Here is a 71,637-nt window from a genome sequence, read left to right on the forward strand (position 1 = left end):
GATTTGGGGATGAAGCAGGACGTGAGAGGGCAAAAGGAAGGCTTTGGACGATTAGCCTGGACCCTCCCAGGCTGATCGGCCTAGGGGTTTCCTTCGCCCCCTTGCCTTCCAATTTTTGCCACGCGCTCTCTGGACTATAAATACTCCAAAAAATCCACTGAGCCCTAGATCGAAGATGACATACTTGACGTGAAGCAATAAAGAAGCAGAAGGAGCTTGAGGGACACCTATCCAGAGAATCAAGGGGCGTGTATTTGTCAGGGGCTAGCATAGGTGAACCTTTGCCGATGTGATCACCCTGCGAGAAAGATCACGCTGGAGTTCTAGAGCTAGGAGTCATCAAGATCAAGGTAGGATCCCGATTGTGATCTTGTGATGTACAATCATTCATGGTGAAGTAAATGTGTTCATGTTCTTAGCGATCTAAGTATCTTCTTTGATGGTTTTATGCTTATTTGGGTTTGCTTGCTTTTCATTCTATGTATCGATGATAGATTTCCTAGGATGATCTTGTGGTCGTGGTGACCAGATTTGCATGCATGATCTACCAATGGGTATGATATGTTGTTATGATCATGCCTTTAACTTGCTTGCGGTGATAGAGGTGATCATGACAGAATCTTTCTTGTGTAAGGTGCAGGAGTTTCTGGATCCGGACTGGAGGTGTAGATTGAAAGATGATTTTTACTAAGATCATATCTGTATTGCTTTGCTATCCATGCTCAAAATTATAATATATGCATAGTCTAGGTTGCTATAGATTTGTTACCTTTGCTCTCTCTGTTATCTGTCTGTACATACTTAGTAGATTGGATCTAAATCTCTCGTAAACACCAAGTTAATACTAACAATGCTAGTTGATATAGATCTTGTGCTATAAGTTCCACGGATTGATGAATCTTGGGGGAATACTCTGAGGGAAGAGCTACAACTGATCTGTACGCTTGCGGTTTAATCCTTGGCGTGCTAATAGCCGTCAACAACCTTCCAGTCAAAAAATTAGATGACTTTTTAGACAACGAAACTGAAGTTATGGCTAGTTACAATCTTGTACTAAAACGATATTGAGTCATTTAGGATCCATATATATTTTGACCCAGTAGCCCATTATATGCTGTTGCAGAACATGTCGTCAACGGTGGGATCTTCTCCCTCTCGTGTCTCTCATGACAAACACAAGAACAAAGTACATAAGTAGACAATATAGATGGAGCTTCTCCTTATTTCTCATATCGATGTCTTACAATAAGGGGTGCTCCTCCGATATATATACTCCGAACTAAGCCTAGAGTTTTGGTAAGAGCCCACAAGCAATCGGACAAGGTCTAGGACTTCTAGTCCTCCTTTCCTTCTATACTAAGTCTTGTTGTTTTACAACACTCCCCCTTGGGCGATTACCGCGAATGCATATGCCTCATCAAAAACTCCATCAGAAAATCCAGTGGGAAAAAATGGTTCTTGGAGAAAAAAGCACATATCAACCGCGACTGTAACATGTTTGCCTCATTAAAAACCTTATGTGAGAAACCTTCGGGTAAAAACTCACAAAGGGGAAAATAGTACAACATTAAACCTTCATGGTTACATAGTATTCTATAGATTCTATTGTTCACAAATAGTAATTAATCTTCAAGATTTATACATGAACTTCATGATTCTTGCAATAAAGATCTGCATGATCTAAGTAAATGAGTGGTATACCTTCATGAAAAATATAATTAATCATCAAGTTGATTCCTTCTCAGTACAACTTAAAGGACTTCATACCTAAATATGATTAAAGATATGCTCCCCCTCATGACAACATCCTTTGAACTTCAATGTTCAAAATGCCTTAGTCACATTCTTCATAAATGTGCATGAGTACAATATTTTGTCCTTCAAAGACTTAATTTGTAATTCTTCTAGATTATATTAGAAGAAATGATTCAAGCACTAGTACCCACTTATTTAAATGTGCAACCAAAAATAAATTTTTTATCCTTTTAGAGGAACCTGGGATAATAAGTTGCAAACTTACATATCTTCTAGATATTACATTTCAAACTTCAATATTTGAATGTGAAATAATATCAACTCTATCTAATTGGATTCTAAGTTAACACCAATGATCTATTTGGTAGATCTTCAAAGTTTGGCTACCTCCACTATAGACAATGATCAGTCTTCATCTGGCATTTGAGGGGATAATTTGATTTGCCAATCACCAACATACCTTCTATGGTATGTGCGGATACTTGCTACCGATGATAGCTAGTTACATATGCACTTATATGTGCTTGTATGGTATATTTAGGACCATATGATTCCTCACTACATTTTGTATGAAGTTTCATTCATATCTTCTGGATTATTGGTGCCCATTCAGGAATTGACTAATAAGTCATTCACTGACTATATCCTTCAAGGATTTCCCATTTCTTCAATAATAGTATTTCTCTTGCATGAGAAATTCTCTCATGCAATAAAATAAGTGATTTACACAATCCTTATAATTTGAGATCTTCTATGAACTCTTTTATCTATAACGTGTTATTCATAGTAACTCACTTGTATGACTTTATTTCCTTAGAGGATTTGCTCTTCTAGAGACTATTAATATTCATTCCGAATTGTTATCATCCTTAGACATTTAATAGTTGATATGAGCTTTAATTTCTATCTATGATTTTTATTCCTTCGAGCAAGATGAGTCCTTCAAGGATCATTTCTCATGGATTTTCAAAATCCATCTAAGCACAATATTCATTCATACATAATGGGAGTTTACTAGTCTTTTGGAAGACTTATGAAACATAGCATTTCACCATATCATTATTTCATAATGATTCTTCCAATTTGAACTTTTAGATTCAAATATTTTCTTCATGGCTCAACCTCAATTGCATTCTTTCATTGATCTGATATGAGTGCTTCATGCAACTCTACTATATTCTCATTAGAGAAATATTTGCAATGATAGAGGTAATGTTGTCGATATTCACTATTTTTCTCCCATATCTTCAGGATACCATAATAATCAACTAGTATTTGCTATCCAAACACAAAATATTGTGCACGCTTTATACTATTAGGAATTCATCTTCATGATGATCATTTCTTAATCTGTGAGGTATTTGACCATAACGATCTTCTTTTCAAAATTCTACAAAGGTTTCATAAAATATTTTGACAAGTTCATTTGATCCAAAACCAACAGGCGTCCCCGTAGATTTTAAATTAATGATCAAGTCATTTGCCATGGTAAGTATACTATTAAATACCCAGGATATATCACACATAGTATTGTGTTTACTGCAAGTAAAGTTAACTTCCAGTTAATAACTTCAGGTATGTTTCTCCTATTTTCCGATTTCCCATTTGTGAGTATTTGTTATGTGCACGATCTCACAAGGATAAAGTCCTTCAGGGAGTTTCACTTCAAGTGTATTTTCCACATCAGGTGGTGCCCTTCATAGGCTTCCTCATATTTTAATTTTTGGCATTATACTTTGCTTCATGCGATTATGATTGAGTGCGTGTTTCTATTCCTGCTTCAATATTCTAGGAATATTACAAAGATCATTCTTCCATTGAATACAAGGCATTCATATGGGATTTCTCTCCTCCTAATGCCGATACTAGATCTTCATAAATATAGCATACTTAATGTAATGGAAATTTAGATCCATATTTCCCAGCTTCAAGTTGATGCCCATTTGTACGCTAAGATGGTGAAATAAAATTCACGCACTTTATTCTAAACTTTAGGGGTTATTTGTTATGTAGTGTCCTAGATTTCATTAATATATTTAGTAGTTGCTATGTTCTGCGTACCAATAATTTGGATATCTTTAAGTCTACCGAACTATTATGTTATCCAACTACTTTATTTGTTTATCCAAAATATTCATCAAATTACTCATATAATTTTGATAATTAAACTTCAAGATTTAAATTTATGCAAAATATAATCTACATAAAATTTATTCTGGAAAATTTAATTGCTTTTTCATTCAGGAATTCCCCATTTGCTATTGAATCCATAATACAAATTATTTTGCACATAATGGACTAACAGGTCCATTATCTTAATGTTTTCAGAGCAGCCCAGGTCACTCTGCTTTGGTTCTTAATGTTTTCGGACTCCATTAACACTTTCAAACGATTTTCTAAAAAAGAAAAGAACATGTTGGACTGCAATGTGTTATGTTAAAATAATATTTTTGAGCTATTGAAATAGTGAATTCAAATTGCCCATTTCTTTTCTAAAAAATGAAATATGTTCATGTAGACCTTGTTTCAATCTATTACATTAACAGTATCTTGGTCCAAAATCCAAATTATTTCCAAAACAAACACATGATTTGAGGAATAATCGAAATATTGCAAATTTCCCTATAAATGAGAGTTTTCACCAGCTCTTTTTTATATTTCCAGGGTGCTTGAAAGGGATTTGGCAACCAAAAAAAACCATCTCGGAGCATGTCTAAACACATCTCGAAGCATGTCTACAAGTGATAAATGTACGCGTGCGGACGCCGTTTACGGTGGGAATAGCAACAACTGCAGTTATCCACAATTCCATATCCACACAATCACAGTTCCACATCCACACAATCACAGTTCCACATCCACACGCCCAGCTTCGGGTACCACTGGCAATGCATGCACCTGATGGATCGACTTTACCAAATTTGAAAATTTAGTAGCTTATTGAAATCTGAAAACTTTGATCGACTTTGCATAAACATTTCAGACTGTACGCAACCAATACGGAAAAATAGTAACAAAGCACACTACTCGCCGCATTGCGCGTCCAATCCAACTTCAGTTTATTGGAGCAAAACCAGGCTACAGAGCCGCTTACACCATTGAACAACAAATTATTCGACCACGCTCGCGCGTGCGATCAAGGCTTCGGGGCCATGCTGGCGCCGAGCTTCTTCATAGACGGCCTCGCCATGAGCCTCTCCCACCAGGCCTTGACGTGCGGGTACGAGTCGAAGAGCGATGCGTGCGGCGTGGCCATGAAGTAGAAGGTGTAGGGGAAGTGGTTGAGGTCCGCGAAGCTGAGGAAGTCCCCGGCGAGGTACTTGCTCTTGGACAGGCGCGCCTCGTAGACATGGACCACCTTCCGGAGCTTCTCCAGGCTCTCGTCCACCACCTTCTGGTTGGTGGGGACGCCTCGCATGGTCGGGTTGATGAGGCACTCGTACACGACGGGCGAGAGCGCCGGGTTGTACTGGTGCGCCTCCACCTCCGTCCACACGTCCACCATGGCCGCTTCCCTGAGGTTGCCTTCTCGCAGGAGGTCGGTCTCAGCTGATTTGTACTTGCGGAGAATGTACTTGGAGATTGCTCGGGACTCTGGAATCATATAACGGTGCAGGGAATCAAAACAAGACTTGTGAGACTTGAGAGTGGAGGACAGAAAGGCAGAGTTAGCCTTTCTGCAGCAAGGTAATATAATTAATCTGGATGCTGATGGAGACTGGGAGCAAAAGCAAAGCCAATGGTATTGTACCGAAGAGCACGACGTCACCGTCCTGGAACGCGGGGATTTGGCCGAATGGCTGCAAGGAAAGGGAAGATCGATCGGGGCGCACCCAGTTAGTTGCTTCTACTTGTCATGAAGAGCCGATTCAGTGAAACGACGACCGGAGGAGGGACGTTACTTACGTTCCTGGCGAGGTGCTCGGGGCCCTTGTGCTCCTTGGCCTGGAAGTCGATGTTGACGACCTCGTACTCGGCGCCCACCTCCTCCAGGCACACCAGCACCCGCGCCACGTTCGTCGACATCGCCGGTCCGAACACCTTCACCGGCGCCATTGCTGCCGCTGCCGTCCCTTCCCAAACTGCGAGGCCAATGGGCAATGCGGTTTAGCTCTGTTTGTGGCGCCTGGTCGACGACGTGTGGCAGCTGGGGTGTGCCGTGTGCGGTGCCTCTGCTGCCGTCCGGAAAGAGGCGAGAAATCAGGTGCTCTTATTGGCAATATTGCTGGGTTCCGAGCGATGCACGTGTTGGTGTCGCATACTCCCGAAGCATCAACCGGGCACCAGAAGGCCCGGGTTCCAGTAGGGCGTATGCAGTGATGGATGATGGTGGGAAAAGTGCGTTATAACGTCAGCAGTGATGCCGGGACAGCAGTAGGTAGCACCAGCCGCTCCACTGTTCGGTAGCACGCTTGGTCCGGAAACATTTGGTTTAGGCCCCACATAATGACTAACGTGAGAGAAAGATGGTCAGACAGATTATTCATCCTATCATGTCATATTAAAGACGTACTGCTCCGGATCATATTTGGGTAAAAGCAGGCAGACAGGAAGTGCTCGCTAAATGATGTAAAGCTATTACAACAGCTTACCTGGATCATAGTACAATATAATAGCACCACAGTTGCTTGCTTCTAGGATTTACAGCAGGTGTTTATAAATTACCTGATCCGTAATTAGTACAAAATCAGCACTTACTGAGTTACTGTTTGGTAGGAGACCCGGTGCAACTGGTAACTGGCCGGTTGTTTGACTGCGTCAATGATGTCTAGGGGCTGTTCGCTTCAGCTTATAAGCCGGCTGAAAAACTGAAACGGCTGATTTGTTGTGAAAGGAAAACACTGTTTGGTGGCTGATAAGCCGGCTGAATAAGCTGAAGCGAACAGGCCCAAAGATGCACAAGTGATTGGGTTTTTACTCAAGGCACTATGTTGATTGACCCTCTGAACCGCACTCCTGATGTGCACCACCTCTGGTTACCCATTTTTAACAGGGTAGCTCTTTTGTGGTTACTCCTGGCACGTACTTTCTACATTCCTAATTACGGACATCAATGATATTTGAAATTCAAAAATGAAGAACATATTGCATCGATTAATATATTCAAGCGTGTACCTGATCAACTGATAGAAAGATTAATAGAAAGTTTGCAATAAGATTAATAATAGATGGCATCCGCATGCATGCTCCTTTCTTACCATATATTATTAACTGATAGAAAGTTCTTGACAACACAGGTGATCAACAAGATGAGCGTTGCAACTACAGAGAGTAGATTCTTCCGCACAAATCCAGTATTGTTGCTTCCTGAGGTCAGGCTGATGGCATCTTCATGAGCTCCGCGACCTTCTTCGCGCTCGGCCTGTCCATGACCTCGGCGATCCAAGCCTTGACATGTGGATACGCATCAAGCACTGACGCATGGGGCCCACCCAGCAGGTAGTAAGCTGCCGGAAAATGGCTGATGTCCGCTAGGCTGACAAAATCTCCGGCTAAGTACTTGAACTTGGACAGACGCGACTCGTAAACCTCCAGGGCCGTCTTCAGCTTCCTTACATTCTCCTCGACGATTTTCGTGTCGGTTTTGCCGCCCAGGAAATTGGGGACGATCAACGTCTGGAAGATGATCGGCGACATGGCGCTGCTGAAGTGCCCATTCTCCACCTCCAGCCAAACGTCCACCATTGCAGACTCGGAGAGGTTGCTTTCTCGGAGAAGATCGGACCCGGCTTTGCGAAGGATGTACTTTGAAATTGCACGGGACTCTGTTATGATACACCATCTTTTTTATGTGAATAAAACAGCATGAAGAACACAGTAATAAGTCACACATTAGTTGCTGAGTATTAGGCATAACTTTCATAGGGAAGTGGCATATTAAGGGGCAAGTAGTATGCTCCAACTATATTGATTTGACCTGAGCAGAGCTTTATGTTTTCTTCACAACAAATATTTTGAAACAGAGATATTACTGGGCTTAAGTTTGATGACCTCAAAGACCTACTGATGTGTGGATCCTTAAACAACAGGAAGGAAACAACGAGTTTGTTTAACAATAGCAGCTTTGTTTGACTTCCTCGTCACATCATTTTTTAACATAATTGTCTCCACATACTGCCACGATGCCAGCAATAATCTCTACAAAATCTCTTACAATAAAATTGGATCGAACCAAGCAAGAAACGAGCATTGTTAGTTGCAAACTCACCGGAAAGAATCAGATCACCGTCCTGGAAAGCTGGGACCTGACCGAAGGGCTGCAAAAGGAAGTAGAGAAAGGAGAGTACATGAGAAACCGAGATCTGATACCATTAATCGGGAGGATGGCAAGCAAACAGGGATGGATGAAAGGAGATGTGGTGACCAACATTGCGGGCAACATGTTCTGGGCTCTTATGCTCGCCGGAGGGCATGTCGACGGGCACTAGTTCGTACTCTGCGCCAACCTCCTCCAGGCAGACCAGAACGCGTGCCACGTTCGTCGACGCTGCTGGCCCGTACACCTTCATAGCCATCTCCTCTCTGTGGGATCTTCTCCTGTGCGTGTGAGCTGAAGGTAGGAGTGAGGTTGTGATTGTGCCTCTTACTGGAGATGATCGAAGATAGAGATTTGAGCTATATATGTATATGGGTCAACTCATGGAGGTCTGCAGTTAACAAAAGATATTCATGGAAAGTTTCGGAGAAGATACCTACTCCCTTTGAAATTCACGCCCATATACATGATAGAAAGAAGTAAATAACCAAAGATATACCTTGCCCCCGTTGAAGTTCGCGCCAATAGACCACAACCACGATTTGCGTTGACGGGAGAATTTTTTAGATTAAGGAAACAGAATCCAGCCTCAACCATTCATATGTGAATGTCTGCAGCCAAATGAAATTACATCTCCAAACCGAAACAAAATAGCAGCACTCAAGCTGACAGCCAAGCACAAGAAGCCCCAACAAGGTTTAAAAACAGAAATCTAAACCAGACTGAACGGTCTATGCCTGAAGCCTGCTCCTGAAATTCCATCCAAACTTGCTAAAAATCTCAAACGGCAGCTCTCTTTCGGAGCAACTTTCTCTTCCTCTAATAGCAGTGACCAGGAGTCCCCTTGAAAATTACGTGTAAGAAAGAATTAGGCATTTCTACTCAACCACAAGGCCCAGCAAAGAGCAACGACTCCCACTAGAATTTGAATTCTAAGCTTCACTGAAAATCTTCTCAGCCAAGAACCTAACATATGAGAGGCATTAGTTGGAGGTTGAATACCAAAAGAAATGAAAACAACATTCCAAATAAACCTTGCCATATGACACTCAAAAAACAAATATTGTATGGTCTCATTAGAGTTACAGAAACAACATTTTGTGCATCCTTGCCAATCTCGTTTAGCAAGATTCTCTTTTGTAAGTATGACCCCTTCCACAAATACCACAAAAGAATTTTGATCTTAAGGGGTACCCTTAACTTCCAGGAAACACATTTTGTAGGTGTTCCCTCCTGTCTCATGAGGTCTGAATACATAGACTTCATTGTGAACAAATTATTTTTACACAGTTGCCAAACAAAAATATCTTTTTAGTCACTTAAATTATACGTTGCTACTTTTCCTTCCCACCAACTCCAGCCATTGATTTAAATTATTACCTCTTAATAACCTCCCAAAAGCCACATCTCGATGGTGCTTAACACCTTGGCTACTGTATCATTTTCCCTCTCACTATGTTATACAGAGAGGGGTAGCTTTCCATTAGAGTTCTATTGCCTATCCATAGATATTTCCAAAATCTAGTTTTGTTTCCATTTTGGATATGGAACTTGCCTCTAGAAAAAAAATGATCTTTAACCTCCATTAGACCTGACCAAAAATATGAATTGTCCGGTTTCCTTGTCACCTATGGCAGTTTTTGTTTTCAAACATTTCCACTTAAGAAAATTTTTCCACAAACCATATTCATTCAGAAGTTTGGAAAGCCACTTGATTAGCAAGCACCTGTTCTAAAAATCTAGGCTAATAATCCCCAAACCTCCTACATTCTTAGATTTACAAAGTATACTCCACTTGACCAACCTATTTCTTATGCTCATCATATTGCTAGAAGAATCTAGACCTATAATAATCTAAGTTTTTAAGTAACCCTTTAGGTATCCTGAAAAAGGACATCATAAACATTGGCAGACAGGAAACAACAGAGTTTAGTAGAACTAGTCTTTTCCCTACTGACCGTAGCTTGTCTTTCCAACTACTCAATTTTTTCTAAAACCTCTCTTCAATTAAACTCCAATCTTTATTTGAGATTCTATGATAATTCATAGGGATCCTGAGATAATTGAAAGGAAAAGTCCCTTGCAACCAAACAGTTGTGCATAACCTCTCACTCTTTCCTTTGCTTCCCTAAAACAAAATAGCTCACTCTTTTTCGGCCAAACAACTTTTCAAACAACTTTCCAAAAGCACATAGTACTAATTTCAAGTTCTTCGCCTGCTCTACATCATCTTCCACAAAGGAAAGTGTATCATCTGCGCATTGGAGAATTGATAAACCCCCATCTACCAGGTGGGGCACTTGGCCCCTAAATTGATCATTCTCTCTAGCCCTCGAAATGAGAATTGCTAGCATATGTGCCTTGAAAAAAGATGAGAATCTTGTAATGTTACATTTGAAGCACCCCTACTTTACCTCTTTCTCCATAAACAGTGCTGGAAGAAGGTAACCCAAAGAAATTGAGTGGTAAGCCTTGAAAAGTTGAAATTGTGGTTGTTGATGGAACTTAAAAGCATCAAATGTTGTACGGCAAACACAAGAATCATCATAGTTTTTTCTTTTCAAGGTTTATCAATCCATGGATTGATAGGAAACCAACTAAGTTTTTCTATTTAACTAATGGAACTACTCCTATCATGAAGAACAATTGCATATGAAGGTGAACCCAAGTATGAGATAGAGATTATGAACAAGGGTAAACAAAATACATCCATAAACATGTGGTAACACAACTAAAGAAAAGTATGAGCATGTCGTCTTGTAGTTGTATCTCTAGCCAATACAGATATCAAACCAATCATCTAGCACATCCTTACTTATGATAAAGAGTGATCGCGAAGGCGGCTCTCATGGTCACCACTGTGAGGTACGGGTTAACGCTCAAGATTACTTAAATCTTTACCTCCAACAATTACCAAGTGCTTTTACTCGAAGCTCCTCATGATAATTGCATCAACGATTCCAACAATATTTGTTAAAGTTCCTTCTTAGTGATACATAATCATTCAGACTTTTTTCTCACGCATGCTGCCACCACACAAGAGTAATCAACAACCAACTTTCAACACACTAATATGATATATCCGCAAAGATAGACTAATCACCATGATTACATCTACTTCTAATAAGAATATATGCTATATAGTTATATGAATAAGAATGCATCATAGTAGAACAAAGTAAGATAGGAATCATAAAGAATAAGGGCCATCGTGCACATGCTCTAATGATGACAAGGCTTGGCTCCTAAACTTTGCCATGCCATAGCCACGCAGGGTGGCCATGGCGGCTAGGGCCTATACCATAAGCCATCTCCTATGCAATTCCGATGACATTCTATGACCCTCAGGTTCCTATGGTGTGTGTTCCTTGGTTTCTCTACTTCTTTGCTGACGGCAGTTAGTGCGTCAATTGGTGAACCGCAAGTGCACAAATCAGTTGTAGCTTTTTCTTAGAGTATTCCCCCAAGGTTTATCAATCCGAGGAACAAGTGGGATGCTGGCTCTCAGTTTATACTAATCTTACTAATGAAATAAGGCAATATGAGTTGTGTAGAGAGATAAACTAATCTAAACTAGACAAGGAGCAAAGGTTGATGCTCCCTCCGTTCCAAATTATAAGTCATTCCAACTTTTGGAGAGTCAAAATATTTAATTTTTGACCAAAATTATAGAGAAGATCACAAAGGTTTATGGCACCGAATAGATATACTATGAAAATATATTTAATGAAGAAACTAATGGTACTTATTTGGTATCATGAATGTTAGTACTTTATTGTATAAATTTGGTCAAACTTGAGATGTTTTGACTCTCTAAGAAAGTTGGAATGACTTATAATTTGGAAAGGAGAGAGTACAAGATAGATAACAAAGATAGGTATGTGTTCCCTCCCTAGGATCTAGGTTCATAAGAATATGCATCTACTACACAAAAGAGTGCTGCCGTCACTAGCTATCATAGAGATTATGTGCTCACTTGGCTCTTTCCCTCTTATGTACTGGCACTACACAGGGATACTCAACAACTTCGCTCACACATCTATATCAAAGCATCCACAGAGTTAAGCTAATCACCATGATTACCACAAGCTCTACAAAGGACATATGAAGCGCTCGCATATGTAAATAAAGCATTGCATTGACATAGACCATGAAGCATTGTTCAGTGTTTCGTACTGCCGACTAGTTATTGTACACCGCGCTCTCCTCACTTCCAATGGCTAGCACACAAGAGATAAGGAATTATACTAGATCGGAAAGATCCCTACATCCAGTTTTGGCAGGAGTCGTGTTCCATGGATTGAGTGCACTGGGCTTACAACGGGGTGCTTGCAAGCAAGTGCTCGTGCGATGCGCGCGCGCGTGCGTGTGTGTGTGTGTGTGTGAATGAATGCCTGAGAATGAAAGAAGGAGGCCCAGTTCCCTTTATATTGGTCAAGGACTGGGTGACAATGTCGAGAAATCGAGAGGGTCCCCGACCTCGGAGGTTAGGAGTCGTGGCATGGTCGGGGCGGCCTTGTACCAAGGGACTTCTTTGTCCTATCCTCTTGGTCAGTCGTGGGCTTCACACACTCTGTACAGTGGCTCTTGTGCAGCGTGGCTCACTTACGCATGGCCTAGCGTGCTCCGTGGTGTGCCCCTATCCCGTCCACCAACCCCGTGGCAGTGAACGGGACGGGAGCTGTTGCTGACGTCCGTACCACAGATGAGTAGGCAAGCCTTGGTCAACAGCCTACACGGAGCGTGCTACTTTTCCTGGCTTTCCCCCAACCTCTTTAGTGCACTCATGGCCACTCCACGTCATAACGCTTGTCGCTGGGTCCCGCCTCACCTGTAGGCCCATACCGGGCCTAAAGTGGTGGCATGGCCTTGATCTTGATGGGTCACCCTGGCGGTGAGGGTGATGATGACATCGAGGCACATGGGCACGTACGACCGCATGTGGCCTTATCCTGCAGGTCATCCTGGGCAGTCTGAAGGGTGTAGCCTCACCCTCGAACCCCCGACTAAAGATCGGCTCTCTCCAACAGGTCATGTCCCCACGTGGGGTGGTCAGGGGGGCCACATCTTGCATTTAATGCTCCTGGTACGGCTCTGGTCATCCCTAGTCAAGGAGTGGGTGGGGTGTTGTGGACCCCTTGCAGACCCCAACCCCAATCTGGCCAGATCGGTGAATTATGGCCCTTAGCTCAAGACAAAGGGAGGTCGGGAGATGGGCCGCGGCATTGTTTGAGCCGCCTCCAGTATGTTTCTCGCTATTGGGCCCTTGGCCTTTTTGCATCTGGTTATCTTAAATCCCTTCCCCGAGGGTACCCCTAATACAGGAACCCGTTAGTAGCCCCCGAGCCTTCCTCCGACCTTGTGTTCGGGGGAAGCTCCTTCGTTCTTCTTGTATGCCGTTCGATGGATGAGACGTCCTATGGGTTCGCGCGAGCAGACCAACTAGGTCTAGCCCCCGAGCTTCTGAGGGAATCAGAGATTCACTCAGAAGGTTATTAATGTGAGCATTGCTCGTCTCTCGCCACTGTCAAGTGCTGTCAAGAGACCCTTCCTGAGCCTTTGGAGTTTTTCATAGTCGTGTGCCAGTGCGCAGCCAGGACCGGTCCACTCGGTACCTCACGCGATGCGGAATACTGAGGCCCTGCTCAGCGCCCCGTCCTGCTGCCGTTCACGTGGGTCTATTAGTGCATTGAGGCTCGCGATGCCCTCGTTCAATTGGCTCCCTTCTTCAAGCCTCACAATCTTGTGAGGCTTAACCCTACGCCCCAGGTATAAAGCCTGCTCTGTGCACTGCTAGGGGCTCCAGACCTCACTTTCAAAATGCTTCCGTGTACGGATAGAGGGATGAGGCTGATGAGATGGCATCTCCAATTCTTCCAGGTTGGCTGCCATGCAGCCTGCCCCTGGTGCTCAAAGAAAGTTAGTGAGCAGCTGGGCGTACCACAGGGGGTCTGAGGCACCTTCATTCCCATTGCCAATTCTGCTCCAAGATCCTCACGGATCCTTCAGGCTATACTAGCAACGACCAAGAGTGGCACCAATCTCCGTGGGAAATCATTCGGGAGCTCTGATGATCCAAATCAGTTCCTCGGTAAGTCACCGGGCGCAATGAAGGCTGCCATGACGCTGCTCCTGAGCCTGTTGGGCACAACTACAACCCCATCTTACTTACGATTGGAGGCTTTGAGAGTGGCCATGGTTTCCTCTCTTGCCAGGGGAGATGGTGGTAGTGCTTGCTGGAGCTAAAAGTGCTCTCATCCTCGGGACCACCTCTGCACAGGCGGGCCTCGAGGTTCTGGTGCTACAAGAAGATCAGTGACGTGAGCATCCACCATTTCACGCTGTCCTTGTAGCAACATACCCTGTGGGCCCTAGGTGTTGGCTTGCTTGGCAACACCAGTGTTATTTGTATCTATACATGGCATCTTGAGCGCCCTCCTTGTAACGTTTGTTCCATGGATGTCCCCGGTCTCCGTTGCGAATGGCTCGCTTTGCCTTGGGGGCTGGTCGCTCCGAGCCCCCAGGTGCACTGCTCCCGAGGGTGTGCCCTCGTGTGATTGGGGGCGTGCCCCACGCTGTCCCTTCGCGAGGAGCGGTTTCTTGCCTACCAGGCTAGCCGAGCAAGTGAGCTCATTCGAGCGTCGCTGGGAAATCTGAGTGGGACCTGATTGCCTCCCAATTGTAGAGGTTTGGCTATGTCTCGCTGGAAGATGTCATGTTCATCCTAGTTGCCCGCCTGTTTAGTCCCCGACCTCCTACGTGGGAGGTCGGAGGGCTCGTTGCCTTCCGTTGTTAGGAATACCCGGGGTGAACTTGTCATCAGAACTTGTCCCGAATTGCAGTCGCTAGGACTCTCTCAGCCCATCTGTCCCTAGCTTTAGATTTAGTTGGGCCTCAGGATGGCCGCAAGCCTATTTGTTGGGTAGACCTCTAAATCCAACCCTGCTACCTAGGCTTGGCCCACTCGTTGGAGTGGAGCAGCTGAGGGATCGCCGTGTGGGAGCCGAGGTGTTGCCTGGCGGCCGCCCCGTCACGTCCTATCAAGCCTTAATGGCGCGAGCCATGCGTGCACGTCGCGCTTTTGGCGCGCGTGTTTCCAACGCCGCCACAAGGGTTAGGCCCACCACCCCCATGCAGTTGCTTGAAGGGGGCGGTCGACCTCCTTAGGGCTGCACCCTTATGTCCACTGCCTCCTCTCTCCTTGCCATTCTTTCCGCTTGCCTGCCCTTCCCCCGGTTGTTGCACAGTAGCCGTGTTCGAGCAGCTAGGAGAGCGAGAGCGAGAGAGAGAGAGAGGGGAGGAGGAGTCATGGGGATGAACTGGTGAGTCAAGCGGTTCGCTCACGCGCATTTTCTTCCGTCTGTTGGCGTTGCATCCCCTATCCTTTCTCCGATGATGAGCTCATGGGTCCCCTCGGTCGTGACGGAACAAAAGCTACAAGAGTTGGTGGCCATGGGATGCCTCTCGCCGAAGGTGGAGGCTGGATGGTGCGTCGCCGTGGAGGAGCGGTTCCCGTGGCCCGAGCCCAGGTAGATTGTTTCCCTTCTTGAGTTCCACACCTGGGGGTTCAAGCTGCCAAGTGGTTTCTTCATGACCTCCAGATCGAGCTGCAGCACTTCAACCCCAACGGGCTAGTGCAGCTTGCTAGCTTCGTGGTGGTGTGCGAGGGCTTCCTTAGCATCACCCCTCACACCTCACTCTTTCGGTGGATCTTCGAGATCCGGAAGCGGAAGCTGAGCTCCGATGATGATGAGTTCACGCCGCTGGGCGACGTCACCATTCAGATGTGCCTCGGGTACGCAAACAAGTATCTGAAGATTCAGGCGAATGGCTCCAACCGTGGGTGGCATGCCAACTGGTTCTAAATCCGCGACCCTGGCTACAGCCTCAAGGAGAGCACCAACAAGTTGCCAGCATTCACCGGCGGGTCTTTGGTGTGGCAGGAGTCATGGAGGTGGGGCTGCCTAGAGCCTAACAAGGACAAGGTGGACGCCATCAACGAGGTGCTAGTGGAAAGGGTGCAAGCCGGGGTGTCCGGCATAGGGTCGTCTAGACCTTCATCAAGTGGCGGATGCTGCTGCTCAAGAGGAGGGCCTACCGCTTCTTCGAGTACTCTGGCATGACGAACAACTCTCGGGAGTGCCCGGAAGTCCTCCCCAATAACGAGATTTCAGTACGGGTGCAAGAGCTGATTGACATCCGGGTGCCGGTGCCCACGGCCCTAGCGGGGCACTCGTGGGCCTTTGCGGGGAACCTCCCTCCCAACCTGATGAGTCCCTGACCTGGCCCTTTTCATTATGCACTTTCCATTCATGAGCATTTGGAGGCCCGAGCTTCTGTTGGTGCGCAGGGGCTCAGGCAGTCGGTGTCCCTATTCCGTGACCCAAATAGCAACCCTACGACTACTGCTGAGTTCCACGCTAACCAAGAGTGGCGGCACAAGTGTGATAGAGAAATTCGCGTGCGCGAGAAGAAGATTTGTGAGAGCGCGAAGCGTCATCGCGCACGCTGTGACGCGGGGTTGCCCTTTGACGATGAGGAGGAGGACGAGGACGAGGACGTTGGCAAGGGTGAAAGCGGGGGTGAGTACGCGCCTAGCCTCGATGACCTTTTTGACCAAGGGGTCCTTTGTGCTTCATAGGAGGGCCTTCCTGACCTCCCTCCCACGACCTCTGACGATGGGGAGGTCGGGATCAAAGCGGGGGAAGGAGGGAGCACGGCCCCGGGGTAAGATCGAGTGTTCTAGAAGTGGGCCGCCATTGACTCGGGTGCCGAGATAAGAGTGAAGCAAGCTTGGTTGGCCCTCCTCATGCTCGGACGGCTATCGTTCCGGGAGATCGTGGTCGTCCGCTGGTCGGGGTCGCGGGTCGGGAAGCCCCGAGCAACTGCCACCGTCGACGCCTAGTGTCCCACCTATCACGGCAAGGAGGTTGGTGCCCTTCTCTGCCCCCGGCAATGGGTTGGGCTCGGAGAGCGGTAGCCACTAGTCTGTCATGGCAAGCGCGACCTCAATGGGCAGAGGCTCAAGTGAGGCTCCTGGTGCTGGTGGAAGCTCTGCACCATCCCAACGACCTACTGTTGACGCATCACTCTTGGCGACGAAACCTATGCCGGTGGTCTTGGTGCGAGAACCGATAGCCGCTGTGACAGCGCCAGCGCCGAGATCCCATGTGTCAAAGGGCATGGCAGCCATAACCCCCCTCCCTCGCCGCCAAGGTCGGAGGCGACAATGGTGACCCCGCAGCCTCAAGAGCTCGCGGATGCCACTGCAATCTCTCGATCCGCAGAAGGTCGGGCGGTATCCTGTGGAATCCCTAAAGACGCAGCCCGAGGTATCCCGACCCCTCCACTTCTACCTCGCCCTCAGCTGGGGTGGCTGGCTCTGCAGCACCGTCTGACACCTCTTCCTCTGCGGCAATCTGATAGATAAGAAGTTTAACTTTCACTCGCACCTTTTGGGTTGAGGCTGTGTGTCCACTTCATGCTTTTTTCCTAAATTTCTCGTTGAGCTGTGGTTTCATGTTGCAGGGAGTTTGTTCCCGGCCTCGTGGTGGCACGCGCGTCGGTGGGCTTTGTGGGGTCGATTATCCTGCTGTCACCAGCCACCGTTAAGAGGACGGGTGTGGTGGAGCTGGCAGCTCTTGTCGCTCCATCGAGCACCCCAGTTGTCATGGTGGCTCGTCCTCCGCCACCGCCAGTCGCCACGTTGTCCTTCGCCACTCCTTTGGAGGAGGCTAGCAAGAGCTCGGCGGCCGCGGAGGCTCATGTGGCGAGGGTGGCAACTCTGGAGGTGGTGGTCCTAGCGGACGCCTCATTGTCGAAGGTGGCCGTCAGTGATAGTGGCGTGGAGGAGGTGTGCGGGCGGTTTGTAATGCCTGAGGAGGCCATGTCCGACCATGCCGCCCAGCTTTAGGTGGGTCTGGCTGGGCCGGCGCCCGTGCTAGGCGTGGGCCCGATGCTCACCTGGGAGCACCACCGACATTTGGGCAAGGCATTGTTCGCTCTTAACAACATCCAGGAAATGGCACCTTGGGGGAGCGTGCTTGAGCATGGGTACTGAGTGCACAACGAGCTCGCCAAGGCTCAGGAGCTACTCAGCACGTCCATGGAGGCGGTGAGCAATGCCTTTAAGGCGATGGACGATGAGAGTCTACTGCGTGGACAGGTAACCTTCCCTCACCTCTCTTTCTTCGTGTTCAAGCCTGGACCCTCTCCAACTACTTTCTGTCTAGCAATGCCGAGACCCTCACCATAGTGCGTCTTCATTAGGGGCTAATGGACCTATTTGCGGTTCCTTCACACCGCGCACCAGTTGCAGGTGGAAGAGGTCGCGGACTGGCGGAGGCTAGAGGAGGAACTGGCTGCATCAAGGGAAGCTCGGGCAAAAGTACAGCAGCTATGGGAGGCCCTAGCTGTGGCCAGGTTGGAGAGTGGAGTCAGCACGGGATTTGGAGCAACGTGCCCTCCTTGTTGCAACCGAGACGGCATTGGCGGCTGAGGCCATGAAGGAGGCCCAGGAGCGTGCCTCCCGGGAGGCGGAGCTAGTAGCTGGGCACGTCCACTAGGCTGAGGACATAGCGATGCACGTGGCTGCGTTGGTGCACTCCGTGCACGAGGCAGAGACATCTCGTGCTGCGGTAGAGCAAGCACACAAGGCCATCGACGTGGAGGCTTAGACTCTCCGGGAACCCTGTAATGGTTAGCTTTTGTAGTGGTTGGACTTGACGTGGGTGGTTGTTACTGTAGGCTTGCGCGTCAAGCTTACCGCTATTACTGAGCAGCGGACCATGGCGAACACTCACCTGCAGGAGGTGGTTGGGGAGCTCGAGTCACTTTGGGGCACGTCGGAGGTGCTTTGGGCCCACCTGTTCATGGGTGTGGCCCCCGAGGGTCCACTCGCGAAGCGGCTAGAGGCGGTGCGTGGTTAGGTGGACGACCTAATTGCGGAGGTGCTCTACCAGGGTGCCCACACCGCTTTCACCCAGGTGGCCACTATGATGGTGTGAACTTCACCGCTGTTGGGAGCGGCTACGCGAGGAACCGCACCTCCAAGGAGTTGATGCAGCTTGGGGAGATGGTGGCCCCTGGCACGCAGGAGTTAATCGAGTTGATTTCTCCGACCACAATTCGAGGCGAGGTCCCTCTGGAAGCCCCTACAGAGTAGATTTTTTAAATTTTTGCCTTTCTCGCATTGAGCCCAGGACCATGTAATGAACTTCAATGCTTTCGTCGTAGCTTTTGTCGCGGATTTGTTTTTGAATCTAATTCTTCTTCTGCACATATTTTTTGCCTTTGTCATTTTCCTTGCACAATAAAGTCCGAGGACTGGTCCACGGAGGACTTTGTTTGACCCTGGTCGGTCGAGTGACACAGGTTCGGATCGTGATAGGCTTACAGAGGTGCAACCGAGGAATGCATATGTATGCAAGCAGCCCTCGCGAGCAAGTCACGCTGGTTGCACTCGTGGGTCGGCGTGGCCTGCTCAGCTAGGAAAGCCTTAAGAAATCAAACTTAACCGAGCATGCTACTCTGTTTGATTGCTATGGTGCAAAATGTTTGTACAAACTTGAGAAAGGTCTAAGGGTTAAAGCGATGTAGATGCTCAATGTCCAAGGAGTTAGTGAGGATGTCACCGTCCTTGTCCTTGAGGCAGTAAGCCCCCAGGCATAGGACCTCAGCTACGGTGTAGGGTCCCTCCCATGGAGGTGTGAGATGGTGTCTGCCTTTGGTCATCTGGACCCTTCGGATGACCAGGTCTCCAACCTTGAAGGTGTGGCCTCATACGCTCTTGCTGTGGTAGTGTCGGAGGGCTTGTTGGTACTTGGCAGATCAGAGGAGCGTCATGTCTCGTGCCTTGTCGAGCTAGTCGAGCGCGTCCTAGCGGGCCTCCTCCGAGCTTGCCTCGTCGTACGCCTTGACCTGGGGCGCCCCGTAGTCAAGATCGGTGGGGAGGATGGCCTCCGCACCGTATACCATGAAGAAAGGTGTAATATTCCAAAAATTTATAATATTTGTTTGAGTAAATTTTTGTAAAGATTTAAAAAGTTTTTGATTGAATTGTTTGCTCATTTAAAAAACTAGATATTTCTGTCTCTTACCCAAAATTCCATTTCAAAAATATGTGTGGCATGATTAGGTTCTTCTTGAATTTTATTTGGAGTTCTTGTTAGAGTGAGGCAAACTAAATTTAAAACCTAAACCTAATTCAAATAAGAACAAAACTAAATCTAACCCATCTAACCTTCAGCCCCCTACCTCCCTCAGCCCCCTAGCTCGCTCGGCCCGCCAGCTCGCTCAGCCCGGACTCGCTAGCTCAGCTCACCCTCCGCGTAGCCCAACAGGCCGCTACCGCCTGCACACTTGCGCCAGCCTGCTCGCCCACTCACCCCTTCGCCCGCTACCACACCGGGCCCACAAGTCAGCCGCCTGTGCCCTGTAGCACCTTCTTCCACCTCTAGCCATACGGCACGCGCGCCGTGCATACGAGGTCACGGGCGCACGCCGCGCTGCGCTGGCACGCATCGTCGGCCTGGAGGCGCCCTGTGTCCCCCTTCCGGAGGCTTCCATGGAGGGGAGATGTCCTCCGTGCCCCCGGAGCCCATGCGCCGCCATGCCCAAACCCTAGTACGGTGTCGACGGATAGGTGCCATGCCGCCCCCCTGGCACGCCACCGAGGATGGACGGCCGCTGCCATTTTTGCCCTTGCACCACCTCTCCGCCTCTATATAAAGGCCACCGCTCCCCTCTTCGGCCTCACCAACACTAAGCGCTTGGGCGCCGCCATTTGCCACCGCCCGTATTTAGTATGGAGGAGAGGGCTGTGGGGAGAGGAAGGAGGAGAAGGAAGAAGAGGAAAAGGAGAAGAGGAGATGGAAGGCTGTCCGCGGGAGGTGGAGCCGGAGCCACCGCGGGAACGCCGGCGCCCAAAGCCGCTCGCCACTGACGCTGCACCTTCAACGAGCCTCGCCATGAGCCGTGCGTCGCTCTCTCTTTCCCGCTTTCCTAGCCCTAGCGTAGCTATAGCCATAAGCATCACCACGGGCCGCTGCGAGCTCGGGACACTGGGACCCCGCACGCCGCCACGGCCGAGCCACAGCCGGGGAAGCCCGTGCCCGTGCGCTCGCGCTTGCTCGTGCCCTGCACCTGCTCGCGCTCGCCTGCACCGCTGCCCTATGCCCGCAATCTCGCTCTCCCCTATGCCCGCGCCGCGCTCGCCGCCACGCGCGCGCGCCGCGCTGCAGCCCACGTGGCTGCCACATAGGCACCACTTAGTACTGACATGGCTAGCCGGGCCCACCTGTGGGGCCTGCTGTTGGGACTACTCCTCGGACCCACGAGTAGGCCTTGGGCGGCCGACTAAGGGACGTACTCGGACGTGATCAGAACAAGGATAGGCATATCCTACTCGGACTAGTCTTGTATGTTTATGGAAAACTACTCGGACGATACCCAGTAGAACTCTGTAATAGTACCCGACTAGGACTCAGACTTGTAACCCTGCCCTCCCGGGTATATAAGGCCGGGCAGGGACCCCCCTCAAAACAGATCCCTCAGGAGCAGAACATACATCAATACAAACCAACACATAGGACGTAGGGTATTACGCGATCTAGCGGCCCGAACCTGTCTAAATCATGTTCCTTGCGTCCTTATTGATTCCTTGATTCTCGACGACCCTTACCACATAAAAGACCACCTAGGGTACCCCTAGGCGGCTTGCTGGTCTAAAACATCGACAGCTGGCGCACCAGGTAGGGGAACTCATCGAGTTTCTCAGTGCGAACTCAATGGCGAAAGTCATCATCAGGCCCGTCTTCTTCATCAAAGCCGGCGCCACCTTCGTTTTCGGATCCTGGCTCTGCGTCGCCGAAGGCTCGGGATCGTTCTGACGCCAGATCATCGACTCTCAGGAGAAGAAACTAGAAGAAGTGACCGGAAAAAATCAAGATTTCAAAGTCAACAAGCTCAAGTTCGACTACGCGTCGGATTCGACTTCGCCTCAGACTATGCCAACGTCTCACTCAAAGGTCGGGCTCCGCCGACCCCAGCACTCAGGGTCGAGCGAGACGGAGCCCCCCTCGGGGTCGGGCGAGGCGGAGCTACCCTTCAATAGGGTCAGGCTTCGCCGACCCCAGGCCTCAGGGTCGGGCGAGGCGGAGCTACCCTCCCGCAGGGCCAGGCTCTCCTGACCCTAGGACTTAGGGTCGGGCGAGGCGGCGCTCCACTCAGGGTCGGGCGAGGCGGAGCTACTGCCTCACAGGGTCGGGCTCGGCCAACCCCTGGACTCAGGGTCGGACTCGCTTCGGATTCGGCGACCTCAGTCAGCATCCAAATCAGTTTCAACTTCAAAGCGGCTCCCGCACGGACTTCGCAACACGACAAAAGTTTATCAAGATTCTCTTGCTCGAACCCAAGTCGAACTCGGGTACGATGAGGACGTTGACTCCAACTCACCCTACTCTCCAGAAATACCATTATCCGGTCCAGCCCAAGGGTTGGTAATAACTTCGACACCGCAAGGCAGATTCGTCCACTAGCCGGGACTGCGACCATCTTTCTTCGACCGTGACTACAACTCGCGCCTCATCGCCCATATAGACAACTTGACATATCAAGAAGGCGTTCCACTTACATCCAACCATGAAGGAAGCTACACAGAGATTGCCACTTCAAGTTCCGGAAGCTACTACCCGGACAGGGAGATACTTGTTATTACTCCAGTTAACAACCCGGGAACCAGCCAGAATAGAACCCCCGGGCGACTAGCACAAGTCAACAACATCTCTGATGATGAGTCTACAGCCGACAATGAAACTCCTGAAAAGCGCAAGCAACGAAGGGCGCGCAATACTACTCGAGCTGAGCGTCGACAGTTAATGGCTACAAATATCCCTATTACAAATCTTGAACGGGCTTTCAACGCAGTGCAGGCTCAGGAGCACAAAACTACACTCGCGGCTATTGCTTCCATCAACATTCTGACGACATTGATGCCTCAAGACAATGATAACGCAGCCACAGCTCAACTCGTGCAGCGTGGCAATGGACTAATTGCACAACTCGCAGAGCAAGCTTACAAGCTGCTTGACAAAGAATCACCAATCCCGTCTGTTCCTCGCATTATAGATGGAAGCAGGGGGGCTGCAGATAAAAATGCCGCCCCACAAAACGATGAAGCAGTCAACCAGCCCCGCAACACAGCCAAGGTCCAAGCAAGCACAAAGCTCCTACTCAACAGAAGGATGTAGGTGAAGCCAGCTGCACCAACTCGGTTAAAAGTGTTCGCCCTACTCGGAAAAACCACGAGATATCCAACATCAGCGATCTACGAGAAATCCTTAACAGTCGGCGTGAACGGGAAGTCGACAGCTACAACCACTTTCCCGCTTTCACAAACCGGGTAATGAAAACAAAATTACCCGAAAAGTTCAAACCGACCGGCATTACCAAGTACGATGGCAAGTAAGATCCAATTCAATGGCTACACTGTTACTCGCTAGCCGTCCAAGCAGCCGGAGGCAACAACGATACCAAGGTCATTCATTTTCCTATATGCATGGAACCCGCACCACTAACCTGGCTCGAGTCACTTAAACCCAAGTCCATCGACTCCTGGGAAGACTTGACAAAGGCTTTTACCAACAACTTCGCCAGCTCCATGGCTAGACGAGGCAACAAGATTGACTTACAACAAATTAAGCAGAGAGAGGGCGAAACCCTGCGCGACTATCTACGACGGTTCTTCGAAAAGAAGGCTACCATAGTAGACATCTCCGAAGCAGACATCATCGAGTGTTTCCAAAATGGACTCTACGATCGACGAACATACCAAGACTTCGGTCGCCGACGGCCGGCCAATGTCAAAGAACTCAAGCTCATGGTGCAACAGTGGGCCGATGAAGAAGACAAAGAACGTGAACGGTTCGGTTCCCACCGTTACCGCGGACACGACAACACCCACAACAATGACACAGATAAAACTCGTCACAACGATGCTCGGAATTCTTATCCAGGTAATCATAATCGCAAAAGGAAGCCCGACAACACTGTTGCTGCCATGACCAGCTCCGGGAAAAAGGGACAGCGCAGAAACGACGACGGACCAACCTTCCCGGAGCTACTCAAAAAGCAGTGCCCATGGCACCCGACCAGCAAGCACTCCGCATTGGACTATTACAGCATGCGCCGAGTTATGCAAGATCTACCAGCCCCACCAACTCCCAAAGAGTACGCTAAAAACAGAGACAAGGGCAAAAACAAAGCCCGCAATGACGAAGATGAAGACGGAAATTTCCAACCAGCCTCAAAAACCGTCAACGTCACGGACATGCTTATTCCAACAGATTCACCTTTCTACGACATTGTACCCGGGAACACGGCCATACCACTGGGACAGGTTGTCCTCCCAGTTACCTTCGGAACTAAAGAACATTACTGCACCGAGTACATCAGATTCGAGGTCGCCGACTTCGAGACTTCTTATCACGCCATACTCGGATGGCCAGCACTAGCCAAGTTTATGGCCATACCACATTATGTCTACCTGGTACTCAAGATGCCAGGTCCCAAAGGTGAGCTCACGCTACGAGGAGATCTTCGGAGATCCTATGAGTGTGACACCGAAGCTGTGGAAATTGCTGCGACTACTCAATCTCCTAGTCCCATGCAGCAAGTCTTCACAGCTTCAAAGAAACTCCATCCAACTAAACTCAAGATCCCAGAAAACAAGCCAGGCTCCACAAAGGTGAAACCCACCAGCGAGCAAGACTTCAAATCGATCGACCTTCAGACCAGAGATCCTTCCAAGACAGCCCTGATCGGAACAGGGCTGGATCCTAAATAGGAACTCGTGCTTGTCAGTTTCCTTCGGGCTAACCACGATATCTTCGCTTGGAAACCGGCCGACATGCCAGGTGTGCCCAAGGAACTGATTGAGCATTCCCTTAATGTTGATCCCAAAGCTACTCCAAAACGGCAACGACTACACCATTTCGCTCAGGACAGACGCGACACCATCAAAAAAAAGTTAGCCAAGCTACTCGTAGTAGGATTCATCAAGGAAGTCTTCCATCCTGACTGGCTCCCCAATCCTGTGCTTGTTCGCAAGAAAAACAACGAATCGAGAATGTGTGTCGACTACACCGACCTCAACAAACACTGCCCGAAAGATCCTTTCAGGTTACCCAGGATCGATCAAGTGGTCGACTCCACCGCTGGGTGTGCCCTTCTATGCTTCCTCGATTGCTACTCTGGCTATCATCAGATAAGCCTCAAAGAGGAAGATCAAGCCAAACCAGCGTTCATCACGCCCTTTGGAGCTTTCTGCTACAAAACAATATCCTTCGGACTCAAGAACGCAGGAGCAACTTACCAAAGGGCTATACAGATGTGCTTCGAGAAGCAGCTTCATCGCAATGTCGAAGCCTATGTCGACGAAGTCGTCGTCAAAACAAGACAACGGGAGGAACTCATCGCCGACTTGGAGGAAACTTTCTCCAGTCTACGCGCTTTCCGATGGAAACTCAATTCTACTAAGTGCGTCTTCGGAGTACCTTCCGGCAAACTCCTCGGGTTCATCATTAGCCATCGCGGCATTGAGGCCAACCCAGAGAAGATATCTGCCATCACAAACATGCAGGCTCCAGCCAGCATTAAGGATGTGCAAAAACTCACAGGCTGCGTGGCCGCTCTCAACCGATTCATCTCGAGACTTGGAGAACGGGGACTACCCTTCTTCAAGCTTCTCAAACGCCAGGACAAGTTCAAGTGGACGGAAGGGGCAGATAAGGCATTGACACAACTCAAAGACTTTCTGCCAAAGCCTCCTGTACTCACCGCTCCCTCGCCGAACGAGGACTTGCTCCTATACATCTCCGCTACCACTCATGTCGTCAGCACGGCAATGGTAGTCGAACGGTCTAAACCGGGCCACGCTCACAAGGTTCAACGACCTGTCTACTTCGTCAGCGAAGTACTCTCGGACTCCAAAACTCGGTATTCACCGATACAAAAACTCCTATATGCTATCCTGCTCACCTCGCGGAAGCTGCGCCATTACTTCCAAGAGCATAGCATCACAGTCATCTCCGACTTCCCGCTTGGCGAAATTCTCCATAACAGAGATGCCACGGGTAGAATCTCCAAATGGGTAGTCGAACTCGGAGCTCTTACTTTGAGCTTCAAGCCAAGGACAGCCATCAAGTCTCAGGCTTTGGCCGACTTCATAGCCGAGTGGACTGAAAATCAAGTTCCTACTCCAGTCGAACGACAAGAGCATTGGGTCATGTACTTCGACGGATCCCTCAAACTTGAAGGAGCCGGCGCAGGCGTCTTACTCATATCCGCCAAAGGAGACCAACTCAAGTACGTGCTGCAGATATTCTGGGAAGCATCCAATAACGAAGCCGAGTACGAAGCACTGCTACACGGCCTTCGCCTTGCGATCTCTCTCGGCATCAAACGACTACTGGTGTACAGCGAGTCCCTAGTCGTCATAAACTAGGTCAATGATGAGTGGGACCGCAACAAGGACAATATGGACGCTTACTGCAAAGAAGTTCGTAAACTGGAAAACAAATTCTCCGGCTTGGAGTTCCATCACATCGTCCGCGACAACAACGTTGCTGCCGACGTCTTATCTAAATTGGGCTCAACTCGTGCAGAAGTTCCAGCAGGAATTTTCGTACACGAGCTACGCAAGCCATCCATACCTGAACAAGTTACACCGCCAGTAGCCCCGACTACTGACGATTCTTGAGAGATCATGATGATAGAAGTCGACTGGAGGACACCCTTCATCGACTACATCAAAGATCACCAGCTACCATCTGACAAGAATAAAGCTGAGCAAATCTCCCGGCGGGTAAAGAATTACGTTCTAGTCGGAGACAAGCTCTATAGGAAAGGCGCATCATCTGGAGTACTCATGAAGTGCGTTACCAGAGAAGATGGCCACGAAATCCTAGAGGAAATACACAGAGGAATCTGTGGCAACCACGCCTCTTCGAGGACACTAGCCGGCAAGGCCTTCAGAGCAGGGTTCTACTGGCCCATGGCTCTAGCCGACGCCAAGCAACTTGTCCAGAAGTGCAAAGGTTGCCAATTCTTCACTAAACAGCAACATGTGCCGGCTTACAAGCTGGTCACAATACCTCCAACATGGCCATTTGCCTACTGGGGGCTTGACATGATTGGCCCATTACCAACTGCGCCAGGAGGATTCAACAGAGTACTCGTGGCAATTGACAAATTCACCAAGTGGATCGAGGTCAAACTAGTCACTTGCCCAAAGGCAGACCGAGTTCTCAACTTCTTGGATGAAATCGTACATCGCTATGGTTTTCCCAACAGAATTATCACCGATCTCGGGTCAAACTTCAACAATCATGACTTCTGGGAGTATTGCGAGAACAGCGGCATCGACGTCTGCTATGTCTCGGTTGCTCATCCGCGAGCCAACGGTCAAGTCGAGCGTGCCAATGGCATGATACTCAATGCTCTGAAGAAACGACTACATGACGTCGGCAACACCAAAGGCGGCCGATGGCTCAAAGAGTTACCCAATGCCTTGTGGGGCCTACGTACCCAACCATGCAAGACTACGGGGCTATCACATTACTTCCTAGTATATGGCTCAGAAGCCATACTACCCGCCGACATCATGTGGCAATCACCATCCGTCGAACAATATGATGAAGAGCTTGCCATAGAAACGCGGCGAACGGATATCGACAGTTGGGAAGAAATAAGATGCGCAGCACTTGTGCAATCTGCCAGATACCTTGACGGTTTAAGGCATTATCATGACCGCAACGTCAAGGAAAGATCTTTCAACTCGGGCGATATGGTCCTTAAGCGTATTCAAGACACGTCAGGATTGCATAAACTCAATTCACCGTGGGAAGGTCCTTACATCGTATCAAAGGTTACAGGACCCGGATCTTACAAACTCCAAGAGCTTTCAGGTGAACAGGTGCCAAACTCTTGGAATATAGAACACCTCTATCACTATTACCCGTAGAAGCACCCGAGTACTCACTTCCAGGCGACTACTCAGGATGGCTACTTGGTTATTGACTTCAAAGGGTGTTCGCCTCAACGCGCTATCAATACAACAAAGGAAACTCTTCTTTATTGAAACAAGAGTACATCAAAATTACATACAAGGACTCAGCTCAACAAAGATTACAAGCAACTGCCTACTGGCGGGCTGCATTTAAGTCTCAGGCTTTTACTATATCACAAGGCCACTCAGGTCTGCCGACCGCAGGAGGGGCCTACACGCAAGGAAGCTGCGCAAAACGCTGCAACGCGATGGTGTCCTACCCAAGGCACGTCTAGGTACTCCATTACCGCCATCACCAGGACAGCGGCAACGTCAAAGCCAGGAAGACGCGCCTAGAGGGAACCAAGGCTGCTCTTTTTGCTAGCCTTGCGAAGCCTATCTGCTCTACGGCCGCACCTCCACCATCTTTCAGAGCGGGATGAAGACCGCGGCACTCATGACCCATCACTCGTTGCGAGTTCCAGCGCGTACTTCGCTGGATCAGTAGCTACGAGATGAGGCAGGCGACGAACCCTCCTACGAGGATTCTTCTAGCATCGCGGCTATCCCTACGAGCGCAAGAGCCTGTGGAGGCAAGGTAGCCTTAATCTACGAGGAATCTTCTAGCATCAGTGCGCTCTTTGCTGGCTCTCTACACTCAAACAAAAGCAACCGCAGGCAATCCATCGCTACTCAGGAGCTTGAGTTGGTTTGACCACCAGATGGCTCTATTTATAGCCAAAAGCTCCAACTACCACCGGCCCAGGAGTTACTGTGCACCCGTGGTCAATAGGTCTGACAACTCCTGACTCTGCCCATGTGACTATACTCATGCTGCAACAGACAAAGAAGCATAGTACACCCGTGCCTCCGCAACAGACGAAAGAGCTCAGTACACCAGTACGGCAACAAAGGACAGCTGAGTACAGTACACCCGTGTCCCTCAGAAGACGAGTACTCAAACAGCATTACGACTACTCGATACTTGGGACTACTACAAGCCAAGCTTAGCCTACACGACAGGGGCTCCGACTACTCCGACCCTGGGACCTACGGTCAGGCGAGGCGGAGTTCCACCCACGAGGGGTCGAGCGCTCCCGACCCCAGGACTCGGGGTCGGGCGAGGCGGAGTCTCACCCTCGAAGGGTCGGGCGCATCCGACCCCGACCTCGGGGTCGGGCAAGGCGGAGTTCCACCCCCGAAGGGTCGGGCACAGCAGAGTTGCAATACTTCGGGACTCAACAATATTTTTCGCAAGACGATGATACAACAAATCCAAAAAGCTTGATATTCAAAAGTATCAACATACTCGGTACAAGAATAAGGGTACACACAAAAGCTCAAATTTCTTCTAAGGAGACGAACTCCGACATCTTGGCTGCAATGGGCTCCACCTCCTCGAGGTACTGCGCATATGCTTCATCTGTGCAGTTGCGAGCCACACCATCTCCAGCTGCCGCCAAGTCTGCCCTCGGGTAATAGGACTTCACAACTGCAAGAACCTGTTTGCAAACAGTCTTGCAAAGTCCTGCCACCTTACTCGGGGCAGCTCTTAGTCGCTCTACTAGCGATTGCGGCTCTATGCCTCCCTCCATGGGGGCTATAGCACTCACCAAGTCTTCGGCCGCTCCAGACAAGTCTTGGAGTTCACCCCGAAGCCTTCCCAAGGTCTGGGCATGATCTTTGCATGCCACCATGGCCATGGTGAGCATCACGCCGTTTTGCATCTTCCAGTCTCGCTGATGCTCGCAAGCAGCCTCTGCTTTCATGAGCGTGGTCCGAAGATGTTCGGCTTCATCTGCCACCCGGTCATGAGCGTTCCTCCAATTAATAACTTGATTCCTTGCAGACGCCTCCTGTTTCTTGAGCTCTACAAAGCAAGAGAACTCAGGCAACACCAACTACAGTTGGACACACCCAAAGTAGTCACAATGCTTACCTTGATACTTCCTGTTCAAGGATTTATAGCGGCTCTCGAGTTTTTCCTGCAGAACGGCGTGATCCACGCGTTCCACGGCAAAGGATTTCGCCCCAACTTCATGAACCCGAAGCGCTTCTCTCAGGCGAGCGCACTCCTACTCCAGCTGGTGGTTTCTTTCCTGAAAAGGTCCGAGTACGTTGTGGTAAGTTTCACGCTTCACGACTACTCGGGTCCTGCAGTAACATCAGCAATATCTACCTGGATGCCCCGGAACACATCCATGGCCCTCTGAAGCTCCAAATCAGAAGGCGGGCTGAGTACCGGCCTTTGGGTACTCTCCACAAGAGGAACTGTACCCAAAGCAGCACCTACAACATTCACCATATCAGCTACCGACTACAACTACTATAGCAAAATACATGCATTTACCTGGAGCAGTCGCTTGCTTGGATTTCTCAACTACAGCCAGCACTCCGCTAGAGGACGAGGACAGGCCGGCACTTCCCGAGCCTGATGCAGCAGCAGGTTCCTCTACTGAGCGAATCACGTCTTGAAGCATTGACATCGTAGCCCCAAGACGACCCGGGTCAACCTCGGGAACTTCTTCAACAATCATGTCCTCAAAAGGAACAGATGATGTGGCCAAGGGATCCGGTACTACCCCTGTTTCTACAGGGATAGTTTCCTCTGCATCCCTGCACCGCCAAAGTATTACTACATGATTTCCAGACAATGCAACATCGTTCAAAAGGACAAGGGAGCTCCCTGAGTTGAACATGGCGGCAGTCGCACACGTTTCTTCTCGGCAATAGGTGGCCGAGTACTTGGAGCTGCGGGAACGGCCGCCGGCGCCGTTTTCTCACCAAGACCTACAGAACCGAAGTCAAGACTACAGTACTACTCAAATGACTACATTTGACAAGGACAACGCTTACCGCTGGCGATCACATTTGACAACAAGGTGCCAGTAGCAAGTACTGGTGACACCTCCTTTGCCACTCCAGCAGGCAGCCCCAGAACCGCCTGATCAGCAGTGGGCGGCATGGCAGCTGATGGAGTTGGCATCGTTAACTCGGGGGCTACCACAGCTGCTGACAGCACTTTCTCCGGCAATGTGTCAACGACCGCCTCACCGACTTCAGGGTCGGGCGCGGCTATCTCTTCAGAGACAGTCTCATCTACAGCCTTCATGAACCAAGACATGATTCACCACATCAATAAAGCATCTCAAGTTCATCAGTAACATACAAGTTATCGAGTACATACCTTGGTACCCCGAGACTTCTCAGTGGTTGCAACAGACTTAGCCGCGGCCATCTTGTGGATTACTCTGCGCCTCTTGACAGGGGGAGAAGGTTCATCCTCTGACTCCTCGACTGCGGCCTCTGACTCTTCTTCCGACTGCACCACATAGCCGTCAAGTACTCGGGACTTCTAAACAACAAAACGATGCTAGCAAGAAGAATCACAAGTCAAAAGAAAACAAGTCAGGACGGAAATACTTACCACCTCTAGCTCGTACCAGGATTCATACTGGCAAAGGGCCGCAGGGATCACTGGTACTCCCTGATAGTTCCTGAAAAATTTTGCTAGCAGCGCCTCCACGTCATCGTCAGATATGTCCTCCTCAGACATACGCGATGGCTCTTTCAGACCTTTGTACTCACTTCCCGGGTGAGCGCGTTTTTGAAGTGGCTGAACCCTTCTTTTCAGAAAGCTGGCTGCCACATTGATCCCAGTCAGCCCAAGTGCTTTCAACTCGGTGATCTGCTGCATCTGAAGATCAAGCTCCGGGGTATCTTCAGCCTCGCTTATCCAATTTTCCGCATGCTTGGGCGCGTGACCAGTCACCACAGGCAGGCGAGGATCATGGTTCCCGATGTAGAACCACCTTTTCTTCCAATCCCGATGGGAGTCGGTCAGATTGTACTCAATATATGCACTCGAGTTCCTGAGTTGGAACCCGGTGCCTCCAAAGACCTCCGTCCGCTGGGCACTCGGCTGAGGCTTACAACGGAACAATTTCCTGAATAGCTCGAGACTTGGAGGTACTCCCAGGAAAACTTCGCACAGATGAACAAAGATAGCCATGTGCAGTACTCCATTGGGATTCAAGTGGACGAGCTGAGGATTATAGTACTCGAGAATACCTCTGAAGAAGTCGGAGGTAGGCACGGCCAGTCCCCTTTCCACGAAGTGAGCAAGCATCACCGTTTCCGCCGGATGTTCTTCAAACTGCCACGCATTGGGAAATGCGGGGCGCCACTGCACGATTTCCTTCGGTTGAAGGAGCTTGGTGTCAACTAGCGCTTGGACTCCCTCTCTTTCATCACTGAGTGTTGCCAAGTTGCCCCAGGCGGCGGCGGAGCTGTCTGGTTCATCGGCCCCACCTTCGGTGCCGGTAGCACTAACTCCTTCCCCTTCTTGGATCTAACCTTGCTCGTCGCCAGAGCCTTGCCTTGGATCTTCTCAGGCTTCTTACCCATCTTCTTGGAGCGCATCCTCTAACACTCAACCTCAAGTTAAGAGGTTTCCACTCGGATCTAAGCGGCAGTGGCGGAGGTGGCAGCACCGGCGGTGGCGACACAGTGAGCGAAGGCACAAAGGTGGAGGAAAGAAACAGATCTAAATGCCTGTGCGGCGTCACAGCAACCGAAAAGGGGGTTTTCCAGATTTATCTCCACCGGCTCCAGATTCAACGCGCTCAGTTGCGCAATGGTCAGATTAAAATTGCGTATTAATCGCAATAAACATCCAACGGTTACTACATTCAACGGATTGCTGACCACTTCAACGACATGAATCGCCTAAGTGCTCGGGGGCTGCGGGTACCGTACCCGTTGGTCAGTTTTTTCTTTTTCAAGATCTCCGAGGGTAAAATGGGCAAAAGCTGGTTTGACCCTAAGCCTGAGTCTTCGACTCAATCTAAGGCTCGGGGGCTACTCCATATGGAGTGCGATTGACATCGCACTACCATATAAAAACTACTCGAAACGAAGACAACTCAGAACTGCAGAAAGAGTACCTTCCAGCCACGCGACAGTACTCGGGCACTTCAGCCCGCAAAACTATTCGGGTAGTGCCTGCAGCGCCCAAGACTATGGCGCACGACTACAAAGTACTCGGGGGCTTGTCGGGACTACTCCCCGGACCCATGAGTAGGCCTTGGGCGGCCCACTAAGGGACGTACTCGGACGTGATCAGAACAAGGATGGGCATATCCTACTCGGACTCGTCTTGTATGTTTATGGAAAACTACTCGGACGATACCGAGTAGAACTCTGTAATAGTACCCGACTAGGACTCAGACTTGTAACCCTGCCCACCCGGGTATATAAGGCCAGGCAGGGACCCCCCTCAAAATAGATCCCTCAGGACCAGAACATACATCAATACAAACCAACACACAGGACGTAGGGTATTACGCGATCTAGCGGCCCGAACCTGTCTAAATCGTGTTCCTTGCGTCACCATTGATTCCTTGATTCTCGACGACCCTTACCGCATAAAAGACCACCTAGGGTACCCCTAGACGGGTTGCCGGTCTAAAACACCGACACCCGCCTATTGGGTCCACTGACCCGGTGGGCCCACAGTTGGCCGATCAACATTGACCATTGACCACGTCAACTAACCGTTGAGCCATGAATGTTGACGTCAGCGTGACACGTGCCACCCCCTTGGACTGCCATGTGGACCAATCTAGTGCTGACACGTGTCACCCCTTTAAGAAATGTTTTTTGAATTTAATTAAATAATTAAATAAACATTTAATCTTTAAAAATTCATAACTAATTCATTTTAACTCAGAAAAATATGAAACTAGTTGCATTAAATCGTAAAATCGAGGCTGTGCTATTTGTAGATAGTTTGGTGTTATTTGGATCTACTAAATTTTACTTTCTTGGAGTTTTTTCCTAGATGTCATGTCACTCCCAATCATATAGATCCTATGCATGCTTAGTTGTTAGCGCTTTACTTATATTGCTTGATGGTGATGGATTGCATTGCTAATGTTTTAGCCATGCCTTGATAATTGTTTATCCTATTTTTCTTGTTTACATACCTTTGTGGACTAGCTAGTCCACCGCTCATATATCCATATACATGCTTTTGAGTTATGGATGGGCATTTGCCATGGATTTGGCGATGGGATTCCTTGAACACTCTCACGTGTGTTTTGGGTGAGTGTGACACCTTGATGTGTTCTTGGTGGAAGCACCATGGTTGGTACTGAGGAGTACCTTGCCGAGAGAGAGCTTTCTGGACTCTCTCTATACCCCATACCTATGGTGGGTACCTTGTTTGTTACTGAGGAGCACGTGGCGTACTTGTACGTTGCAGGTGCTTTGGCACATACTTGTTGGTAGAGTGCTCACTCTCAGCGGCTTAAGGACCGAGTCAGTTTACTGCCAATCACAATAGCTACTTTTCATACTTACTGCTCGCTTACGTTATGGGCGGGGTTAGGTCCGCAACTAGTAGTGGATAGTGCTCTGCCTGTAGCTGGATTGGAGGATTGTGTAAGGAGTTCGAGGCGTGGGCTTGCTCTTACCAGACTGCACCCTGGCGTTGGTAGGTTTCACAGCTTCGAAGTCCACACTGGTGACGATGTGCCCTCACTACAAGAAATTTGTTAATCTATGACGAATTTTCTGTGACGATTTCAGAGAACATCACTAACTATACACAATCTGTGACGAATTTCAATTTCCTGTCACGAATCTGTCAGAGTGGATATGGGGCCCATAATACAGTGATGTTTTATCAATTTTGTCATGAAGCAGCCCAAAACCTATGACGTTATAATAAATTCGTCACAAAGCGGTCCAAAACCTGTGACGTTATAATAAATTTGTCGTGATTATCAAATTTAGAATTGTCATGACACAAGGGGGGGCAAATAGAATTTTTGAAAAAAAAGAGGGTAACCAAAAAAAGAAAAGCAAATATAATATTTTAAACCAAAAATAGGGGGGAATAGGAAAAAAGATGTGATAGAATAGATTCAAACCTGGGATCTCATGTAAAAGAGGCACACATGTTCACCACTGAGCTACTTGTGATGTTATGAATGTTTTTGGTATTTCTTTGCTTTTTAGAAGTGCTTGTGTTTGTTGCTAACGTGGATAGTCCAGTCATCAGTCCACCTCATCCGCTGCAGCCATGTCACCAGGCCGGAAAGTGGACCAAGCTGGGCGCCGCGGCAGCGGCCCAGCTACAGCAGCTAAAATGTTGATGCGCACCACTGAGCTATTGCCTCGTTTTGGTATTTACTAATGAGAAAAATTATATGTAGTTATATTCTGAGCAGCTAGGGAGGAAAAACAAATGAACAATTTACATTTCTCTTTTTAATCCTGAATTAAAACATGTAAATGGAATTTCTCCCTTATAAGAACTCCAAATTTGATTGTTTTTTCTAAAATTTTCTAAAATCAAAATATGGCATTTTTTGTATTTGGGTATCTAAGATAATTATTTGATGTATTAGTTAGTTATTTAAAAAAATAGAAAAATAACTTTTTCGCACAACAAGTGGCAATGTAAATCCAAAAATGTTAATATGAGGGTAAAGGTGAGGTTGTGTCCAAGTTTGAGGTGCCTATGAGCGATACAAGACTTGAGTTGTATGAAGCTTCAAGGTTTGACTTAAATTGTATGAAACAATGTAAGAGACCTATCCATTTTGTGTACACTCCAATTTTTATCAAATCTTATGAAAATTTTATGTCAAGCTTATACGTCAATAAATTGATTCTACATCAATTTTCAGAATTTTCTGAGAAGTTTTAGGTATTATTACCATTATTTTATAATAAGGTTGCAGGTAGAAGTTTGAATTATCCCTAGCAAAAATTTGCACATATCAACTATTTTCAATATATGGGCTAGAATTGAATATACAAGTCTAAATATAATTTTGTGCATTTTTTGAATATTATTGGAGGTACACATAATTCAACTTGAAATTACTATCGATAAGCACATAGAAATTCATTTAAATGATAGAAAATACTAAATCAATTAAAAAATTCTTGAAACTCCTACATGACAACTTAGATGTTGTATATTACATGTAAAAATGTAATTAGGGGTATATAAAATAATTATTTTGCAAGTTACTTCACAAGGGTGTATTTATTAGTTAGTTAAAAATAGAAAAATAATATTTTTGCACAACAAGGGTGATTTTGAGCAGTTAATTCGATCCAGAGTTCTGCTAGTACCTGGCATGACATTGCTTAGCATCAGATGATATCTGCTTATGAGGGACTCCGGCTGCTTTATTCACCTTGTCCATGTATTATAAACCTGTAATTATATCTGAATTTTCTTTGGATTGACTTGACTATAGATAGAAATGTTCGTATACTGTTTGAAGTTACGCTGAGGTCCAGTTCGCTAATAACCAACCAGCATTACTATGCTTTTGGTTATCGGTTAACACCTTCAACCTTTGTGGGTGCCTCAAGGTGTAGTTCTGTAAAGGTGCAGTTTGATGTTACATTGTTAGTTTAGGCTCTGTGAAGAAATTGTCAGCCTTTGGATTTTACAAACCTAGGATGCAGAAATGACTTTAAAGTACTACTGCAAAAGCTGGTCCATGGTTGGGGCTTGGGATAAGACACGCTTGCAGCTGCTATGTTTTGAAAGATTACTTTTCTGTGGATGCAAGCATTTTAATTTGCCGTGGTTCATGAATGTTAGCTTTGTTAAGGCAAGAGGATGAACAAGAAGTGGTTCTAATGTTCTAGTTTCCATATTCAGTAGATGTTTAATTGTTACCTCACTTTAGCATGCAAGTGCTCGAGGATTTGTGATATTTAACTGGTACTTAATCTTTTATTTTTCATGTTAGCATCTATCAGAAAACAGTATCTGTGGGAAAATCAAACAAACACAATATTGCGAGGAAAATCTGTGTACAAAGAACAAGATGGAAATTGTTAACCAGAATAGACCCAAAGACCACGTCTAACAGGCTAGTTGGAGGTTGTACCAGTAAATTTTTAGTAATCTGGATTTTAGATCCTTGCTCTTACCAAAAGTTGATCTCTATGTTGTATATGGCTCTTATTCTATGTTGGATGGATATATTTTGATTACCTTATTTGTTGCAGTGGTGTGGGACCATTTGGTGTATCCTTGTTGATTGCTGGGTACGATGACAATGGCCCCCAGTTGTACCAGGTATGTACAGAGATACAAAATAGATGGCTTTTGTCTCTGGTCACACTCGTAGAGAATTGGCCTTTAGTCCCGGTTGGTAGGGTGCATATCTCTCGAAAATCCATCCGGGATAAACCAACCGGGACAAAAGGGGGGGTCTTTAGTCCCGGGTCTTTTAACCGGGAGTAAAGGACCCCCTTTAGTCCCGGTTGATCTCACCAACCGGAACTAAAGGGGTCCCCTTTAGTCCCGGCTCGATTCCAACCGGGACTAAATGGCGCTTGCATGGCACTGCCGTGACGCCTGAATTTTTCATGCATGCATCACGTATACGTAGTACCGCGGCCCTTTTAATTTGTTAACCTTGTAGTTGAGATTTTTTTAGAACGAAATCAACTAGTATTTAAACGAATGGGATTTGTAATTATACAATTACTATATATATACACAATCCTTATACACAATTCATATACACAATTCAACTAGCTTAGTACAAATCGATCATAATTAGCGCGTATTATATATACAAATAAATCAAAGTATCTTCCTACAATCTTCCGGTCGTGGTGTTGCTGATCGGAGTGTCTAATTGTCGTCCATCGTAATAAAATTCTCCTTTTGGATTTACCACCTCGTCCATTATGAATCCAATGAGACCTTCACATATTGCCGCTACTCTTTCTTCCTTCAAGAGTCCTTGTTGAATATTTAACATCTATAATTTGGAAATTTGTGAATGTTACATAAACAAATACATATAAGGAGCTAGAAAATAATTAACTAGTAATAGTTTTATTTTACGTACTTTAAAGTTGTGCGGCGTCATCTTCGGTCCCTTGGGTCCCAAAAAACTGTGCATGTGCTCACAGATGTAGTAGCCACATAGATTATTCCCGGGTTCCTGTCTTAAGCACTTCAGTGCGGAAAAAAATAAGTTATGAAATATTCGTGTTATACAATGTAATAAATGTGCAGACTGCATACGTACCGGGAAGTCTGTGTTCCATGTAAGATTTTCTTTGAATGGACCTTTGTGTGTCCTTATGAATTGTTTCCATGCGCTGCGGATTAGAATAATGAATGACATAGTGTAACAGGGATAAAATTTAGGAAATAAATTTTTGCATAGAGATAAAGGTCCAGAATTATTACAAGCCTAGCATGTCTTGCAATTCTTGGTAGTCCACCGGATCTTTCCTTAACGAATCAAAGACAGTGACGTGGCTTCTTTCAGGCTCAATTATAATAAGGATCCAGTGGAAGCTGCGTGCGTAAAATGTTGATGCATATTAGAGCTAACTAACATGTAGAGATAAGGAAAAAGACATCGAAAGTAAACGGTATACACACACTTACTTGAAGTTGTATGGAAGTAGTATGAAATCCTTGAATGTTTGTTTGTGTAGGAAATTGTATATTTCCGCAAAGGTTTTTTCCGGCGCTAATTGTATCTGTTGTTGGTTAACTACAGATGGATCCATGAAGCCTATATGTAGGTACGCCTCTCGGCGGCATGTCTGAATTAGCATCCTACATGAAATGGAAGATGAAGTTAGTACGGTGACGCACGCCAAAATTTACATGTAGAGATAAACGGACACTTACAGAATCCAAGCGCTGATCAGAGAGACGTCCAGGGCATCATGATGGTACACTTCGTATATATCCTTGAAGTCTAGCCACAGCACTTTCTCCCCTTCACCGTGAAAATCTATCGGTTTTACCTTCATGCCGATCATCTCCCTCGAGTCGGCGGATGCCATCATGTACCATTGATGGAATTCGAACATCTTTGTTGATAGCTTCCGTACCAATGAAGGCTTTACTAGAGGTTTGCCTAGCTCATAAGCCCACTTCGGCTCAGGGGGCGGTGCAGTTGGCGTCTCAACTTGCCCTATGCATTCATCAAGTCCCAGACCTGTTTCTTCCATGAACTTCAATACATTTGCTTGTTGATCCAAGGGCATTGCTTTTACCCGTTGAGCATCTTTTTTTGATAAATGGGTGAGGTCGGGGACTGGACCGCTGGAGGATGATTTTCCTTTCCTTTTATCCTTTTCATCAGCCTTTACTAGAGCCCGTTCATAGTTTGACAAGAGTGGTATCCTTTTCTTGGCTCCTTCTTCCATCCTGATAAAAAAGTTTAAATCTCGCCGACTTACTGGCGGTGGCTCCATCTCCCTTGCCTTTTTTTAATTCGGCTTGTTTCTTGAACCACTCACTGGCCTCTCGTTGGATTTCTGCCCACTGTTCTTCATGAGACATTGCCTCCCAGCGTTCCTTACGAGTCACTTCAGGCTCCTTTGTTTTCTTCTTTCTCTGTCTTTGCTTTGGGAGGCGGTGCTCGTGACTTCTTTAGTGGTGCTGCAGGTTCCTTCAAGGGGGCCGCTCTTGGTGCCGGCGACGGTGATCGGGGAGGGGTGTTGTTATTGTCGTCGTCGCTCCCAGCACCAGGATGTGGTGGAGATGGAGACCTTGATATAGATGGAAGGGATGGTCCTGGAGCAGGAGATGCCGGTCTCGAGGTGTGAGGAGAAGGTCGCTGCTGGGGATCTACGGGGAGCGGTCTTAAGGTCTGAGGAGATGGCTCCGTGCTGGGAATAATGATGTAGCATTTCTTCCATAGAATGATCCCATGAAGCGCATCTGCCAATGTCTTTTCCCCGTCGCCTCCCGGGAAGTCGAGCTATAGACCTTCATACTGGGGATCAACTATTTGCTCGACGCAGACGCTGGCGTAGCCTGTTGGAATGTCCATGCCATGACTGCTCTGCCCTGCCAGGGTTGCTAACGCACTCCCGTACGCTACCTGTACATATAGCAGAAGTAAACAAGTTGAACTCCGATCTCGAGGCCTGGATCAATTGACAAGATTGCATAAATATTATGTATAAGTATACCTTAATAGTGAGGTTGCCGACCGGTGCATGCAACTCACATGAGGTCCGTTGCGTGATGGCATACACGGGGAACCGTTGCTCCTCCACGGGTAACCTGGGCGTCTGCGCATCGGGGACCCCTGTAGAAGCACAACTGTTCCCGAGGCGTTGAGAAGGGCTGGCGGTGTTAGGATTCGGCAGTGCTCCAGATTGGGCCAACTCCGCAACTGCGTCGGCCACCCGCCGATTGATTTCATCCATCATTCTTTGTTCTAGCATCTGCCGCCAGCTCTCCTCGATCTGTTCCTTTCTTCGCTTCCGGCTTCTGTAAGAGGCGCTGTCGCCTCGGAAAGCGAACTTCCACGGAACCACCCCGAACCCTCGGCAACGTCCTGGGTGCTCTGGATTACCGAGGGCCAATGTGAGCTCATCATTTTCTCGGTCCACCCTCAACCTCCCAGCCTTGGAATCTTCAATGTTCTTCATGAGATGTTCGGCCTTCTCACGTATTGTGTCATTGAAAATCAACGTCCCATCCTCTTGGCTTAGGGAGCCTCCATGAGCGTAGTACCAGTTCTTTGATCGTTCGGGCCATTCAATAGTTGCAGGTACGATTCCCCATTCGATCAGATCTTGTTCCATCTTCCTCCACTTGGGAATTGCTGAGCCATACCCACCTCGCCCCAAATGATGGTGGTAGCCCTTCTGACTAGCATTTGCTGTGTTGGTCGTGATCTTTTTCACACCTTCTTCACTCCTCTTGTATTCAACAAATGCATCACAGTGGTCCCTCAACTTTGGCCACGCGTTGAAGTCTGGAGTTTTGCCCTTCTTGATGTAGTGGGTATCCAGCATCTTCTTGAATGTCTGGAATTGAGTAGCCATCTTCTTAAGCGTCCACGCTTTGACATCCTTCTCACTATATCCTTCGGGGAATGTGAAATGTCTCTTCACGTCTTCCCACAGCATATTCTTTTCTGTCTCTGGAAGGACGTACGGATTAGTGCTTCTGCCCTTCCATTCTCTAATGCTGATAGGCACGTTGTCCCGGACGATTGCCCCGATTTGACTCACGTATTTCTTTGCTACTTTCTCGGGAGCAACCGGCCTGCCCTCTTCTGTAACTTCGGTGATGACAAGCCTCCCTTCCATCACCTTTGTACGACCTCGGGTCTTCTGCCCTTGTGTCGATCCGGAGGGCTAACAGTTCAAGATTCGTTAATTAGTACGTAGTAGTAACGGTGGCGTGAAACAATACAAGAATGGTTGTATATACCTCGCCGGAACCTTCCGCCACGGCAAGTTGTTGCTGCGGCTGTTGCTCTTCATTCCCATCGGCGGACATGTTGAGGAACATGTCCGCCTGGGTGCCCTCTTCATCCGTGTATGATAGTGGAACGTTGTCGCCACTACCATCACCAGCGATTATCTGCTCCATGATATACCTTGCGGTCTCACCGTCTGCCATTTCAACTATTGATGGAAACATACATGGAATCATACATGACAGTCATAGAAATCGTCTTACTACAAATTTGTACAAAGTCCGGAATCATACATGTATATAATGAAATCATAAAATAACATGAATCATACAAAGTCCGGAATATTTATACAAATTTCTATGAATTTTGAAGAATTTCTACAAATTTCTACGAATTTCTACGAATTTCTACGAATTTCTATGAATTTCTACGAATTTGTAGGAATTTCTACGAATTTCGACGAATTTCTACGAATTTGTATGAATTTCTACGAATTTGTATGAATTTCGACAAATTTCTACGAATTTCTATGAATTTCTACAAATTTCTACGAATTTTGACGAATTTCTACGAATTTGTAACAATATCCACGTGCGGTGCCTAGGTTATGATGGCGGCGATCAGGGCGGCGGAGGCGGGACGGCGGCGATCAGGGCGGCGGAGGCGGGACGGCGGCGGTCACGGCGGTGATACGGCGGAGGCGGGGACGGTTCACCGGAACCACGGGCGGTGACGGGACGGCGGAGGCGGTGATGGTACGGCGGAGGTGGGGACGGTTCACCGGAACTAGGTTTTGACGGGCAGCGGGACGACGGCGATCACGGCGGCGGGACGACGGAGGGACGGCGGTGCATCCTACGAATTTCTAACTTCATTTTCTCTGTATCAACTCTAACTTAACAAACTAACTAGAAATCTAACTTAACAAACTAACTAGAAATCTAAAAATCTAACTTAACAAAATTACAAATCTAAAAATCTAACTTAACAAAATTAGAAATCTATCTAAAAATAAAACTTAATTTTCTAATTAAAAAGAAAACCCTCCCGGCGGCGCTGCCGGCCGGTGCGGCAGCGAACCTCTCGTGCGCGGGGCGGCGGGACGGCGGCGGCCGGGGCGGCGAGTTCGGCAGCTGCCGAGGCGACGAGGATGACGGCGGCCGAGGCGACGACGACGGCGGCGGCGTAGGCGGGACGGCGACGAGACGGCGATGAGGGGCGACGAGGGGCGACGAGGATGGAGCCGGCGACGAGGATGTGGAGCCGGTGGCCGGAGGCGACGAGGTGGCCGGGGGCCGGGCGCGTCGACGGACGAGGAGGGGATCGAGGCGGGCCGGCCGGGGGATGACGACGGCGCAATGGGGGACGTCGATGGCGCAATTGGGGACGATGGCGGCGGCGGACGGCGAGGGAGGCGGACGGGCGGCGACGGCGGAGAACGCGCGGGACTTGGCGAAAATTTGGCTAAGTGTGTAACTGGCGGGGGGTAGAAGGGAGTACAGTGCCTTTTAACCCCCCCCCCCCTTTTATCCCGGTTCGTAATGGCACCCGGGACAAAAGGGCCTTTTGTCCCGGGTCCCGTCACCAACCGGGATAAAAGGGGGGGCCTTTTATCCCGGTTGGTGACAGGACCCGGGACAAAAGGGTGCCCCGCCACATGGGGCTGGGAGTGCACCCTTTTATCCCGGGTCCCGTCACCAACCGGGATAAAAGGCCTCCCCCTTTTATCCCGGTTGGTGACGGGACCCGGGACAAAAGGGTGCCCCCGCCAGGTGGGGCTGGGAGCGTACCCTTTTATCCCGGGTCCCGTCACCAACCGGGATAAAAGGGGGGGCCTTTTATCCTGGTTGGTGACGGGACCCGGGATAAAAGGGTACGTTCGGGCGGGAGGGTTGCCGTTTGCAACCGGGATAAAAGGGGGGCCTTTTGTCCCGGTATCTGTTAGCACCAGAGACAAAAGGTCTTTTTTCCTATTTTTCTTCTCCCGCCTGTTTTTTGGAAATGGATTTTATTTTACCTTTTCACTGCATTTCAGGATGAAAAACAAAACCTTCATAGATTTTGTACATGCAAAAATATATTTAATTAACGAGTAAATTGACAATAAGTATGAATTAATCATTAATTCTATACCAGTTCATTTAGCCTGTAAAATATTTATTTTACTGCATTGCTGTGATCAAGAAATTATTCAATTAAATTATTTCAATGCGCAGAAAAATCCATGTTAGTATGTGGTTAACAATGTTCATGTTTATCTAAAAAATCTTCACCTAACAAATTTAATAACACATGAAATCATACATAGGGTAAATTACAAATTGTATCAATTAATACACAAAGGTCATGTACATTTAACGCATTACAATACAACGTTGTAAAATTTCTTCTTCACGAAAGTTCCTTGATCATGATCGCGGCGTAAGTACGGAGCCTCTTCTTTGGATAGCAGGATGCTTGGATCAACTTCAACGGCGAATGGAGGCATGCCATCAAACTGATCATAATCATCTGATTTGTCTGTTTTATCCTAGACTCCCACGATTTTTCTTTTACCTGGAAGCACTATGTGGCACTTTGGCTCCCATGTCTCTTCTGGATTCCTCTTGGGTTTGCTGCACATGTCCTTCACATAGAATACCTGATGCACATCATTGGCAAGTACGAATGGGTCATCACTGTATCCAGTCTTGCTCAGATCTACTATTGTCATTCCGTACTGATCTTTGGTGACGGCAGTTAGCTTCACCCAATTGCAAAGAAATAGAGGGATGTACAGCAGTCCGTATTCGAGTTCCCATATCTCCTGTATGAAACCATAATACGACTCCTTGCTATTATTTCTGTCCATGGCATCTATGCAGACACCACTATTCTGGTTCGTGCTTTTCTGGTCCTGGGCTCTCGTGTAAAATGTGTAACCATTTATCTCATAGCCTTGGAATTTGACGATTGTGGTAGCAGGTCCCCTGGCTAACCAGGCAAGCTGTGGGTGAATCTCAGAGTTACCCATAAGTTGTTGGCACAACCAGGAGGGAAAAGTTTCCATGTGATGACGGGTAAGCCAAGCATCGGATTTGGTCGGGTTTTTGGAAGCTACCATCTGCCTGTGCTGCTCGATATACGGAGACACAAAGGATGACTGTTGTAGAACAGTGTAGTGTGCCTTGTCGAACAAATCAGTATCATTGCTCAAACTTGATTTCCTTCCAAGGGTGCCCATTCCTCGGAGCCTCCCCTCGTGGCGTGAAATTGGAACCCCAATCGAGTCAATTGAATCAATAAAATCAACACAAAACTCAATCACCTCCTCTATTCCATATCCCTTGGCGATGCTTCCTTCTGGACGGGCACGATTAAGAACATAGTTTTTTAGGACTGCCATGAACCTCTCGAAAGGCCACATATTGTGCAGGTATACAGGTCCGAGAATACCAATCTCTTTTACTAGGTGAACCAGTAAGTGCGTCATAATATTGAAGAAGGATGGTGGAAATAACAACTCAAAACTGACAAGACATTGCACCACATTGTTCTGTAGCTTTGATAGCTTGGATGGATCGATTGCCTTCTGCGAAATCGCATTGAGAAACGCGCATAGCTTTACGAGCGGCAACCGGACATTTTCTGGTAGAACACCCCTCAGTGCAACCGGAAGCAACTGGGTCATCAACATGTGGCAGTCATGAGCCTTGAGATTTGTAAACTTCTTTTGTTTCATATTTATTATTCCCTTTATATTCGAGGAGTACCCAGACGGGACCTTCATACTATTCAAGCATTCAAACATGCTATCCTTCTCTTCCTTGCTGAGAGTGTAACTGGCAGGACGTAAGTAGTGCTGTCCATTATCTCTCTTTTCCGGATGTAGGTCATCTCGTTGCCCCATGGCTTTCAGGTCCTGTCGTGCTTCCAATGTATCTTTTGAGGTTCCATAAACACCCATGAAGCCTAGCACGTTCACGCAAAGATTCTTCGTCAGGTGCATCACGTCTATTGCGTTGCGAACCTCTAGGATTTCCCAATAAGGTAGCTCCCAAAATATTGACTTTTTCTTCCACATGGGTGCATGTCCGTTATCGTCGTTCGGAACAGGTTGGCTACCAAGTCCCTTTCCGAAGACTACATATACATCCTTCATCATCTCGAACACACGCTTTCCATTACGGTGTGCAGGTTTTTTACGATGGTCTGGCGCCCCTTTGAAATGCATCCCGCTCTTTCTCAGCTGGTGGTGAGCAGGGAGAAATCGACGATGACCCATATAGATGACCTTCTTACAGTGCTTCAAGTACATGCTATCTGTGTCATCTAAACAATGGGTGCATGCCCGATATCCCTTATTTGTCTGTCCTGAAAGGTTACTCAATGCAGGCCAATCGTTGATGGTTACGAACAACAGTGCTCGTAGATTAAAGATCTCTTGTCTATCCTCATCCCACACACGTACACCTTCTTCCTTCCAGAGCTGTAAAAGGTCATCAACCAACAGCCTTAGGTACACGTCAATGTCGTTGCCGGGTTGTTTTGGGCCTTGGATAAGCGCCGGCATCATAATGAACTTCCGCTTCATGCACAGCCAAGGAGGAAGGTTGAACATACAAAGGGTCACAGGCCAAGTACTTGTTGGAGGTATGCCCTAGAGGCAATCATAGAGATGATGATATTCCATTTGTATCCATGATTTGTATGTTGTGTTAATTGAATATCCATTGAAGGCTACTTGAATTGATTTGCAATTATGTGAATTGTATGTGAAACTCTTTACTTGTATGGTTATTCTAAAGTTGTCCCTAGTCGGAGTTCATGTGAGGACACACATGAATATTAGACTAGCACATGTATTAGTTGATGACTATGTTTCACAAGTCATGGACATGGAGATGTTGAACTAATAATGTGGACACATGTGGAGACATGTGTTAGGACTGACCCAACACGAGAAGTAGTTCTCTCTTTAAACAACATATACGCTTTGTCCTTAGACCTGAGATTGTCGCATGTATTCTAGATGTGGATTGACCTACTTAGGGGCTATCAAACGCTACGCCGTAACAGGGTAGTTATAAAGGTAGCTTTCGGGTTTGTCAAGAAGCATGCTATGAGACATGGTCAATCAAGATGGGATTTGCCCCTCTCTGATTGAGAGTGATATCTCTGGGCCCCTCGAGTGATCGGATCCGAAAATGCATGGCCATGCTACGTACGGTTAAGAGTTAACCTACAAAGGGATTCCGGATCACAGGATCGAGAAAGAGCGGTCGGCTTGAAGCTAGACCAAATATCGTGAGGCAAAGGGAATAGCATGTACATTATGTTGTGATGGTTCGTCTGATATGATCTTCGTATGCGTATAGGAGTTGGCACGTCTTGCTAGAGGCCGCTACCGACTATTGGGCCGAGTAGGAGTACTCGGGCCATGTCTATACGTATCCGAACCCATAGGGTCACACACTTAAGGGGCTGGAAGCCCAATTCGGATCTGATCCGAGTTGGATTAGGTTTAGGAGTACTAATGGGCCTCGGATCCAGAGGCCCATCAGGAACCTCTATAAATAGAGGGGTGGGGGCGCCCTAGGGTTTACACCTTTTTGGCTGAACACACTTGCCGCGCCTCCCACGCCCTCGCCTGTTGCAACTCGCGGATCTAGCAATCCGGCTTGCGACGCTTCCTCCCTGCACGTGTGGATACCTTGGAGGCGTTGCGCCTGCAGCACTTGGACGAGCCGCCGACGAGCCACCGACGAGCCGACGACGAGCCGCGGTACCGGAGGCGATCTTGCTGTGCACGTGGACGAGCTGCTGAGGAGCTGCTGGACGTGATCGACTACGTACGACTACTACGTTGTTCGACTACGTACGACTACGTGATCGTCTTCACTGCATCGACGCATATCTACATCTTCCGCACCAGTAGTGCGTCGAGTGGTAATCCCGTGATCCTTATACGGCAGTTCTTCCTGGTTATACGCGGTAGAAATTTTGATTTGCGCTAGTGTAGCCTACCTCGTATCCCAACAGTACTATGGCCACTACTCAACTCACCGAATGGATTGAATCCATCAGTGCTTAAACCAAACCTTATGTTCCTTGCTTCACTTTCAAAGTCTGGGAATGTTCTATCAATTGATCTCCACTGTGCCCCATCTGCGGGGTGTCTCAGCATCTCATCTTCCTTACGGTCTTCTTTGTGCCATCGCATCAACTTAGCATTTGCCTTGTTCCTGAACAAGCGCTTCAAGCATGGTATTATAGGGAAATACCACATCACCTTCGCGGGAACTCTCTTCTTGGGAGACTGCCCCTCGACATCACCAGGATCATCTCGCCTGATCTTATACCGCAGGGCTTCGCAGACGGGACAAGCATCCAATTTCTCGTATTCATCACCACGATAGAGGATACAGTCATTAGGGCATGCGTGTATCTTCTGAACATCCAATCCGAGAGGGCAAATAATCTGTTTAGCTTCATATGTTGTGGACGGTAATTCATTATTCTCGGGGAGAATCTTCTTGACAATGTTCAACATCCCCTGAAATGCCTTATCGGACACACCATTTTTTGCCTTCCATTGCACAAATTCTAGTGTCGTACCTAGTTTTTTATGGCCCTGCTGGCAACCTGGGTACAACAATTTTTGGTGATCATCTATCATGCGCTGCAACTTTGCTGCTTCCTTCTCAGTTTTGCAATCTCTGTATGCATCTCGTATCACCTGACCAAGGTCATCAGTAGGGTCATTTTCTGCAAACTCATCTTCATCAGCCTCGCCCATTGTAGTACCTGCGAAAGCTTGGCCTGCAACCCAGTCCGAAATGGTGTCATCTTCCTCCTCCTCCTCGCCATCTTCCATTACAACCCCTAGTTCACCGTGCTTGGTCCAAACCAAATAGTTAGGCATGAAACCGTATTTAAACAAGTGGCTGTGAATAGTCCCCCAGGAATCCTTTGAATACTCCTTCCTGTTATTGCATTGGAAGCATGGACAACATACGAACCCATTCTCTGGCTTGTTCGCTTTTGCCACTTCGAGAAAATAATGCAAGCCATCAATAAACGCCTTGCTCCGCCTGTCTGCATTATACATCCATTGTCGGTCCATCTGCATCGTATTACACATGAAAATGGATTACACTTGACAATGGATTACGCGTGAAAATCGATTAAAGATCCAAACAACATGGTACAATACAACAACATGAAGATCCAAATACACATATTTAAATTAAAGTCCCAAACAACATGATACAATACAACAAGTCATCCACTGGTTATTATCAAGGAGGACTTTAAGCATCCTTGGACGGTGAAGACGAAGGTTCCGCTGACCCAACCTCATCCTTAGGTTTATTTGTGCTGCCTGAAACGGTAGTACTAAGTGGACGTGAAACACCCGGGAGTGAGGGTGGAGCATAATGACCACCAAAAGGAGGTTCCTGACCCGCGGCAACAGCTTCTTCATGACGTTGCTGCAAATAACGAAGCATTGCTTTTTTCCAGCGCGCTCTTTTTCTTCGGCTTATGCTGAGGGCCAACTATGATTGGAACCTTGCCATAATAGGAACCACGATCGCCCCCACCATCACCACTTCCTCCAGTAGCAGAAGCCATCTATGTACAAAAATTATTATCTTAACACTGCATAAGTTGTTCAACTTGAAGACCGTGATCATCTCGCGAGGATGTCCTCAACTGGGCGGCACCGGTATTCGTCATGAAAGAGGTTAGATGCTACGGAAAAGGGGACACGGTCACGATGTCCGTATCCACTCTTTCTCATAGAATCGAACCTCCTTCTTGACATACGTTGCTGCTCGGCGGAAAACATCCTCGGAGAGATGAACACGGTATGCAAGTTCAACAAGTAGCATAAGTCATCTATGTACAAAAATTCTTTCCTTACCACTACAAAAGTTGTTGAACTTGAAGACCGTGTTCATTTCGCGAGGATGTCCTCAGCTGGGCGGCACCGCACTTTGTCATGAAAGAGGTTAGATGCTACGGAAAAGGGGACACGGTCACGATGTCCGTATCCACTCTTTCTCATAGAATCGAACCTCCTTCTTGACATACGTTGCTACTCGGCGGAGAACATCGTAGCAGAAATGAACACGGTATGCAAGTTCAACAAGTAGCAGAAGTCATCTATGTACAAAAATTCTTTCCTTACCACTACAGAAGTTGTTGAACTTGAAGACCGTGTTCATTTCGCGAGGATGTCCTCAGCTGGGCGGCACCGCACTTCATCATGAAAGAGGTTAGATGCTACGGAAAAGGGGACACGGTCACGATGTTCGTATCCACTCTTTCTCGTAGAATCGAACCTCCTTCTTGACATACGTTGCTGCTCGGCGGAGAACATTCTCGCCGAAATGAACACGGTATGCAAGTTCAACAAGTATATGGATTTAAAAAACCATATTGAATTTGATAAGATAAACCGTCTAGACAAGGTAGCATATAGATTTAAACCACTGCAATAATGCATACTATATATGACACATCAATCTCCCTCACATTCTAGCTCAAAATACCTCTCCATTTTTCTACTTCATCATCACATTGTAGCAAATAATCTTTCCATCTCCAAAGCATAAATCAAAGCATAACACGAGGATGAAGTAGCAAACCTTCGCAACACTTGTGTTGGCCGAGTGAAATTCCCACGAAAATGAGGGAAACAACTTCGGGCAGCACCTTCCTTGCTTTGGCACCACCGGAGAGTAGGTGAAGCTCAGCTCTCTATCAATGTGCTGGACTGGCTCGGGCTGGAGGAAGAAGAAAGTCTCTGTCTCGGGATATAGTGGGGGATGAGTTTTTATCCCGGTTAAAAACTCCAACCGAGACAAAAGGGAACACCTTTTGTCCCGGTTGGAAGTTTAGTCCCAGTTGGATCTTCCAACCGGGATAAAAGGGACACCCTTTTATCCCGGTTGGAGGCACCAACCGGGACTAACCTTTTTATCCCGGCCTTTTATCCCGATTGGATCCTCCAACCGGGATAAAAGGGTCCCGCCACCGACGCCCCCCAGCTAGCCGTTGCAACCGGGACTAAAGGGGGGCCTTTAGTCCCGGTTGCAATTACCAACCAGGAGTAATGCTCCCCTCCAATTTTCCCTACCCCGGCGCACCCCCTTTTGTCCCGGGCCAACTTTAAACCAGGACAAAAGGGGTCGGATCGAAAGCCAATTCTCTACTAGTGTCATTGTACATTGCTCAACAAACAATGTTATCTTTATCTCATTTTCAATGACAGTGAGATTTTATAATGATAGTTTGTGCTGGCTGTTGACTTAAAAGAGTTGTAAAGAAACTTTCTAAGTTGAAATATTTGCATTGACCATTTACTTAATGTTTCATCCACTGCTTGTTAATAAAATTCTGGTATTCTGGAGTGTTAACATAATCAATATTTTGTTTGTAGGTAGACCCATCAGGATCATACTTCTCCTGGAAAGCATCAGCTATGGGGAAAAATGTATCCAATGCAAAGACATTTCTTGAGAAGAGGTATGTAAACGATCTTACTCGCTTGTTAGCCAAATGTTTTGTACATAGTCAATCTTTCGAAACCTTTGAACATGACAAGATGGTTGATTGCTTCCATTCACATTTACTTGAAATAATATGCTGACCTATCATACTGTAGTAGACATTGCTTTTAATTCTAAAATTAATTTCAGATATAAGTAAGTTTTGTGTGAACTTCAGGGAAATTTCATGATTTGACATCAATATGTTCATGTTGTCATTTCAGATTTGCCATGTATCATTTCACTGACAGATCCATGTATAATGCAGGAGCAGATCCTGAATTGCCTCATAGTTTTATTGTTTTATCTGCTTAAGCAATAGCTATATTATACATGTTGATCTATTTTCCTTAGTTGTGTGAGTACTGTCATATGACCTTTATTTTTCATTTTATTGAAGGTACACAGAAGATATGGAGCTTGATGATGCCATCCATACTGCAATTTTGACTCTGAAAGAAGGGTACCTGCAATTTTGCCCACTCAATTTTGTGCTTAAGTCATTGGAACAAATCTGATTGTTTTTCCTTTGTGGATTGCAGGTTCGCTGATGCGTAAAATGGCCTATCCTAGACTACTATGTACTGCTGCTTGTATGGGATCGTGTAATCTTGTTTTGCATCTGGAGTTAGTGTGAACCAGCAGATTACCAAGTATCTTCTCTGTAATAAATTTGTCGCTCTGGATGTTCTGGTGCCTTAAACCATGTTTGAATCAGTGCATGCATGAGATATTGTTCTGCCTTGTTCTTGGATCTGGTTTCTGTTAGTATCATTCTCTGATTTGGTTGATGGGTTGATTTAATTTGGTATGTAATATGGGCTGTAATGATCATTGTGATATATGAGCTAAGAGATTAGATTGCATTTGGTGAGCTCAAGGCCTGTGGGTTTTGATCTAATACAGTGGACTGAAAAAATGGCCCAACTGAGTGGTCCAATTCTAAAATGGACCGTGAATATCACGTCAGCACCAGCCACGTCATCGTCCACGTCACCGACCATGTCATTGTCCACGTCACGCGTCCACGTCATCGTCCACAACCACGTTGGCCGCCACGTGGCAACCATCTGTGACGTTTATTTTTGTCACAAAACATTGGGCCTGGGCTGGGTTGCACAAGCCTGAGGGTGCTTTTGTGACAGTTTAAAAATGTCATAGATTGTGCTGATCTATGACGATAACGAAGAAAATCTCGCCTGAGTTAACCTGTTGTAACAGCTGCCAATTTAGTCCTTTAAGTAACTTTGATGAATTGGAAGTAATTCGAGAAGAAAGGAAAAAGAAATTGGCCGAAAATCAAATTCGGGTCAAATTTGGCTGAAATTTGAATTTTGAATTTGAAATTCAGAAAAATTCGGCAAAAATATAGAATACAAGTGTAAGAGTGACTAGAACTTAAGGATCAAGAATTTGGAACAGAAATGATGCTAAATATCTCAGAGAAATCAAAGGAAGAAAAAGGAAAATTGAGTTTACTGTTCACTGTCCGAAAATAGGAATTCAGAAAAACAGCCTCAGAGTCTATTTTGGAAATTGAATTCTGAGAAATTTTTCAAGTAAGTGAATAAGAACAACTACACCATATGAAAGTATGGACTTTGGACTACAAGAATTGGGTGTTGTTGATCAAGAATAGCAGAGGGAGCTATTTCAAATAAAGGCCTAAAGTCGGCATCTTGTCACTGTAAACAGCATCACTGAAACAACTAAGTCTGAAAATGACAGTGAATGGCCGACTTTGAACTTGAATTCAGAGCAATGTAGATCAAGATGGGTAGGTGTTCTTGAGCAAAATGGAAACTTGGGATGTTGTAGAACACAAATGGAGAGAAATTGGACTGGAAGAAAAGGAATTGGGTCACTAATTTGATTCACCAAGTGAGATCGACGTCACTGTCAGTTAACTGACGAACTGAAATTCGGATTCAGCCGAATTCAGACAGACACGAGAAACAATTCAAAATTCGGCCACGTTTGATGATTATCTCGAGTCAGAGCCAAAATAAAAAGTGAAGGATTCAAGTTTATCTCCAACTTCTGTTAAGACACTTGGGGACCGTTGGATTGAGGATCGACCGCAATTTAGCTCTGAAGTCACGGGCGCCAGAAGAAGGAAAGAGGGGCGGTGACAGAGCAGCAGGACGTGTCGCCGCCACCGTCGTCGGTCGCTCGCCAGCGCAACCAGCTAGGCCACCTCCTCACCACATAGGCCTATGGGTAGACCACGGTGGCAACCATGCGCGAGGTAAGACGTTTGTATAATTACCGCTCCCGCGCCACCGTTTCACCGCCGCTCTTTTTACTGCCGCCAGCGCCTCTGTCCCCGTTGCCGCCGCCGAGCAAAATTCCACCGCCACACCGCAGCTCCCGTCGATTCCTTCCGTCCACACCTCCGACCACACCCCACCAGCAACCCTAGCAACTTGTTGCCCAGCTTCTCCGCCGGCACACCTCAAACCGCCGCTGCTTCTGTCCGCCGTCGCCGCGCCTCCCGCTCACGGTGAGCACTACCTTGCGCTGTTCCCCTTCCTTCTTAAGTAGTCGTAGGTGAGTCCTTAGGGTCCTAGGTTGGTGTAAGAGTAGTTGTTCGAGTAGTTTGTGCCGTCGTCGTGAGTAGTCGCGGCCGGCCGAGGGTGTCGCCGCCCGTCGCCGTGGAGGGAGTGGCTCCGGCCATCTCCCGAGGAGCTGTTGCCGCGCACGGGTGCGTGAAGGTGTAGAGGTGCCGTCTTGACCTAATCCCGCCGCCGGTAGGGTGCCGGCCGGCGAGTCGCGCCGCCCCCTTTTGCACGCATGTTTTGGCGGGAGGAGGAAGAAGCTCCTGGACGCTCGGGCCCGCGCGGCAGAGAGAGAAAGGAGAGGAGGGGGAGAAAGAGGCCGGGCGCGCGGCCGTCTGTTGGGCCGCGGCCTTGAGGCCCAGTAACACGCACGCGGTCGGTCATGGGGTGGAAAAGGCTGAAGGCCCAGAGGTCCAGCAGGACGACCTCGCAGGAAAAGAGGAAAAGGAAGGATGGGCCATGGGCCGGTGTTGGACTAGAGAAAAGAAAAGAAAAAAAAAAAGGCCCACGGGGCCCGTCAGGGGGAGAAAGGGCCGGCGGGTAAGTGGAGCAGTGTTTAGGTGGGTCCGCACCGTGGCGCCCAGTGCACGTGAGAGAGGGTAGCATCGAGCTGAGTGAGAAAAGTTTTCCGGGTGTTTTTCGGGAAAATTAGATTTCCTTTAGAAAGTAATTAGTTTAAATCCGATTTACACCATTTAAATCACAGAAATTTCTAGGAGTGTCCAAATTAGTGAAACCAATTTTGTTAGGTTTGTTTTATTTTCCTTTATGCATTAAAATTTTTACACCCTAGGAAAATAATAAGAATTCGAGTATTTATTTAATGCCTCCCTTTTAAGGTAATTAAATAAATAATTAATATTTATAAAATGTATAAAATATGAAATAACATTTTCTTAATCACAAATTATTCTTAACTCATAGGAAATTAGGTTTTCAAGTTAGAAATTAATTATAACTTTTTCTAAAGACAAAAGAAAAAGCCTTAGGTAGGGTTAAATAGGAAAATAAAAATTGTGGGTTAATCTTTTTGGGTTTTTGTGTGTTGGCTTGCAACTTTATCATGATAAATTGTATAGTCCTTGTTGGCTTGCAACTTTATCATGAAGGAAAGTTGTATAGTCTTTTATTCAAAATTTTACATTTCCAACCCCTGCATGTATTATGCTATAGATCCCGAAGCACCAGAAGGAGAATATTTGGAATTTTCAGAAGGACCTTCGGAATTCGAAGAAGTTTTTGAATTAGTCCCCTGTGAAGCCAACCTGTCAGAGAATACTAACTTTTTAAGCGAACAAGGCAAGCCCCGGTGCATTTATTCCTATCTATTTTGGAGTCGTTATTTCATGTGTCCAATTATCGGTTATTTGCTAAATGGATGCACTAAGTCTAGGAGTTGCTTGAAACCTATTCTTGTGTATGATCATGCCTTGTTTTAAGGACATCTTTGCCACTTGTTCAAACCTTAGAAGATACCCAAGTCTAGAATTGCTTACTTGCTTACATACTCGGTTTACCAACCTTAAGGAAAACTTTTGAGTCATACATGTTGCTTATGAAAGATAACTTGAAGATAGAAAAGCGGACAGAAGCTAGAGATGTAGTTCTGTCTGCTAGATTAATTGGTTAAGGCCCGATTCGTTGTCTTAACCTTTGATCAAGTGATAAGCATCTGATCACTTACTAGGTATGGGACCAGTAAAGCCCAGTAGGTTAGTAAACTCTATGATCAGGAATACTTCGTATCCGCACTTGACGTGCTGGAGATTGGCAGGGGTGTAGCCTGAAACTCACATGGTGATCGGGCTAGACGTGGGGTCCCATGTGGGGGTGCATCCCTGGGTCCGGGTAGTCGTATTCCTAATCATTGATTTTGCTAATCGAGAGGTTGTTATGTACGACCTGGACAGTCGTATAAAGCTGGTGATCAGGGTACTCTCCTGCAGGATGTAAATTGATCCGGATCGCCGCAATTCTCGGTTATGAATGCACTTGATCACTGTTGAGCATCGTAGTTTAATATATATATCTCCTGATAATGTTTGATGTATGACTTAATATATATGATTGCTTTTACTTTCTGCTCATCATTTAGAATGGTTAGGTAATGACTTAACCCAAATAAAAGATAAAACTAAGGCATCACTTGTAGTAAGCTTTTCGACAAAAAGTTGCATCAGCCAAGTACACCAAAAAGCTATCATATACTTCCCAAGAAAGCTATTATATTGGTTAGTCGGGTAAGACTTGCTGAGTACCCCGTACTCAGGGTTTTCCCTTGTGGCTATCTTTCAGAAGCTCCGCAGGAGTCTACAGAGGAGGAAACCCCGAAGCCCTAGGGTATTGCTATGAGTCTCACAATACCCTTAGAGAAGAAGTTTAAAATGCTCATCTCCTCCTGAACGGTTTATGTTTAAATCTTAGAACTCTGTCTTACACTGCACTGTTAAGTTTGCTTCAATCTATGTTCTGTAATAACTCATACCTTTTATATGTATGTAAAAATGTAATGTTTGTTGATGCTATCCCATCGCGGATACTATCCTGATGTATGGCTATGAGACACGTCGTGGATCCTTCGAGGAGTCCTAGGGACACTCGACGGACTACCGGACTTATGCTGTTTTAGGTGCGTTTCGGATAATTGCTGTTCCGACAGCGATTAGGCGCACTTAAACCAGCTTAAGTTGGGCGGTTCCGCCACACCTGTGACGCCCAATACATGATGTTATCTGAAATCATCACAGACGCTGCTTTATGATGGTTTTTCAGCGATCTGTGACAGATTTGGTTCGTCAAAGATTAACAGATTTCAGACTCGAGGAAACAGGAGAGAGCTATCTACTTACTAGGGCTCCGGCTATTAGGTGGGGTTTGGACGGCTAGCTACCGTTCAGGCTCCATCCACGCGGGTACAATTGTACAACCTCTCCAGAGTGTATAAAGCTATAGCTATAGTCCGTGTCCACTGGTTATGGATGGTGTTGTTGACTACCGCTACTTCTGACTAGATTTTTATGTGCTTCTATCTTCCCTCTTTTTGGAGATAGGCTGGCGTTGTGGCAGAACCACCCAGATTAACCTGTGAAAAAGTCAATAAATGCCTTATAAATCATAGAAAACTGAGAAAAGTATGAAACCACTTCTGCTGGTTTACCCTTCGCATGCTTGTTCAAGATATGAATTTTGCAAACCTAGTTTAGCTAATGAACTTACTATTTTGAGTCAAAAGCTTGAATGACTGGCTTAATTTTGTTATTTACACTATAAATGGAAGAAAATAGATAAAAATGCAAGATCACTTTTGATGGTTCCTGATACATCTGTCTCACTAGGAACACTACTAGTTTCTATCTGCAACATGTTTTACCTTGCTCAATTAATTGCATGTGGTTTAATACACTTAAAATAGGATAAATAGTTTTCATGCTCAATAAATCTTGCAAATTTTATAGTAGCCTCTGCTAGTGATAGTGAAGCTTCTGTAAAAATTTCAGCACCATAACATATTTGATGCAATCAGAAACATTTATTGAAGTTAATAGCTAGTTAAATGGAAATAACAAATGTTTAATAGGAAGGGTAGAAGGGTAAAAGCTCTTTTATGTTGTTCAAAAATTCAGAAATATGATAACTTTCCAAATAAAAAATTTGAGCAATCCTAAAGTGACCCCACCTTTCTTTTCTGAAGTTCAAGTGTTTAAAACTTTATATGTGTACACAATCACCATCAAATCAAGCCCGAGGTTTAAATTGCAAATGCACTTTACTTTGCGAAGAAATCAAGTTTAAGTCCTTGTCTAGGTGAATGTGGTCATTATGGACTTTATACTTCTGCAATAATATATGAAGTGCATCCTGCATATAAAAGCATGAAAACTTGAACTGTTGCATGTGCATCTCGTGTAGAAGCGAACCGTGCCGACGGGACGTACGAGCTACTTTCGGCAACTGAGGAGGAACCTTCTGCGGAGCTGCACCAGATCGAGGCCGAGCAAGACCCCAGCCAAGCTTTCAACGACCCACAAACTAACCTAGTTCAGGAAGGCGAGCCCTAAAGCATAATCCTGGTTTCCAAATTATGCAATACTTATGTTACTTATGTTTGTGCATTAAGTTCATAGGAGTTGCTTGAAACCTTAGTTGCATGATCCTAAGTACCTATGCTTTGAATATGTAGTTGCTATGCTAAATAGGGACACGGTAAAAGTCGTGTGATTTCGTGTCACTCGCGAGTTACAGGAGTTGCCTGATTTCTTATGTTGAAACCATAAGGTTGACGAGTGGGGCTGGGAATCTGTTCTGAATTGGTGGATTGCCCTGTCTATCTAGAAGGAACCTGCTAAGGTCAAAATGTGTTAGAGTTGTGGTCAAGTGTTTGAAAGTATTAAGTACATTCCGAGTATGGGATCGGGAAGCCTAGTACCTGATTAAACCGGCATGGATCTTTTCCCCGCCCTCTCTAGAATCGGGTTCCCCTGATGCATCATGTGGGTACAAGTGCAGCCTTAGTATGGCATCGTCCGGGACCAGTGGGGCCTTGTATCCAAGGGAAGTGGGCTCTGGACAAGCGCCGCGAATTGATGGGAACCGCTGATATATGTGAACCCATCGTGGCAGTAGCATATATCGTGTGTTTAGGTCCACCTTGCAAGGTTAAGAAACTCGATTCAAATTGTCTCCTCTCACAGTTTGGGATTACTTGACTGCATTTCTGCACTGAGTAAGAAGTGGAACAAAGGGTGATGTTTAATACTAATGCTTGATTAAATTGCTTGTTCTACCATGCTTGCTTAGAATAGGTGCTTACCTAGAATGGTTAATCAACTAGAACTTGATGCTAAAACTCGAAAGTAAGGATCCACTTTAGAAGATTTTGGCGAAACAAATCCCTCAGCCAGAAAGCCTTGCATATCTAGGAGTCGATGGATTAGATATCACCTGACGGGTAAGTCTTGCGGAGTATTAGTATACTCAACCTTGCTTGTGGCTATGTTTTCAGGTAATGTGGATGTGAATGACTTGATTGCTAGTGTGACTGGGCCGTCCCAGCTCCCTCCAGGTTGGACGATTGAGTAGGACCCATCCTCGGTCAGCGAGGAACGTGGTGATTGATATCATGGTAGGCTTCACTATGGTATCTTGTATTGATGTTAGACTACCACTTTATTTCCGCTGCTTGAACTCTGAAACTCTACTTTTATGCATTTGAACTCTTGAGTTGTAATAACTAAAAATGGGACCTGTAATAATTTATCTGGATTGTTGTAATCTCTGGACTCGCCATCGTGTGAGACTGCTTTGTTTCGATCCGAGACAAGTGGTTTTATCGAGTGAAACCTGATAGACTACCATTTTAATTCGATTAAAGTGACCATTCGCATTTGAGGTGAGGTTGTGTACACTTTAGCCAGGTTAATCTGGGGGGTTATGCCATAGGCATTTGCCATTGAGATATGAGGGGAGGGAGCTCTCACATCGCCTAGTGTGTTTGGGGTGCTGGACCCTTGGGTGAAGGATTCGGTGATTTGTGCAGACCTCCTTGTTTAAGGTGTTGACCTCTGGGATGATGTTGCATTGTTGCTTCCTTGATCGCTGTTGTTGCTGCTGTATAAACCCCTACAGCCATATATAGGATTTACCCCTGCATATAGTATAATTTCCCCGTTTCCTTGGCTTCGCTGCTTTTGGGAGTTGACATGGCCTACGCACTTCTCGAGTAGATGGTGGCTTTTCAGGATCGGAGCCCAACTACGACTTCGACAACGATGGCTGGGAAGACTAGGGACTGTTCTTCGCTCGAGTCTCTTGTGAAGATGGAGTTCGCCATAGTTTCTATTTTCGCTGCGTAGATGTTTTACCTTTCTTGATTCAGTCCTAATGGAGTTGTACCAGCATGTGCCACTGAGGTGTACTCGTACTCATGTTATCTATGATATTTGTACTCTGTTTCTATATTGGTATGGATTTGTACCATCTGAGATAGGGATTCGCACGTGATAGTCTTCCTGGAACTATCATCGAGGTGTGTAGGCTTGAATTCTCTTAAATGGGAATTCAGGCCCATTTCAGCTAGTATCAGAGCCATACTTGGCCGTAGGATGAGCCCTTGCAATGGATGTTAGCTCAGGAAGCCTAAACTATCCTTACTTGACTATATACCCTTGATTGCTATATAACTCCTTGAACTGTTACTACTATTACCTTGTTTTCTCTGACTTACACGACTTAATAACAACCCTTAACTGCGTGTTACAAATGACAATTGAGGAGTGGCGCATGTTTTCGGGAGACAGAGTACACTATGGAGGTTTTGTGCAGTCTCCTCAATGAGTGCTTGGAGAGAGCTGGGGTTCGCACTAACGACGTGCTCTACAAGGGCCGCATGAGGGGCAGTGTGGACTCCGTACCCACGGAGGTGAGGCTGACAATGCCTGGAGACCCAAAGGTGCTTGAGCTAGAGAAGGTTTTTGAGTTTGCGTTCGAGCTTTCAGTATCGAAGGCTCACAGGACTGCAGCCAGGAAGGCCATGCGTGAGGTGCATGCGTAGCTTCAAGATAGACTGGCACAGACTCCCTACCGCTGCCTACCCAGGGTGTGCCATGGCCCCAGAGACTTCGAGAGAGTAGCCTGTGAGTACTACGAGGATGCGTACACCAAGCCTGATGAGAAGTTCAGGGTGGCCTCTCGCTGCATTCACGCTTAGGACCATGCGTTGTTCTGGAATGACTGAGAGATGGAGGTTCTTCGCAAGGGTTGGGATGACAGCATTAGAGCCAACGCCATGCTAGAGAGGAAGATTGAGGGGCTTGAGCACTGTTTGGAGAGTCTGGACCGGATGAACTGTCACCTTCGGTACGAGATCAGCACTGCACCAGACCCCTACGACGAGAGGGACGCACTGAAGATTGCTACTCTTGAGGCGAGGGTTGCTCGTATGGAGGAGGCACTGAGGTCCAGGGACAAGATGATCGATGAGACGAACACGATGGTCAAGGAGAAGTAGGAGCTTGTTGACACCTTGGACGTCGCACTCGCTACCAAGAACAGTGTCATCGAGCAACTACACCACCGTTTGCACAGGAACTACTACAACCTGGTCCACCTTAGATCACGTTGCTATCGTGACAAGGACTTGGCAGAGAGGCTTCAGCACGCGTGGGAGCGTTCTGACTACATGCGGATGATGGAGTTGGAGGAGCTGAGTGCTTGGATTCTGGTAGAGTACAGGAGGGAGCCTCATGTGGAGAGCTTTGCACTACGAGGAGAACGCCCGTTCCTTACTGCAAGGTGCTTTGGAGCAACCATACCAGGACGGAGGCAACCTGGGAGAAAGAGGCTGATTTGAAGGAGTTTCCACATCTGTTTGAGGAGGAGGTCGAAGCTTAAATCTCGAGGATGAGATTCTCTTAGGGGGGGATTGTAATATTCCAAAAATTTGTAATATTTGTTTGAGTGAATTTTTGCAAAGATTTAAAACTTTTTGATTGAATTGTGTGCTCATTTGAAAAACTAGATATTTCACTCTCTTACCCTAAATTCCATTTCAAAAATATGTGTGGCATGATTAGGTTCTTCTTGAATTTTTTTTGGAGTTCTTGTTTGAGTGAGGTTTCAATTTTGAATTCAAACCTAAACCTAATTCACATAAGAACAAACCTAAATCTAACCCATCTAACCTTCTAACCCGGCCTGCCTCACTCGGCCTGCCGGCTCGCTCAGCCCGCACCCCGCCGGCCCAGCTCTCCCTCCGTGCAGCCCAGCAGGCTGCTTCTGCCTGCACGCTCGCGCCGGCCCGCTCGACCGCTACCACACTAGGCCCACCGGTCAGCCGCCCGCGCCCTGTAGCATCTTTTTCCACCTCCAACCGTACCGCACGCGCGCACCTGGAGGCACCCTGTGTCCCTCTTCCGGAGGTTTCCACGGAGGGGAAATGCCCTCCGTGCCCCCGAAGCCCATGCGCCCAAACCCTAGTACGACACCGATGGATAGGCACCACGCCGCCGAGGATGGACAGCCGCCACTGTTTTTGCCCTAGCACCGCCTCTCTGCCCCTATATAAAGGCCGCCGCTCCCCTCTCCAGCCTCGCCAACACCAAGCCCTTGGGGTGCTGCCGTCCACCACTGCCGGTAGCGAGTAGGGAGGAGAGGGCCATGGGAAGAGGAAGGAGGAGAAGGAAGAAGAGGGAAAGGAGAAGAGGAGAAGGAAGGCCGTCCACAAGCGGTGGAGCTCGAGCCGCCGCTGGAGCGCCGCCGCTTGAGAAGTCACCGCCCGAAGCCGCTTGCCGTCGCCGCTCACCACCGACGCCATGCCTTCGCCGAGCCTCGCCGTGAGCCACACATCTCTCTCTCTTTCCCGCTTTCCTAGCCCTAGCATAACCGTAGTCGTAGGTGTCGCCGCTCGCTACCTCGCTGCCGGCCGCTGCGATCTCGGGACACCAGGACCCCATGGGCCGCCACAGCCGAGCTGCGGCTGGGGAAGCCAGTGCCCGTGCGCTTGCACTCGCTCACGCACCACGCTCACTCTCCCTTGTGCCCGCACTGTGCCCGCCGCTCCGCACCTTCGCGTTGCTGCCCCTCGCTCGCCACGCCTACCGCTGCACACGCGCCGTGCCGCCGCCTCAGCCGTTCACGTGGTTGCCACGTAGGCACCGTGTGGCACTGATGTGGCTAGTTGGGCCCACCTATAGGGCCCTCATATGGGGTCTACCTGTGGGGCCCACTAACCCGATGGGGCCCACCATTGATCGTTGACCAGGTCAACGCTGACCGTTGACCAGTCAACGTTGATGTTAGCGTGACATGTGGCACACCCTAGGGCTACCACGTCGACCAATAACGTGCTAACACATGTCACCCCTTTCATAAATATTTTCTAAATTTAATTAAATAATTAAATAAATCCTCTAATCTTTAAAAATTCATAACTAATTCATTTTAACTCAGAAAAATATGAAACCAGTTGCATTAAATTCGTAAAATTGAGCCTGTATTGTTTGTAGCTAGTTTAGTGTTATTTGGATCCTCTAAATTCAGCTTTCTTGGAGTTTTTGCCTAGATGTAATGCTGTTTAATTTATGGTTCGCCGTATCTCGTTCTGTTCAGACCCGAGCTACGACCCAGAAGACCTTGAAGACCCTGACTACGCCGAGGAGGACCCAATTGATTTCGAACAAGGTGTCATGTCACTCCCAATCATATAGATCCTTTGCATGCTTAGTTGCTAGCGCTTTACTTATATTGCTTGATGGTGATGGATTGCATAGCCAATGTTTTAGCCATGCCATGATAATTGTTTATCCTGTTTTCCTTGTTTACCTACCTTTTTACACTAGCTACAGACCCCTAGCTAGTCCACTGCTCATATATCCATATACATTATTTTCAGTTATGGATGGGCATTTGCCATGGATTTGGTGATGGGATTCCTTAAACACCCTCGCATGTGTTTTGGGTGAGTATGACTCCTTGATGTGTCCTTGGCGGGAGTGACCCATGGTTGGTACTAAGGAGTGCCTTGCCGGAAGAGAGCTTTCTGGACTCTCTCTATACCCCGTACCTATGGCGAGTACCTTGTTTGTTACTGAGGAGCACGTGGCATACTTGTACGTTGCAGGTGCTTCAGCACATACTTGTTTGTACAGTGCTCGCTCTCAGCCGCTTAAGGACTGAGTCAGTTTACCACCAGTCGCAATAGCTACTTTTCATACTTACCGCTTGCTTACGTTATGGGTGGGGTTCGATCCGTGACTAGTACTGGATAGTGCTCTACCTGCAGCTGGATTGGAGGATTGTGCAAGGAGTTCGAGGTGTAGGCCTGCTCTGACCAGACTGCACCTCAGCGTGGGCAGGTTTCATAGCTTCGAGGTCCACACTAGAGATGGCGTGCCCTGTAGCTGAGGTCGGTTCCAGACTCAAGAAAACAGGAGAGAGCTATCCACTTACTAGGGCTCTGGCTGTTAGGTGGGGTTTGGACAACTAGCTATCATTCAGGCTCCATCCGTGCGGGTACAGTTGTACAACCTCTGCAGAGTGTATAAATCTAGGCTATGGATAGTGTTGTTGACTACCGCTACTTCTGACTAGACTTTTCTTGTACTTCTACCTTCCCTATTTTTGGAGATAGGCTGGCGTTTGTCGTTAAGATGTTAGGGGAGGGAGTTCTCACATCGCCTAGTGTGTTTGGGGTGCTGGACCCTTGGGTGAAGGATCTGGTGATTTGTGCAGACATCCTTGTTCGGGGTGTTGACCTCTAGGATGATGTTGCATTGCTGCTTCCTTGATCGCTGCTATTGGTGCTGCATAAACCCCTACAGCCATATATAGGATGTACCCTTTCTTATAGTATAATTGCCCTGTTTCCTTGGCTTTGCTACTTTTGGGAGTTGATATGGCCTACCCGCTTCGTGCATGGTGGCTTTTCAGGGTCGGAGTCCAACTACGACTTCAACAGCAACGACTGGGATGACTAGGGACCGTTCTTCACTCGAGTCACCTGTGAAGATGGAGTTCGCCATAGCTTATGTTTCCGCTGCGTAGATGTTTTACCTTTCTTGATTCGGTTTTGATGGACTTGGACCAGCATGTGCCACTAAGGTGTACTCGTACTCATGTTATCTATGATATGTGTACTCTATTTCTATGTTGGTATGGATTTGTACTACTTGAGATACGGATTCGCACGTGATGGCCTTCCTGGAACTATCACCGAGGTGCGTAGCCTTGAATTCTCAAAAATAAGAATTCAGGCCCGTTTCGAAAGGAGTGAAGCTCGTGGACCTTTTTGGGGTCGTCCTTAGGCTCCAAAGCACTGCGGGCACCTGGCTTGCCCATCGCCCCATGAACTTCTTGAGCCTGTCAAAGATGCAAAGCTTTAGGCTCTGCAGGACCATGCCATTGGCCTGCTCGACCTGCCCGTTGGTGCGTGGGTAGGCCATAGAGGCCCTGTCAACCTAGATGTGGTAATCATCACAGAAGCACAGGAATTTCCTTCACATGAACTGCATGCCGTTGTTAGTGATGATGGAGTTCGGGACCCCGAACCTGTAGAGGATGTCGAGGAAGAACTCAACCGCAGCTGTTGACGTGACCTTGGTGATGGGATTTGCCTCGATCCACTTGGTGAATTTCTCCACCGCCATGAGGAGGTGGGTTTAGCCCCCGGGCGCTCTTTTGAAGGTCCTGACCAGGTCAAGGCCCCACAGTGCGAAGGGCCATGTGATCAGGATGGTCTGCAGCTCTTGAGATGGCACATGCATCTGTCGTGCGTAGTATTAGCACCCCTCGTAGGAGCGGACGATCTGCTAGGCTTCTGCTACCATCGTGGGCCAATAGAAACCTTGTCGAAATGCCTTGCCGACCAGCAACCTCGGGGCTGCGTGGTGGCTGCAGATGCCGACGTGGATCTCCAGGAGCAACTCCCACCCCTAGTCGGCGAGAATGCACTTTGGGAGGATGCCTGACGGGCTGCGCTTGTAGAGCTCCTCCCCGACGACCACGAAGGCCTTTCACGCAACTGGTGAGGTGGCGTGCCTCAGTGGCATCGATGGGGAGGGTGTCCCGTAGGAGGAAGTCGAGGAAGGGTGTGGTCTAGTTCGCCTCTAGCGCCGCGACCTCAAGGTCGGGGCTCTGCTCGGCCGCCACGGGCAGCTCCGATGTTGGGTCGGGGTTGGCCAATTCAGGCAAGGGGGTGGGCGCTTTGATGAGCTTGATCGACAGCTCATAGGCATCGTTGACGAAGATTCCCGGCGGGACGTGCTCGCGGCTTGACGCGAGCTTCACCAAGAAATCAGCAGTGACGTTGTCACGCCTGAGGACGTGGTAGAGCTTGAGGCTATCGAACTTCTCCTTGAGCTTTCATGCCACGTTGTAGTAGGTGACCATCTTCTCATTGTGGCACAAGGCTTCTTTCATGAAATGGTCAACAACCAGCACGGAGGCGATCTTGAGGCCATGGATGAGGGCCTCGTATTCCACCACATTGTTTGTCGCAGGGAAGTGGAGGCAGATCATGTACTCAAGGTGATCCCCCTTTGGGGGGGTGAGCACAACGCTAGCCCCCGCGCCCGCCGCCATGAGTGACCCATCAAAGTACATTGTCTAGTACTCGTGATTTGTCGGGCGCAGGGGAATTTGGGTCTTAGTCCATTATGTGATGAAGTCGGCGAAGACCTGCAACTTGATCGTAGTCCTTGGCACATAGCTGATGTGGTAGCCCATGAGCTTTGTTGCCTATTTGGCTATGCGACCAGAGGCGTCGCGGTTCTGGAAGATCTCCCCGAGTGGTGCCGACATCACCACCATGATTGGGTGGCTCTCAAAGTAGTGGAGAAGCTTGCGCTTTGAGATCAGGATGGCATAAATCATCTTTTGGATTTGGGGGTAGTGTACACTAGCCTCTGTACTTTGAGGGCGTGCCCAGGCTCCTCGCGCTCTACGATGAGTGCCATGCTAACCACCTGAGTGGTCATGGCGATGTAGATCAGCAGGGGACTCCTCCAAGTTTGGTGAGACCAAGGTCAGGGGAGAGGCGAGGAATGCCTTTAGCTTGTCAAAGGCCTCCTGTGCCTGTTCATTCTAGCAAAACTAGTCGGATTTATTCATGAGCTTATATAGGGGCATGCCACGCTTCCTGAGCCACGAGATGAAGTGGCTTAGGGAGCCCAGGCACCCCATCAGCATTTGAACACCCTTGAGGTTGGTGATCGGCCCCAAGTTCCTAATGGCCGTGATCTTCTTTGGATTGGCTTCGATGCCACGTTGGGAGACAATGAAGCCTAAGAGTTTTCTCTTGGGCACCCTGAAGACACACTTCTTGTGATTGAGCTTGATGTTGTAGCAGCAGAGACACTCAAAAATGTCCCTCAGGTTGTCAATGAGCAGCTCTGTCTTGCAGGATTTGATGACTATGTTGTCACTATAGACCTCCACGGTGTCCCCGACCAGGTAGTTGATGTAGCGGTGCATGCACCTCTAGTACATGGAGCCTGCATTCTTAAGCCCGAACGGCATCATGATGTAGCAGTACGTGTTGAACAGAGTGATGAAGGAGGTCGTGAGCTGGTCGGATTCCTTCATCGCGATCTGGAGGTAGCCCAAGTAGGCGTCGAGGAAGCAGAGGATCTCGCACCCTGTGGTCAAGTCGACCACCTGGTCGATGCGAGGCAACAAGTACGAGACCTTTGGGCACACCTTGTTCAAGCTCGTGTAGTCCATGCACATGCGCCAGGAGACTTTCTTCTTCTTCACCAGCATGGGGTTGGCCAGCCACTCGGGGTGGAAGATCTCCTTGATGAACCCAGCTACTAGGAGCTGGGTGATTTTTTCGCCAATGGCCTTCCAATTCTCATCGTTGAAGCGGCGTTGGCATTGCTTCATAGGTCAGGTGTCCGACCTGATGTCGAGGGCATACTTGGTGACTTCCCTCGGGATCCCTTGCATGTTAGAGGGTTTCCATTCAAAGATGTCCTGATTTTCATGTACGAAGTGGATGAGCTCGGCTTCCTATTTGGTGGATAGCGCGGTACCGATCTGCGCCACCTTGTTAGAGTCGTTAGGGTCGATCTGGACCGCCTTGGAGAACTCCATTGGCTTGAAGGCCCCTGAGGTCGAGGCCTTGTTGGAGTCTGGGGTAACCTCCTGCGTGATCTGCTGGACCTCAAAGAACTCAAGGGAGTGGATGGTCTACGTTGCCAGCTCATAGTTCTCCACATCGCAGAGAAGTGCAAACTCGTAGTTGGCGCTAACCGTAATCACACCACGGGGCTCGGGAATCCTAAGCTTGAGGTAGGTTTAGTTTGAAATTACCATAAACTTGGCATAGCATGGCCTCCCAAAGATTGTGTGGTAGGATCCCTCAAAGTCTACCACCTCAAAGGTGAGTATCTCGGTGAGGAAATTGGCACGGGTTCCAAACATGATGTGCAGGTCAATCTGCCTAGGGGGACCGCGTGCTTCCCTGAGATGACCCATGGAAGGAGGCCCTAGTTAGTCGGAGCTCTGACCTGGGGATCTTCATGTCATCCAGGGTGGCGATGTACATGATGTTGAGGCCGGAGCCCTCATCCATGAGGACCTTAGACACACGGGAGTTGGCGATGATTGGGGCCAGCACGAGAGGAAGCCTCCCAGGCACCCCGATATGGTTGGGGTGATCCGTCCTATCAAAGATGATCATCGTATCCGACCACTTCACGTAGGTTAGGATGACAAGGTCAACACTCAATACTTGCCTGGCCGTGTTCTTCCTTTTGAGGCTCCCGTAGAAATCCGAGTCGCTGAAGATCATGAGACAATCCCGGGGCTCAGGGAAGGTGTCCTCCTCCCCGGCGTTGACGTTGGTGTCCAGTGGCTACTTCCCTTTGGCGCGAACCTTGAGGTCGCCCTTCAGGTAGCGCTTCATGAGGTCGCAGTCCTTGTAGAAGTGCTTCATGGGGTAGCCTGTTGGGATACGAGGTAGGCTACACTAGCGTAAATCAAAATTTCTACCGCGTATAACCAAGAAGAACTGCCGTATAAGGATCACGGGATTACCACTTGACGCACTACTGGTGCGGAAGATGTAGATATGCGTCGATGCAGTGAAGACGATCATGTAGTCGTACGTAGTCGATCAACGTAGTCCTACATAGTCGATCACGTTACGTCCAGCAGCTCCTCAGCAGATCGTCCACGTGCAGCAAGATCGCCTCCGGTGCCGCGGCTCGTCGTCGGCTCGTCAATGGCTCATCCAAGTGCTGCAGGCGCAACACCTCCAAGGTATCCACACGTGCAGGGAGGAAGCGTCGCAAGCCGGACTGCTAGATCCACGAGTTGCAACAGGCGAGGGCGTGGGAGGCGCGGCAGGTGTGTTTCGCCAAAAGGTGTAAACCCTAGGGCGCCCCCACCCCTCTATTTATAGAGGTTCCTGATGGGCCTCTGGATCCGAGGCCCATTAGTACTCCTAAACCTAATCCAACTCGGATCAGATCCGAATTGGGCTTCCAGCCCCTTAAGTGTGTGACCCTATGGGTTCGGATACGTATAGACATGGCCCGAGTACTCCTACTCGGCCCAATAGTCGGTAGCGGCCTCTAGCAAGACGTGCCAACTCCTATACGCACACGAAGATCATATCAGACGAACCATCACAACATAATATACATGCTATTCCCTTTGCCTCACGATATTTGGTCTAGCTTCAAGCCGACCGCTCTTTCTCGATCCTGTGATTCGGAATCCCTTTGTAGGTTAACTCTTAACCGTACGTAGCATGGCCATGCATTTTCGGATCCGATCACTCGAGGGGCCCAGAGATATCACTCTCAATCAGAGAGGGGCAAATCCCATCTTGACTGACCATGTCTCATAGCATGCTTCTTGACAAACCCGAAAGCTACCTTTATAACTACCCTGTTACGGCGTAGCGTTTGATAGCCCCTAAGTAGGTCGATCCACATCTAGAATACATGCGATAGTCTCAGGTCTAAGGACAAAGCGTATATGTTGTTTAAAGAGAGAACTACTTCTCGTGTTGGGTCAGTCCTAGCACATGTCTCCACATGTGTCCACATTATTAGTTCAACATCTCCATGTCCATGACTTGTGAAACATAGTCATCAACTAATACATGTGCTAGTCTAATATTCATGTGTGTCCTCACATGAACTCCGACTAGGGACAACTTTAGAATAACTATACAAGTAAAGAGTTTCACATACAATTCACATAATTGCAAATCAATTCAAGTAGCCTTCAATGGATATTCAATGAACACAACATACAAATCATGGATACAAATGGAATATCATCATCTCTATGATTGCCTCTAGGGCATACCTCCAACAGTCTCCCACTTGCACTAGAGTCAATCTAGAAGGTACCTAATACCCATAGCTCTTACATGCGCATCATGCTTAGCCTGCGGGAGTGGTTTTGTCAACGGATCAGAAATGTTCAGATCCGTGTGTATTTTGCATATCTTGATCTCACCCCGGTTAACGAAGTCTCGAATGAGATGAAATCGCTGCATTACGTGTTTGTTCTTCTGGTGGTTCCTTGGCTCCTTTGCTTGCGCAATTGCCCCATTGTTATCATAGTAGAGATTCAATGGGCTGGACGCATTCGGGAACACACCAAGCTCAATGAGGAAATTCCTTATCCAAACACCTTCCTTCGCGGCTTCCGAAGCCGCGATGTACTCGGCTTCTGTCGTAGAATCGGCCACCGTCTCCTGCTTGGAACTCTTCCAACTAACAGCACCACCATTTAGCGTGAACACAAATCCTGATTGTGACTTTGAATCATCTCTGTCGGTTTGGAAACTAGCATCGGTGTAACCTGTTACAACGAGCTCCTCCTCACCTCCATAGACGAGGAACATACCTTTAGTCCTTCTCAAGTACTTAAGAATGTTTTTCACCGCTGTCCAGTGACTCTCACCTATATCAGATTGGTGTCTGCTTGTCATACTTAGCGCATATGAAACATCTGGGCGAGTACTTATCATTGCATACATGATAGATCCAATAGCCGAGGCATATGGCACTCTACTCATGCGATCCCGCTCATCAGCAGTCGAAGGACACTGAGTCTTGCTGAGATGTATGCCATGTGACATAGGCAAGAACCCTTTCTTTGCCTCTTCCATGCTGAACCGCTTCAACACTTTGTCAATGTAAGTATCTTGGCTTAAACCTATAAGCCTTCTCGATCTATCTCTATAGATCTTAATGCCCAGAATATATGCCGCTTCCCCTAAGTCCTTCATCGAAAAACTATTTTTCAGTGAAGTCTTTACGGACTCAAGCATAGGAATGTTATTTCCAATCAGTAATATGTCATCCACATATAAGATTAGAAATACTACAGAGCTCCCACTAACCTTCTTGTAAACACAAGACTCTTCTTCGTTCTTGGTGAAGTCAAACCCTTTGACCACTTCATCAAAACGAATGTTCCAACTCCTAGATGCTTGCTTCAATCCATAAATGGATCTCTGAAGCTTGCATACCTTTCTAGCATTTTTCGGATCGACAAAACCCTCGGGCTGTATCATATACACGTCCTCAGCTAGGTTTCCATTCAGGAAAGCTGTCTTGACATCCATCTGCCATATCTCATAATCGAAATATGCAGCTATAGCTAGAATAATCCGAATGGACTTAAGCATCACTACGGGCGAGAAGGTCTCGTCGTAGTCAACTCCTTGAACTTGTCGAAAACCTTTTGCGACAAGTCGTGCTTTATAGATGTGAACATTTCCATCCATGTCCTTTTTCTTCTTATAGATCCACTTGCACTCTATGGCTTTAACACCATCAGGCGGGTCAACCAAGTTCCAAACTTGATTGTCTCCCATGGACTCTATTTCGGATTGCATGGCACTCTGCCATTTTTCGGAGTCTGGGTCCATCATTGCTTCTGCATATGTCGCAGGCTCATCATTGTCCAACAATAATATTTCCCGCATTTCGCGGAGCCTTGCCGACCTTCGTGGTTGTGGCGGTGCTTCTCTTGCCATGGGTATCTCAACTTGTTGTGCTACGTTAGCATCACTCATTGATTCTTGCCTGATCGGCTCATCTTGAACTTCTTCAAGATGCACTGTCTTTCCACTCTTTTCTCCTTTGAGAAACTCTTTCTCTAGGAAAACCCCGTTCCGAGCGACAAACACTTTGCCTTCTGATCGGTTGTAGAAATAATATCCCAAAGTTTCCTTTGGATATCCCACGAAAATGCACTTATCCGACTTGGGTGTGATCTTGTCCGACTGAAGTCGCTTGACAAACACTTCACATCCCCAAATCTTTAGAAAAGACAAACTAGGAACCTTTCCAGTCCATATCTCATATGGTGTCTTAACTACGGATTTAGATGGTACCCTATTTAGTGTGAAAGCTGCTGTTTCTAGAGCGTATCCCCAAAATGACAACGGTAGGTCCGACTGGCTCATCATTGATCGAACCATGTCTAACAAAGTTCGATTACGTCGCTCGGACACACCGTTTCTCTGAGGTGTTCCAGGCGGTGTAAGTTGTGGAACAATTCTGCAACTCTTTAGATGATTGCTAAACTCATGGCTCAAATACTCGCCTCCACGATCAGATCGTAAGGCCTTAATTTTCTTGCCACGCTGAGTTTCAACTTCATTCTGAAATTCCTTGAACTTTTCAAAGATTTCAGACTTGTGCCTCATCAAGTAGACATAGCCATATCTACTAAAATCATCAGTGAAAGTTATGAAGTATTGGAATCCTCCTCTAGCCGTCGT

The 71,637-nt window shown here is 47.5% G+C and overlaps 3 protein-coding genes across 3 annotated transcripts; 1 reads left to right on the forward strand and 2 right to left on the reverse strand.

The window, feature by feature from the left end:
- Positions 1 to 4,790: 4,790 nt before the first annotated feature.
- On the reverse strand, positions 4,791 to 6,047 carry LOC117854929 (probable glutathione S-transferase GSTF1). Its single transcript, XM_034737188.2, has 3 exons — positions 5,662 to 6,047; positions 5,507 to 5,555; positions 4,791 to 5,349 (listed from the first exon to the last, which is right to left on the reverse strand). The coding sequence occupies exons 1-3, from the start codon at positions 5,809 to 5,811 to the stop codon at positions 4,892 to 4,894; spliced, it is 657 nt and encodes a 218-aa protein (XP_034593079.1). The 5' UTR covers positions 5,812 to 6,047; the 3' UTR covers positions 4,791 to 4,891.
- Positions 6,048 to 6,913: 866 nt separating this feature from the next.
- Positions 6,914 to 8,428, reverse strand: LOC117854930 (probable glutathione S-transferase GSTF1). Its single transcript, XM_034737190.2, has 3 exons — positions 8,124 to 8,428; positions 7,964 to 8,012; positions 6,914 to 7,520 (listed from the first exon to the last, which is right to left on the reverse strand). The coding sequence occupies exons 1-3, from the start codon at positions 8,268 to 8,270 to the stop codon at positions 7,069 to 7,071; spliced, it is 648 nt and encodes a 215-aa protein (XP_034593081.1). The 5' UTR covers positions 8,271 to 8,428; the 3' UTR covers positions 6,914 to 7,068.
- A 10,370-nt stretch (positions 8,429 to 18,798) lies between these two features.
- On the forward strand, positions 18,799 to 51,515 carry LOC117856285 (uncharacterized). The gene is made up of 5 exons (XM_072293948.1): positions 18,799 to 18,934; positions 18,997 to 19,117; positions 37,101 to 37,170; positions 50,721 to 50,806; positions 51,230 to 51,515. The coding sequence occupies exons 1-5, from the start codon at positions 18,799 to 18,801 to the stop codon at positions 51,345 to 51,347; spliced, it is 531 nt and encodes a 176-aa protein (XP_072150049.1). The 3' UTR covers positions 51,348 to 51,515.
- Positions 51,516 to 71,637: the final 20,122 nt, after the last annotated feature.

This window comes from Setaria viridis, chromosome 5, assembly GCF_005286985.2.
Source record: "Setaria viridis chromosome 5, Setaria_viridis_v4.0, whole genome shotgun sequence".
NCBI classification, from domain to species: Eukaryota; Viridiplantae; Streptophyta; class Magnoliopsida; order Poales; family Poaceae; genus Setaria; species Setaria viridis.

What these genes read in the sequence shown, in the direction of transcription:
- LOC117854929 (XM_034737188.2), bottom strand. Translation starts at nt 5,811, where the DNA reads ATGGCGCCGGTGAAGGTGTTCGGACCGGCGATGTCGACGAACGTGGCG. An exon ending in CCGAGCACCTCGCCAGGAAC is followed by an intron (nt 5,556 to 5,661) that starts GTAAGTAACGTC and finishes CTTTCCTTGCAG; the next exon opens with CCATTCGGCCAAATCCCCGC. An exon ending in CGGTGACGTCGTGCTCTTCG is followed by an intron (nt 5,350 to 5,506) that starts GTACAATACCAT and finishes ATATGATTCCAG; the next exon opens with AGTCCCGAGCAATCTCCAAG.
- LOC117854930 (XM_034737190.2), bottom strand. Translation starts at nt 8,270, where the DNA reads ATGGCTATGAAGGTGTACGGGCCAGCAGCGTCGACGAACGTGGCACGC. An exon ending in CAGAACATGTTGCCCGCAAT is followed by an intron (nt 8,013 to 8,123) that starts GTTGGTCACCAC and finishes TTCCTTTTGCAG; the next exon opens with CCCTTCGGTCAGGTCCCAGC. An exon ending in CGGTGATCTGATTCTTTCCG is followed by an intron (nt 7,521 to 7,963) that starts GTGAGTTTGCAA and finishes GTATCATAACAG; the next exon opens with AGTCCCGTGCAATTTCAAAG.
- LOC117856285 (XM_072293948.1), top strand. Translation starts at nt 18,799, where the DNA reads ATGGCGAACACTCACCTGCAGGAGGTGGTTGGGGAGCTCGAGTCACTT. An exon ending in GGCACGCAGGAGTTAATCGA is followed by an intron (nt 19,118 to 37,100) that starts GTTGATTTCTCC and finishes TATTTGTTGCAG; the next exon opens with TGGTGTGGGACCATTTGGTG. An exon ending in ATGGCCCCCAGTTGTACCAG is followed by an intron (nt 37,171 to 50,720) that starts GTATGTACAGAG and finishes TTTTGTTTGTAG; the next exon opens with GTAGACCCATCAGGATCATA.